General features: G+C 44.7%; 1 protein-coding gene across 3 annotated transcripts; it reads right to left on the minus strand.

The window, feature by feature from the left end:
* Positions 1-941: 941 nt before the first annotated feature.
* MLF2 (myeloid leukemia factor 2) lies at positions 942-53,471 on the minus strand. 3 transcript variants are annotated; one of them, XM_069243076.1, is made up of 9 exons: positions 53,163-53,465; positions 33,965-34,068; positions 26,885-27,035; positions 26,744-26,779; positions 26,375-26,428; positions 26,127-26,249; positions 25,495-25,654; positions 2,266-2,487; positions 942-1,449 (listed from the first exon to the last, which is right to left on the minus strand). In XM_069243076.1, exons 2-8 carry the CDS (start codon positions 34,018-34,020, stop codon positions 2,321-2,323), a joined length of 747 nt encoding a protein of 248 aa, XP_069099177.1. In that variant the 5' UTR covers positions 34,021-34,068; positions 53,163-53,465; the 3' UTR covers positions 942-1,449; positions 2,266-2,320. The 3 variants fall into 3 exon arrangements, with proteins under 3 accessions (XP_069099177.1, XP_069099178.1, XP_069099179.1); XM_069243077.1 differs by lacking the exon at positions 53,163-53,465 and adding an exon at positions 32,913-33,117; XM_069243078.1 differs by lacking the exon at positions 33,965-34,068 and having other exon boundaries at positions 53,163-53,471.
* Positions 53,472-72,089: the final 18,618 nt, after the last annotated feature.

Below are 72,089 nucleotides of genomic sequence, written 5' to 3' on the forward strand. Positions count from 1 at the left end.
AACTCACTGCTTCCCATCCAGGGCAGAGCGGTGAGAAGCAGAAGGAACCACTGACCTCACTTAGAACGACCAAGAGATCTTCACAGACTGCCCCCAGCATGCACCCAGACAAAGAACCCTAGGGGTGAGGGTGTGGAGTAACAGCCACAGCTGCTGACTTTGGAGCTGGGGAACATGGTTCGAGCCTTGGCGCCAGCTCAACATCCTGCGAGTCCGGGCAAATTATTTAATCTCCCCTTGCTACCAAATATGAATGTGTCCATGTGTAATGTAACCAGTACTCATGTAAAGTGCTCTAATAACTTTGTGTCGAGTCTGCGCTATATAAAACTGCAGAAGCACCCTAATACCTTCATGATGAGTCAGCGCTACATAAAACTGCAAAAAAACAAAAAAAAAACGCAGACATCGCAAAGAAACAGCAAGATGCCCGAAAACAAGGAAGAAACAACATACCGCCATGAGCGCGAAGCGATGAGGCAAAAGAAAAAAGTAGTGCACAGACATGAAGGTATATGGCCCATCATGCAATAATCCATGTAACAGGGCCGGTCTCCAAGGTGGTAACGAAATAGCCTCAAGGCGGGACAAAGGTAAAGCATTTACCTAAGAAACCAAAGGAATTTGGAATGTCAGGCCAAGGAACGAATTAAAGTGATGGGCGTGGTGAAATCCACAGAAGTAGATTACAACATGTCGATAGAGCAGCTCATGCCCGCTGCCTAGGCTCAACCTAAAAAATGAAATGCCTCTAGGGATTAACCACTCACAGTGGTCACCCTTTATGTTCCAACCATAATTACAGCAGAATCAGTTTCACAGTAGTGACATCAGGATAAACAACCAAAGAGATATCCAATCCTGATGAACAGTAATGCCAGACAGGTTTCCTTATGGAGGAAGATATTCACAATCAAATGAAAAAAGCAACACTACACGTATTTGTCTCCCTCCATATCTTTTATTCTTTCAACATTGAACTTTTTTGCATTTTCTTTTTGTATTAAATGTCCCCTAGATATCTAGGTACAAGTTTCACGATGCAAAAGGGCATGAAGCTAGACATCCCCCTTCATCCCACCTCGGTTCCCCTTGCGCTCCTTGGCTGAGGCCAATACTTGGCAGTGACCCAAAAGCATTCCCGCTAAATTTGTTAAATTATTTGGTAACCGACTTCCCTCAGCACAAACGAGAACTCCCACCCTCCACCCGCAGCCCAAGACTGATAAAGAGGGACACTGCCATGCTGGCATAAGGAACTAAAAACTGCTTTATGGAGGAAAAAGAAAACTATATATTTTTAAATATAATGAACAGAAGCCAGAACAATGAGGAAGAGCAATGAAAAAAGCTATTAGGCTTCTCTGCAAAAAATAACCTTCTCCACATTCAGGTTTTTCTGTTGGGCTGTGAACTTCAATAAAGGATTCTTCATCTAGCCACCTGTACCTGCGGAAAGGAAGAAAATAAGACCATGAGAACAGAAGGTGAGGTGGGAAGGATAGGTGAGAGTGCAGGCAAAGAAGGCAGCTAGGATGGGCATAATGATATGTCACTCTTCTGTCTGGATTACCTTCGAGGGCAGGCCCAGAATTTCAGAGACAGTCACCTCTAGGAGTGTAGGGCTGTGGAGGATTGACACCGGGACACAAAGCTATTTAGTGCTATGAAAGAATAGACTCAGGGACTGGTACAAAGATAAGGCGGTTATGACTTCTAGAATTGCATAAAACAAGAGACTGTCACAGTAAAAAAAAGCATTCCATTGCTTCTAGGACTGCATGGTCAAGGGACTGGCAAAGATAAAGAAAGCCAGACCATCACCTGTACAACAGGATAGGCGTTGGAGACTAGTGGACTAGCACAGGGATAAAAGGCCGGTCAAATCTACATGTTAGCTGCATGAGGTTGGCACAGGTATACAGAACAAACCACCTCGATCCCCTGCAACAAACATTTGAAAAAGCGTTAAGAACAAAAAACGTGATGAAAATTGAAGATCATCACCAATGGTAAGTAGAGATCCACCTGGCAATACCTAATGAAAATGATTTTCAGAAAGAGAAGAAAAAACTCTTTAAAAGGATTATCTATTTGGTTGGTTTATGAATCAATTCTGGAATAACTCCATGATGGCACAAACCGTTAACCATTAACATCTGGGAATTAAAGGCTTTCAGATGATGGTCTGAATGCATTCTTTCTAGCCAAGGAGGTTTCCATAATATTTCTAAAATTTCTCTTTCCAACCCACAATCAACTTACAAGAGGTCCAGTTGCATCATCAAGGGGTGACACTACCACCCCCATCATTTGGTCTTCACCAATCATATCGCCGTGGTTGTCTGGAGGGTGAGGCCTCAGGTCCCTGGATGGCCAAAGGGGCCCCCTCCAATGCGGCACGTCGACGAGATGCACCTCCCCGCTGCTGCGGCCGGTAACGTGCTGTTTCTCTCTGGAACTCTTCATCGAAGGCTGGTCCTTCACCTAGTGAGAGAAAGCGACACAGGGTGTAAATGAGGAACATACACTTACTGACCAAGCATAAACAACTCAGAATATTTTCTTGGTGCTTGAATAACAGAATTCTTAAAAAGTAGTAATTTAATCAGTTTGTAAAAAGGAAGAGTAAGTCAATCCAGTGATCGTACAGAACACACAGTACTTGACCTCAGTTATATTATCACTGAGCAATATTACCGGGATCTAACTGGTGACATGAAGCATACACACAAATCTCTGTAACAGGTGCTTTTATATTGTGCACTACATTTCGAAGATTGGAACCTTTAGCAAACACTGTGGACCAGACAACCAGACTATCTCGTCACTCAGGGAGAATGGAGCATTGCTTATGATTTCAGAGGCGATGCTCCCCGAGTGAGCAGAAGATTCTTTCTCTCGGACGGGGATTTCCATTGATAATCATAAACAGTGAATGGAATAGCTAAGTTATCCCTCAACCGACAAGGGAAGAGTAACATATGATATTTAAGCAAAGAGGTTTCTCAAAAGATGCTCACACATCTGCTGTAGATTCTGAATCACAACAACAGGTTCTTGTAAAGTTGTGAACAGATCCCCAACTTGCTGTCTTGCAGATTTCAGAGACTGGAATATTTATAAGTAATGCAACAGAATCTGTGTTAACTCCGATTGAATGGGCTTTAGATTTTCTTGGTAAGGCTTTGTTAGCTTTCTGCTAACAGGATTATGCAAGTGACCATCCATCTAGGTAAGGATGGCCTCTGATGTGACAAATCCTGTCCACAGTTTACAAATAATTGTTTGGACTTTCACGTGTCCTTACTCTTATCCAGATAAAATGTTAACACCCTCTCAAATCAAGAGTGTGAAGAGACCTCTCTGCAGGAGATGAAAAATAAGACAAATTAAGAATCTGAATGGCATGGATAAAGAGGTTTTGAAAGAATAAGGCAAATTAAGAATCTGAATGACATGGAAGTCCGAAACCAGTTTAGGAAAGAATTCAAGGGGAGACCTCATCTCTACCCTATTACTGTGAAACATAGTATAAAAGTAGTGAGAACACAGAGCCTGAATTTCGCCAACTGTGTACAGAGTTTATAGCAACTAAAAAGGAAATGGGATGGGGAAAAAATAGGCAGAGAGATGACTAATAAGAATGGGACACAACCCTAGAGTACACGAAAAAATCCCCCCAAAATTAAAGATTTATATTAAGTTTATTTACTTGTACAAGACATATCTTGCCTACACAAGGATAGCCAACATCAACCTTGGAGCATCTGATCAGTGCCCGAGATGCCATAGAACACAGGAAGACTTTTTTTTTTTTTTTTAATCAAAAACAACAAGTGATGGACGGAATGCTGAACATTGTCAAACATTCACCCCAGTACAGTGATCTGGGCCTAAATCCATAGTTTTTTTGCTGCCCATGCCATTCCAGTTTGGACCCAGCCATATGCAAATCAGTCTTGACCCTGTTCCCCATGGGAACAGTCCAGCCCGAACTGCTAGGCCAGGTCTTCCCTGGACTGGAAACAAGCATCCTGGGACCGGTTTCGGGGTTTCACCCCTCATCAGCCAGGCTAGCTTGAATCCAGTGGCATGGGAAGCACGGGACCCACGTCTGGGCATACCCTTCCCACTTAGGGCGACAAAGCAAAAACAACAAGTGATGGACGGAATGCTGAACATTGTCAAACATTCACCCCCAGTACAGTGATCTGGGCCTAAATCCATCGTTTTTTTGCTGCCCATGCCATTCCAGTTTGGACCCAGCCATATGCAAATCAGTCTTGACCCTGTTCCCCATGGGAACAGTCCAGCCCGAACTGCTAGGCCAGGTCTTCCCTGGACTGGAAACAAGCATCCTGGGACCGGTTTCGGGGTTTCACCCCTCATCAGCCAGGCTAGCTTGAATCCAGTGGCATGGGAAGCACGGGACCCACGTCTGGGCATACCCTTCCCACTTAGGGCGACAAAGCAAAAACAACAAGTGATGGACGGAATGCTGAACATTGTCAAACATTCACCCCCAGTACAGTGATCTGGGCCTAAATCCATCGTTTTTTTGCTGCCCATGCCATTCCAGTTTGGACCCAGCCATATGCAAATCAGTCTTGACCCTGTTCCCCATGGGAACAGTCCAACCCGAACTGCTAGGCCAGGTCTTCCCTGGACTGGAAACAAGCATCCTGGGACCGGTTTCGGGGTTTCACCCCTCATCAGCCAGGCTAGCTTGAATCCAGTGGCATGGGAAGCACGGGACCCACGTCTGGGCATACCCTTCCCACTTAGGGCGACAAAGCAAAAACAACAAGTGATGGACGGAATGCTGAACATTGTCAAACATTCACCCCCAGTACAGTGATCTGGGCCTAAATCCATCGTTTTTTTGCTGCCCATGCCATTCCAGTTTGGACCCAGCCATATGCAAATCAGTCTTGACCCTGTTCCCCATGGGAACAGTCCAGCCCGAACTGCTAGGCCAGGTCTTCCCTGGACTGGAAACAAGCATCCTGGGACCGGTTTCGGGGTTTCACCCCTCATCAGCCAGGCTAGCTTGAATCCAGTGGCATGGGAAGCACGGGACCCACGTCTGGGCATACCCTTCCCACTTAGGGCGACAAAGCAAAAACAACAAGTGATGGACGGAATGCTGAACATTGTCAAACATTCACCCCCAGTACAGTGATCTGGGCCTAAATCCATCGTTTTTTTGCTGCCCATGCCATTCCAGTTTGGACCCAGCCATATGCAAATCAGTCTTGACCCTGTTCCCCATGGGAACAGTCCAACCCGAACTGCTAGGCCAGGTCTTCCCTGGACTGGAAACAAGCATCCTGGGACCGGTTTCGGGGTTTCACCCCTCATCAGCCAGGCTAGCTTGAATCCTGCCTGGGTATCAAACCATGGCTGATGTTAGAAAGCTGACTAGGCTGAAATATCTGCCATTACAATACAATAAAGATTTCAAGGCAGAGCACAGCACTCTCTTATTAAGATACTATTTAGCCATCAGTAGAGGGCAAAAAAAAGATGAAAGTCCTCCATGAATATTTTACGTAAACCTAGTCACAGAAAACCCCTGGGACCAAGTATTAAGAAAATAAGTTACTTACCTGTAACTGTGGTTCTCCAGTATTGGTATCTTTCATAGATTCACATGCTTGAATCATTCCCCTTCGTCGAATTGGGAGTCCCACGGTACATAGAAAAGCAGTAATTCAACATTTTACATTAAAGTTAATGCAAAAGACATTCACTTGAATAGTTTAGCAGTGTTAGTAGAAATGACTGACAGTCCAGTCAATCAGGCGACAGCACCCTCATCACAGAGGCTCCAGTCCCTCAGATTTTCTAGCACAGATGAGATAAAGAACAAGAAGACATAAGGTGAGCCCCTATGGGGAGGGTGGGGTTGGAGGTCGCATGTGAGTCTATGAAAGATACCAATACCAGAGAGCCACAGTTACAGGGAAGTAACTTATTTTCTTCTCCAGTATTGGATCTTTCATAGATTCACAGGCTTTAATCGGAATAGTTATCAGTAAACATCATAGTATAAAAAATGCCATGCAAATGAAAGAGTGGAAGGTGGGAAAATAAGTGTCTCACCTTATCCAAACAGATTACGTAGAACTGCTTGCCCTACTGCTGCATCCATTCTTTCTGCGGCAGAGGCAGTAGTGCTGAGTCAAAGTGTGCCAAGTAGATCAAGTTGCCGCTCTACATATCGGCTGTATAGGCACACTTGCGAAAAGAGCTCTGGACGTGGAGACAGCTCTGGTGGAGTGGGTCTTGACTTTGTTCGTCAATGCTTGTTGATGACAAAATTGTATGGCAGAAGCAATCCATCTTGCTATTGTCTGTTTAGTAAAAGGAAATCCCTTTCTGAGGTCCCCATAGGCCACAAACAATTGATCTGCTTTGCAGAAGTTGCTTGAGATATTGTTTGATATCAAGTGAATGCAATGATCTCTGTGCTAGAGTTTGAGGTTTGGGGAAAAACGTTCTCAATATGACTGGTTCATTGAAGTGAAAGTCTGATGGACCTTAGGGATAAATTTAGGATTATTTCTAAGGGACACTGTCAGTCTTGAACTGGAGAAAAGGTTGTTTGATTGTAAACGCCTGAATGTCACTGATCTGCTTTGCTAAAGTAAGTGCTAGGAGAATCGCTGTTTTCCAGGAAACATTTCAATTTCGCCTTGTGAATTGGTGGCTCAAATGGGTGTCTCATCATTTGCGACAGAACAACATTGAGATGCCAACGAGGAGGAGGGATTTTTACTGGAGCTAACAACCTGAATAATACTATAAGAAATTGATTTATTATTCTGGAGGACCATAAGGATGGAGAATTACTGATACGATAAAATCTAGAAATGGCTTCCTTTGATGGATGAGTGCAATAGACCAGATATTGCTAAATGAAGAAGGTAGGGAAGGATCTGTTCTGGTGCAGATGAGAAAGGGTGGAACTTGGAATCCCTACACCAGATACAAAATCTCTCCCATTTAAGTTTGTAGGTTTTATTTGTAGTAAGGACTATAATACTCGCGAACCCCTCTCGACAATCAGCAGGAATATTTAGGTCAGCAAATTCATGGAACTGGGAAGCCAGGCTGGCAACTGAAGAGAAGTCGGGTTGGGATGACAGACCTTGCCTTGGTTCATCATAAATAGGCTTGGTATTGGTTGCAACAAAATGTGAAGATGTTCCGAGAGGAGCAGGAGCTCTGTAAACCAAAACTGGTGCAGCCACCTGGGAGCTATGAGTAGCAGTCGACAAGGTTCCCTCTTCATCTTTTTTTAGAACTCTTGGGATCAGTGGAATAAGGGGAAAAGCGTAAGCATAAATTCCTGACCATCAGGACCCTCTCTGTGGTTCCCTACTTCTGTAGTGGACTTTGTTGTTCGCTTTCATCGTGAATAGGTCTAAGCTGGGGTTGTTTCAGCAACGGAAAAGATGATTTAGAGTCGTCTGGTCGAGCTCCCACTAGTGGCAGGTTGTTGTAGCCCTGCTTAGGGAGTCTGCAAGGTTGTTGGAGACTCCTTGTAGGTGCTCTGCCCTGGGAGTTATGTTGTGTCGAAGGGCCCAGTTCCACATCGCTTGCTCCTGGAGAGACAGCGCTGGTGAGCGTGTCCCACACTGCTTGTTGAGGCAGTGCACGCTTGTGGTATTGTCAGTACACATGAGAACCGATGAGCCCAAGATTTTGGTTAGAAAATATTACAGCACCAGGAAGATGGCCTTTAATTCCAGTAATTTGATATGGAGCACTGCTTCCTGGGTGGTCCATTTTCCTCTCGCTGTCAGGGCTTGGAGATGAGCGCCCCAGCCCTCTAGGGAAGCATCTGTGGTCATGACATATTCCGGAATAGGAGTCAGGAAGGAGAGACTGTCGGAGATGTTGGATGTGTGCGACCACCATTTCAGGGCTTGCCTCATTGCAGGCGCTATCTGGACGATATTGTCTACAGATCTGTTGACTTCGAGTCATTGACTGTCCAACTCCTCTTGAAGTGATCTCATGTGGAGACGGCAGTTTGGTATGAGGGGAATGCACGAGGAAATCATCCCCAGAAAAGACTTGTAGATCCGGATAGAAGTGGGCCTTCTTTTGGCGAGGCGTAAGCCACTTTGTGAAACTTTTCCCTGTCTCTTTTGGGAGGCGAAGGCTTTGCTTGTTCTGTATCCAGCACAGCTCCCAGAAAGATGATGCTGGTTGTAGGAGTTAGATGTGATTTTGGCATTTGACCGAGAGCCCTAAGATGCGGAAAAGAGATAGACATGTTGCTGTGTCCTTGGCTGCGTTTCACGCAGTGTTTGCTTTTATGAGCCAATCGTCCAAGTACTGGAATACTTGAACTCCTTTTTGTCTGAGATATGCTGCTACTGGAGCCAAGACCTTGGTGAACAATCAGGGTGTAGAGCTCAGACCGAACCGTAACACTTGGAACTGGTAGTGAGTGTCAGGTACCTTGAAGAGAAAGAACATCCTGTGGCTGGGGTGTATTGGGATATGAAAATAGGGATCTTGGAGATCCAAGGCTGCAATATGATTCTCTTGATTCAGCAGCTGTAACACATCCTGAAGAGTGACCATACCGAAAGATTGCTTTTTGAGGAACTTGCTGAGTTGACGAAGATCCAAGATGGGACACCAGTCTCCTATACTTTTCCGAAGAAGCGAGAGTAGAAGCTGGTTCCCCTCAGACTTTCGCATGATTTCTATGGCTCCAGTGTGTATCACTGTGGTAATCTAAGATGAGCTCTTTCAAGTGAGAAGGTGGTGGCCCTCACGGTGGTACATTCTGACGGGCTTACTGAAAGTCTAGGGTATGTCCCTGGAAATAATATCAAGGACCCACTGGTCTGATGTGACTTGAGACCTCTGATGTGAATTGAGACCACCGGTGGAGGTAATTGGAAATTCTGGCCCCTAGTTGAATAGTGGAGGAGGGGGTCGGCACTTGATGGGGGTCACTGCTTTTTGGATGCGTCTCTGCCTCTGTAGAAAGACTTTCCTCTGGCGGGGTGTCTGTGAGCTGCCGATTGAGCTTGCCTATAGGGCTGGTGGTGTTGTTGGGTAGTGGCCTGACGGTATTGGCGCCAATAGGACTGGTACTGTCTGTACTCCTAGAAACCACCTCTATAGGAGAAAACTCCTCGACCTCTGGCTCCTCAAAAGGGCTGTCTTCTATATTCCAGGGTGCTCAAAGATTTGGCTGTCTCAGTATGCGTCTTTATAGACTGTGCCATAGATGTCTCATCTACAGGCTTTCGACAGCTGGCCAGAGCTGCAGTACCAAGACATCAAGGATGTCTAAAAGCCACCTCCTTCCGTCCAGATGTTCAAATGAAGATTCTAGACATGCCATACAATGGTGAATTGCTCTTTGGTAAGCACATGGAAGTGCTACAGTCTAGGAAGTACCACTGGTATTGAGAATGGATGCATTACCAGGGGTGTGGAATTTATTAAAATATCTACTTGTCCGGGGACAGGTTGCTTCTCAAATCTACTTGTCCTGTAAAAAGATCTACTTGTCCCTTTGGTGCCATGTAAGGCGGCGACAAATTATGGCAGCAATCTCATTATGTAAGAGCTCTGATAATAGCCTCTCTGATTATGCCAGGGCTACTACCATAGTAGGGCTTGAATACTTGCAGTTTCAATCCCTACTGTAGCAATTTCCTTATTTTGCCACCTTTCTGCAGATCTGCATACTGGGGCTGGAGGAAGCAGTAAGCAATAGTTGCAGGGCTGGAATGCCTTTGAGTCTGCAAACCTACTAACCTGCATGTTTTAAAGATTTTCACCAGCTTCTCTCTAATATTTTCCCATAATAAGAAAGGTTGGACATTTACTCCTGACAATGGCAGAATTAGAACTTCTTCCAGGGTTGGGAAGAAAGTGGCTGGAAGGAAAATGAACTTGCAAATGCTCAATAGATTTTCACATGAGCAAATCTACACATCGTATTTACCCATGCTAAAATACAGTTCACAAATATTTTATAGGGGTACGACATATACCATGGGTGCACTAAGAATTTGGGGCCACATGTAGGTAGGTTCAGATTTGCGACCCGCAAATTGCGAGTCAGAGCGACTCGCAATTCCGAATGTAGGATGGTGTCCCCGACACCATCTGTGATTCGCAAGGGCTTCGCAAATGCCCACCTCATGAATAATCATGAGGTGGGTCGCAATTTGTGACCCCCTTGCGAATGGCGGTCCTCACAGGGATGGTGGCCTGCTGGAGACAGCAGACCACCATGTCTGTGACTGCTTTTCAGTAAAGCAGTTTTTTTTGTTTTGTAATGCAGCCCGTTTTCCTTAAAGGAAAACGAGATGCATTACAATAACGAACAATGAAACGTTTTCGTTTCAGACCACTGCCTGCTCTGAAAAAATGTTTACAGTGACATTCACAATGGGGAAGGGGTCCCATGGGGACCCCTTCCCTTTTGCGAAAGTGTTAGCACCCATTTGAAATGGGTGCAATCCTACATTGCACTGCGAGTCGCAATTAGGAAGGGAACACCCCTTCCAAATTGCGAGTCGCAAAACTGGGTTTGTGCATCGCAATGTGCTTTTTGCACGTCACAGACAGCGAAAGTCGCTGTTTGCGACATGCAAAAAGCTACCTACATGTGGGTCTTGGTCCCTAATTAGGTCTGGTGTTAACAAAGACATTTTGTTTTTATTAAACTTCTATTTCTCTCTCTTTCGGCTGGCTTTACTGTGAGTGATCGCATTCTGCTCTTCCACAAGGAGCATATTGCACACAAAGTAGTTTTGTTCAGTGTCAGGAACTACAGTGGCAATCAGTGACGTAACGAAACTGGAGGGTGCCCCTTTGCAAAGAACATGGAGGAGCCCCCTCTCCAGACTCACTCAGGGCAGGTGCTGTGCTGAAGGGGCCCCCTGGAGGGCGGCTGTGGGTTATTTGTTATGCCACTGGTGGCAACGTGTGCTTTTAGAGTTCAAAAACTTTTGGGGGGGTTTTTGCCAGTGTTTGTTACACTGTTGAGGGCCTGGTAGCTCCCACAACAATAAAGTGTTAAAAAAGCCATGTCAAAACAAGACACGCATTGATGAAACTAAAAGACTTATATAAATGTCAGATCAGTTGGCTTTGTCAGTGTTTGTTTATTTTCATGCTTCCCATAATCGTGTTGAAAATGGTTATACTGATTTTCCATTAGAAATATTTTTGCGAAATACTAGCATGCATCAACACATTTTACTAAATGACACTTCATTTGCATCTAATCAGAGAGGATTCTGGGAGCATTATACTTAGCCTCATAGCCTAAACTTTTCAAACATGTGTATACACGTTTTTTTTTTTTTTTTTGTACTGGAACCAATGTCAGTAGTGAAGTGTGACCTTAAAACATTTATTTACAGCACTCACCCTAATAATGAAGGCTTTCAAATAATGAACCATAAATACAAGTTCGAACAGCATTATCTCTTGGAAACACATTACCTCAACTGCAGAGAGTTCCACTCTCTGTAAACAGGCAGCCAAATGGTTTGTGCTGCAGAGGGTTGGGCCTACTTGTCCCAAGGACAAAGTAAACATAAAAACTTGTTGCCCTTGACCCCAAACAAGATGTCCTGGGCGTCGGGCGATAGGAATTCCACATCCCTGATTACCTTAAGGCCCTCTTCCCAAATAAAGTCCACTATCAGGATAGCATGGACTGACGTTCTAGACTCCTCCTTAAAGTCATAAAGAAAACATTCAGAATGCTTAGTGACAATGGTAAGCTGAAATCTTTTGCCAGCTCCTCCCATAACACTATGGAACCCGCTGCTGTTGTGAATAACCATCATCCTGTTGGTATGTGAATGGTTCATGAACATAAGAATGTCCATGATACTGTTGGTCCTCTTCATCCTCCTCTTGGCATTTAGTGCGTAAATCTGAAGGACTAACAGCCACTCCAAAAAGTCCATCATCTGACTATTCCTCCTCGTATTCTTCCTCATCGGGGAGGTTAAGTGGAGGGGCAGGTGACACTTTACTAGGTGAAACATGGGATACAAACAGTGCCTCGTGTGTTGATTTGTTACTTAACGGTATCAGAGTTAAGGGTAGAAATGAAGGTTGGTTTGATTTCAAATCAGGTCTTGCTGAAGCCAATGATGTTGCGGTCATTGAGTGGACCGTTGTTACCGGTGCATCTGTAGACTGTGTCTGAGCAGTCATGGTGCTGTTGTCGTAGACAGTCGATGGTTTAACTTTCCCTGTTGTTGTTGACTTCCTTGTTGATGGGTCTGGCGATAAGGATTGGAACTTAATGACGGGTCCATTTTTGAGGATTTCATCAATGCTTTCTTTATGTGGAGCATCGTCGACGGTAAAGGAGGTTTAGACTTTACCTTGACAGACGATATTGTCATCTATGATGACGGTGACAACGTTATTATCAAGGGTGAAGTTGGTGCAGTAAACGTCGCTGTGGTAGCAGTGGTGACAAAGGCTGTCGTCGGCAAGGCGCTCGACGACAGTCTCATTGACGAGAATTAACTTTCTGCTGTTGTCAGCAGTGGCAGAGATCTAGACATATCTTTAACCTGTATAGTGCTGGCAGCTTGTGTGGAAGATTCAGAATGAACTTTTTCAGAAGAAATTGTTTTTTTCGAGGTAGATGAACGTTCCTCTGTTCTTCCCTCCAATAAATGGGTTTTCTTGGCTGTCTTATTATGTTGGGGAAAGAGTCTCCACAGCTCTTTTTCTCTTTTTAGAAGCAACACATTTCTGTGAAGTGTTGCTGTCGTCATCAGATAGAGGGTACTCCTAGGCGTTAAGCTTTTGTAACCAGAGCAGAAGTCTAGCCTCTCTATCTCAAAGTTTGTTGAGAGAAAGTTCTACAAATCATGCAAGCTTTCACCGGATGGTCTGGGTGAAGGCAATATACGCAGTCCTCGTGGAGATCTTCTCAGTGGAGTCTTAGTTTTCCACAGGTGTTGCAGGGCAAAATAATCCTTTCTTGGCAATAGATATGATGTTAGAAGTCAGTCTGCTGGTCCAAGAGGCAAAACAACTGTTTTTAGAAGAATTTCCGTCAGAAAAAAACTAAAGTGAGTAGAGCTCAGGGAGACTCCCATCACACGACGTGCAGAAGAAAATCTGAGAGACTGGAGCCTCTGTAGCGAGGGTTCTAAAGGGTGCTGTCGCCTGATTGGCTGGCCTTTCGGTCATTTCTAATAACAATGATAAGCTATTCAAGTGAATGTCTTTTGCATCAACTTCAATGTAAAATTTTGAATTACTGCTTTTCTATGTACTGTGGGACTCCCACTCCGACGACAGGGAATGATTCAGGCATGAGAATCTATGAAAGACCGTTCGCAGTTGTAGGATGGCTTTTCTTATTTTTTTTTCTCCGTAATTGGGATTAATACACTTTCCCACAGGGTTCCAGGTATGGCAGGGAACTGTTGTTCCAGTACAAAAGTTTGAGTGAACTAGTTTACCACCAGGGCTGAAGTGGAGTGAAGCCCTTTGTAGTACTGTTGGAACACTTAATTTGTCTACTTGTGTGTTGACAACCCAGCCCTTCCTCATAGGTATGGACATTATGGTCGAGCTAGTCTGCTGTGGTTTGATCAGCCATTGCAGCAGGCGCCTCGCTCGCGACCCGCTCTGGTCACCTTCGGCATGGGAGCGCTCAATGTGCTAGTTATAGTCTAGGCACCGGATCTGCTCTAAGAGGGGCAGCATGGTTTTTGCGCGCTTCCTGCAATCTTGGCTGTCCTGGGGGCGGGGGTGTAGGAAGTTGGCTCTGTATGCACTATTTCAAAGTAAGGAATAGTATGCACAGAGTCCAAGGGTTCCCCTTAGAGGTAAGATAGTGGCAAAAAGAGATAATACTAATGCTCTATTTTGTGGTAGTGTGGTCGAGCAGTAGGCTTATCAAAGGAGTAGTGTTAAGCATTTGTTGTACATACACACAGGCAATAAATGAGGAACACACACTCAGAGACAAATCCAGCCAATAGGTTTTGTTATAGAAAAATATATTTTCTTAGTTTATTTTAAGAACCACAGGTTCAAATTTTACATGTAATATCTCATTTGAAAGGTATTGCAGGTAAGTACTTTAGGAACTTTGAATCATTTCATTAGCATGTATACTTTTCACATAAAACACAATAAGCTGTTTTAAAAGTGGACACAGTGCAATTTTCACAGTTCCTGGGGGAGGTAAAGTAATGTTAGTTTTAACAGGTAAATAAGTCACTTACAGGTTTCAGTTTTTGGTCCAAGGTAGCCCACCGTTGGGGGTTCAGAGCAACCCCAAAGTTACCACACCAGCAGCTCAGGGCCGGTCAGGTGCAGAGGTCAAAGGGGTGCCCAAAACGCATAGGCTTTAATGGAGAGAAGGGGGTGCCCCGGTTCCAGTCTGCCAGCAGGTAAGTACCCGAGTCTTCGGAGGGCAGACCAGGGGGGTTTTGTAGGGCACCGGGGGGGGACACAGGTCAGCACAAAAAGTACACCCTCAGCAGCGCGGGGGCGGCCGGGTGCAGTGTGCAAACACGCGTCGGGTTTGTAATGGTTTTCAATGAGAGATCAAGGGATCTCTTCAGCGTTGCAGGCAGGCAAGGGGGGGGGGGGCTCCTCGGGGTAGCCACCACCTGGGCAAGGAAGAGGGCCTCCTGGGGGTCACTCCTGCACAGGAGTTCCGTTTCTTTAGGTGCTGGGGGCTGCGGGTGCAGAGTCTTTTCCAGCCGTCGGGAAATGGAGTTCAGGCAGTCGCGGTCAGGGGGAGCCTGGGGATTCCCTCTGCAGGCGTCGCTGTGGGGGCTCAGGGGGGACAACTTTGGTTACTCACAGTCGTAGAGTCGCCGGAGGGTCCTCCCTGAAGCGTTGTTTCTCCACCAGTCGAGTCGGGGTCGCCGGGTGTAGTGTTGCAAGTCTCACGCTTCTTGCAGGGAGTTGCAGGGGTCTTTAAATCTGCTACTTGAAACAAAGTTGCAGTTCTTTTGGAGCAGGGCCGCTGTCCTCGGGAGTTTCTTGTCTTTCTCGAAGCAGGGCAGTCCTCAGAGGATTCAGAGGTCGCTGGTCCCTTGGAAAGCGTCGCTGGAGCAGGTTTCTTTGGAAGGCAGGAGACAGGCCGGTAAGTCTGGAGCCAAAGCAGTTGGTGTCTTCTGTTCTTCCTCTGCAGGGGTTTTTCAGCTCAGCAGTCCTCTTCTTCTTGTAGTTTCAGGAATCTAAATTCTTAGGTTCAGGGGAGCCCTTAAATACTAAATTTAAGGGCGTGTTTAGGTCTGGGGGGTTAGTAGCCAATGGCTACTAGCCCTGAGGGTGGGTACACCCTCTTTGTGCCTCCTCCCAAGGGGAGGGGGTCACATTCCTATCCCTATTGGGGGAATCCTCCTTCTACAAGATGGAGGATTTCTAAAAGTCAGAGTCACCTCAGCTCAGGACACCTTAGGGGCTGTCCTGACTGGCCAGTGACTCCTCCTTGTTTTTCTCATTATCACTCCTGGACTTGCCGCCAAAAGTGGGGGCTGTGTCCAGGGGGCGGGCATCTCCACTAGCTGGAGTGCCCTGGGGCATTGTAACACAAAGCTTGAGCCTTTGAAGCTCACTGCTAGGTGTTACAGTTCCTGCAGGGGGGAGGTGTGAAGCACCTCCACCCAGAGCAGGCTTTGTTTCTGTCCTCAGAGAGCACAAAGGCCCTCACCACATGGGGTCAGACACTCGTCTCTCAGCAGCAGGCTGGCACAGACCAGTCAGTCCTGCACTGAACAATTGGGTAAAATACAGGGGGTATCTCTAAGATGCCCTCGGTGTGCATTTTTTAATAAATCCAACACTGGCATCAGTGTGGGTTTATTATTCTGAGAAGTTTGATACTAAACTTCCCAGTATTCAGTATAGCCATTATGGAGCTGTGGAGTTCGTTTTTGACAGACTCCCAGCCCATATACTCTTATGGCTACCCTGCACTTACAATGTCTAAGGTTTTGCTTAGACACTGTAGGGGCATAGTGCTCATGCACATATGCCCTCACCTGTGGTATAGTGCACCCTGCCTTAGGGCTGTAAGGCCTACTAGAGGGGTGACTTACCTATGCCACAGGCAGTGGGAGGTTGGCATGGCACCCTGAGGGGAGTGCCATGTCGACTTAGTCATTTTCTCCCCATCAGCACACACAAGCTGGCAAGCAGTGTGTCTGTGCTGAGTGAGAAAAGAGAACCTACGGCTGACCCAAGCGACCTGAAAAACTTCTGCCCCATCTCTCTTCTACCTTTCCCAGCCAAGGTAATAGAAAAGACCGTCAACAAACAGCTGACCACCTTCCTGGAAGACAACAACCTGCTCGACCCTTCACAAACCGGATTCCGAACCAACCACAGCACGGAAACCGCCCTCATCTCAGTCACAGACGACATCAGAACCCTGATGGACAACGGTGAAACAGTCGCCCTCATTCTCCTCGACCTCTCGGCTGCCTTTGACACCGTCTGTCACCGCACCCTAATCACCCGCCTACGCTCCACCGGGATCCAAGGCCAGGCCCTGGACTGGATCGCCTCCTTCCTCGCTAACCGCTCCCAAAGAGTTTACCTCCCTCCGTTTCGCTCAGAACCCACCAAGATCATCTGCGGCGTACCTCAAGGCTCATCGCTCAGCCCGACACTCTTCAATGTCTACATGAGCCCCCTCGCCGACATCGTACGCAAGCACGACATCATCATCACCTCCTACGCTGACGACACCCAACTTGTACTCTCCCTCACCAAGGACCCCGCCAGCGCCAAGACCAACCTACAAGAGGGTATGAAGGACGTCGCAGATTGGATGAGGCTCAGCCGCCTAAAGCTGAACTCTGAAAAAACGGAAGTCCTCATCCTCGGCAACACCCCGTCCGCCTGGAACGACTCCTGGTGGCCCACGGCCCTCGGCACCGCACCGACCCCCGCAGACCACGCCCGCAACCTCGGCTTCATCTTGGACCCTCTTCTCACCATGACCAAGCAAGTCAACGCCGTGTCCTCCGCCTGCTTCCTCACTCTCCGCATGCTCCGCAAGATCTTCCGCTGGATCCCCGCCGACACCAGAAAAACCGTGACCCACGCCCTTGTCAAGAGTCGCCTGGACTACGGCAACACCCTCTACGCCGGGACCACCGCCAAACTCCAAAACAGCCTGCAACGCATCCAAAACGCCTCGGCCCGCCTCATCCTCGACGTACCCCGCAACAGCCACATCTCCGCACACCTGAGACACCTGCATTGGCTCCCAGTCAGCAAAAGTATCACCTTCCGTCTTCTCACCCACGCACACAAAGCCCTCCACAACAAGGGACCGGAATACCTCAACAGACGCCTCAGCTTCTACGTCCCCACCCGCCCCCTCCGCTCCGCTGGCCTCGCACTTGCTGCCGTCCCTCGCACCCGCCGCTCCACGGCGGGTGGGAGATCTTTCTCCTTCCTGGCGGCCAAGACCTGGAACTCCCTCCCCACCAGCCTCAGGACCACCCAGGACCACTCCGCTTTCCGGAGACTCCTAAAGACTTGGCTGTTCGAGCAGCGATAACCCCCCCTTTCCCCCCTAGCGCCTTGAGACCCGCACGGGTGAGTAGCGCGCTTTATAAATGTTAATGATTTGATTTGATTTGAGGGGTCCCTAGGGTGGCATAAGACATGCTGCAGCCCTTAGAGACCTTCCCTGGCATCAGGGCCCTTGGTACAAGGGGTACCAGTTACAAGGGACTTACCTAGGTGCCAGGGTTGTGCCAATTGTGGAAACAATGGTACATTTTAGGTGAAAGAACACTGGTGCTGGGGCCTGGTTAGCAGGGTCCCAGCACACTTCTCAGTCAAGTCAGCATCAGTATCAGGCAAAAAGTGGGGGGTAACTGCAACAGGGAGCCATTTCTTTACAGGGGGGAAAAGAGTCTCCTATGGTCGCACACTCAAGGTACAGGAAGGTTGCCTCCAAGGTTTTTAGTTCCACTTAGGCCGTGTCTCAGGTGCAGTTTGCGGCACATAAACAATCCCCCTCCCTGATCACTACGTTGAATGCCTCCCATTCCAAAGGGAACAAAGCTGTGTCCTCTTTGGTAAAATATAGTCTACAGCTGCATCATGCTAGGTGTCTCTTAGGACTGGGACTTCCACCCATAGTGGTGTAAGTTTTTAGGAAGGGATTGTATTCTGCACTAGTCCCCGGCAAATCTGTACTTTGAAGGGGGTTATGGTATGAAAGCTTTTTCCCCAGACAGGTGACATGTAGCACCCTTCCCCAGTCCGTCGATGGGCCAAATATATAGTCTAGATGGCAATGCAACTCTTGTTGGGGTGAGGAGAATGAGTATTCCCTAATTCCTGGGTTCTAAATTCTCCTGAAGTCTGCTTTTGACCAATCCTGTATCCAGCGCTGCACAGCTTTGGCACTGTGGAAGGCTGGTGCGCCTGGCTCATCACCCAAAAGCCATCGCAGGCCTGCCCAGTCCACCAATTTCTGCGACAGTGTCACCAGGAAGGCCTGCTGGTCGAAGTTTGGGGCATATATATGCCCAGGATCAATGGGAAGCCGTCAAGTTGGCCTCATAGTAGCACTTATCGACCCTGTTGATCGACTTGTACTTCCTCTGTGTGGCCTTATTCATATTGCTGCTCCTCAAGCAAAGGCAGAGTATGTGGTGCAGTACAACGGACCATGCCATTTATGTCTCAGTTTACTTCCCTTTTTGTTTGTCAAATGTGTATCCTGTAGGAATACATTTGGGCGCATCTTCACAGATTTGCCAGGACTCCACAGTGCCCAACCCCCTCACATACCACATGAGAGCAATGTATTTACCCTGGTTTGTTATCATGATTTGGGGAAGGATGAAGGTTGCGCCTGCAAGTTTGGCATCTCAAGCAAGTGGTCCAAGGGCCCCAATACAGCACTCCATCCAGTTGGAAACTCCTTCTCAACAACAACAACCCCTGGTCTGGCATGGAAACCGTGCCAGACAATAGGAGTCCATGAGAAACTTTCTAATCCACGGAGAGCAGCTTTTTGGTAAGCAAAATGGACTAGAATGACTTAATTTTGCCAGGAAAAGTAAAGCATATGTTAGGCCCAATTTCCCACAAACACTTCACGACTTATAGGAACGAAACCCTCTGGTGCTGTACCGCCAATGTAAAGTCTGGAAATATCAGTACTGTAGAACCATCGCCCAAATTGTTTTTGGAAGCGCTTGCAAGGAGTGGGGTACTCTTTGCGGGGTTACGAGTATGGCCTCCCTGTCCCGAGGGTTCCAGGTAGGCACAAGCACCCAGAATGAGTCCTTCCCCTCACACCCCGGGACCATGTCTCAGACGATGGTTTGTTGCTCCAGACTCAAGAGATGCCCGGTGCAGATACCAGAACAACACAGCAGCCCCATGGCTTCTTGGGAGTGGTGGGAGACAGTCCCCACCTGTCTCAGTGGTTTCTCTCAAGTCCTACCCCTCTTCTGTGGTGGTCTGTAAGGGAAAGGGGGTTTGGTGTGGGATTTCACTGGATCTGGCGCCTCCACCCTCAATTCTGCTCCTCACCGCATGCCTGCCGGGCCCCTATCAGGTCTCTGCACCCCTCTCTGCCAACTGACAAGTTCACGGGCTCTACACGTCCCTAGCGTTTTCCTGACTCAGGCCTCAGACTTTGCTCCTCTGCTGGAGCGGGGTCACATCGATTACACCGTCCAGGAGAAGTTCAGCAAAGCAGGAATCAATGTTGATTATGACAGACTGAGCATGCCAACTCTGGAGCTATATCACCTTGTGGACGCCCTTTGGGTGGTAAGCCATGTCCCCTCCCGAAAGATGTATTGAAGACTACTTAAAGTTGAGTGGCTTGAAGTAAAAGCAGAGAATATAAACAATTTCTTCAATACAGAATACCTAACTATTAGCTTGCTTCTAGTTTGTCTATCAACAAAGTAGTCCACATAGCTGCTTTGGAAATGTCAGCGTAAGGGATTTTATGGCAAGACCGCAGGCTAACATTATTACAATTTCCTTTATTGCCGCCACTCACAGCAGCCCCTTTAAAGAATATAGAACTTCAACAAAATTCCAAACTCAACAAAAGGCCAGAACTCCCAGCCATCTTTCTTCCATTAGCTGCTGCTCACAGAGATAAGTAAATTTCGATTATATACACTGTGTAAGGTTAGAAAGAGGGAAGTGTTGTATGATTCATAACTGTATTATGTGGTATCTGGGATATTATTTTGATATATATGTGGCTAATATCTAATGTTTGATAATTTTGTGGTGAACATTCTTATTGGGAGTTTGTTTCTCACAATGTTTGCAAATACATTTTTTATGGTTCAGTTCAATCCTGCCTATTGTGGGTATACTTTTTTCTTCTATAAAAGTTTGTAGATTAAAGGTAGTTTTCATTTGGTAACCACGATGAAGTTTCAAGTTTGCATCATGTGGCTCACGGTTTACATTTGAGCTGAGTTTACGCAATCTTCAGAGTGGGTGCCGCGTACTGCACGCTCTCTGGTCTTTAGGGCTGATAGCTACAAGTGCGGCACCTTATGGGCAAGTTTTCCAAGGCACATTCTGAAATCATTTGTGCCGCGCGGCACGCTTGCTCTGGCCTTCAAAGCCAGTAGGGGCTAGCGCGAGCCCTGCACATTAGAAGACGGTTATGTCGGGCAGAACAAGTTCGCAGTATCGCAGCCCGCAATCTATTACAGAGTCAAATTAAGGAAATACAATAGAATTACCCACCTGGTTTGGATTTCATGAGCGGAATCGCCGCACTGATATTCTTCATACCAGTCATATTGATATTAGATGTAAGGTGTTTTCCTTAAATAAAAATTGAGGGAAGGACTTAGGAATTTGTCAAGCACGATGTGCATGGCGCCCATATTGTAACTTTGGGGAAACTTAATATATTTCCATGTAATTAGGGTGAGGTTACGACTGGGATCAAAAGATTTTTTCACTTATAAACTGAAATTGTGTTTTCCCCACGGGAAAGGCTGTTGGCGGTCTAAGGTGAAGGGTTTCTTCAGTCAGCTGTGATATAAGGGACTGTTAATTAGAAAGAAGTATTTTAGTAAAGGAATTTTTTTTGTTTTTAACTTTTCAAATTTGAGGAATTTATCTTTTCTTGTAGGGAAGAGTTTTGGAACTTAGGATATTTTGGCAGAATCACAGTTTGTAGGGAATAGGTAACTTTTTTTGGAGGAAAAAAATTGTAATTTACTGAATACATTTACAGCAGATGTAGACAAAATGGAGAAAAAGACTGATGATCTTCTTAAAGAAAAAGGCATAACTTGCCAAGATGAGAGATTTGTCTGCTGCACAGGGTCTACTTGAATTAAAAAAAAAAAAAAAAAAGGGGCGGGGGGGCCAAGGTGAGCAGGAAACAAAAACACTTGGAAATTGATGTGTCAAGATAGTGGGCCAATGAGATCCAAAAGACTAACAAAGATTTTTGATATGGCTAAAGATGCCTATATTGAAGAAAAGCCACTGGATGTTGAGGAATTGAGAGAGTGGGACCGGAGGGCTATGTGTCTTCTTGGAAATGCAAACAGCTGTTTTCGGTAGAAAGAAGGAAAAGCATCCCGTTGAAAAAAGTTCCTAAGTTGGAGGCAGGCCGGGAAGCAAATGGAACACTTGTCGGAGACGCTTTAATAAAGAGATGTCTAAATATGTAGGAGCTTTCAGTTCCTTGCAAGAATCACAGTGATATAGAAGGAAAAAAAAAAAAAAGTATTTGACTGTAGAGTTTTTGGAGGGGCCGCAAGAACGAGAGTTTGGTTCCCTGGCCGTGGACAGGGGGTCAAGTAGATCATTGTTTTCACAAGGTTACAAGCCCTACCAGTATCATACCTTGTATCAGCCAGGAAATTCCTATCCCCAAAGACAAAGAGCGAGGTCTAGAGGCAGTCGAGCAGATCGTTGAACTTGGGGGACGGGTAAGTCAAGGCCTTTCTATTATCCAATTAAAACTGGGTGGCAGACTTGCCCAATTTTTTCACAACTGGTCTCGGACAACAAAAGACCTTTGGGATACCACATAGATTTTGTGGAGGAACTGATTCAGGACAGAATGCCAGAGAGGATAACATTCAATTCAGATTTGTCAGAGTTGGTAAGCAAGGAAGTGAAAGAACCGCAGAGAAAAGGAGGGATTGTGGAAGTAAAATATCACTTTGCAGGGTTTGTATGCAATATTTTTCTTGTAGAAAAGAAAGACAAGACCGGTGATAAACTTGAGGTATCCTAATAGTTGGGTACTGTACCATCATTTCAAAATGGAAGGAATGCATATGCTGGGAGAGGTTTTGCAGACAGGAAATTGGTTGACTTGCCTGGATCTGAAGGATGCGTATCTGACAGTTCTAATTAGGGAACCACATCAAAGATTTTTCCAGTTCAGGTGGGCTGGGAAGGTATGGAAGTTTATCTGTCTGCCTTTCGGGCTATCTTCCGACCCTTAGTGGTTTACAAAGGTGCTTCGTCCTGTGGCGGCGTTCTTAAGGGAACAAGGTGTGCATCTGATAATTTACTTAGACAACCTTTTTCTAATGGATCAGGCTAGGTTAAAGGTAGAAAATCAAACGAAGATGGCTGTGTGGTTTTGGAGGATCTAGATTTTGTAGTGAACAGACACAATTTTCAGGCTTTTTGGTAGATACAGTCCAAGGTCAGTTGAAGCTGCCCAAGGAGAAGTTAAAAAGAATAAGGAAAGCGATTCGGAAATTGTTGAGTTTGGAGAGGATTTCATTAAGAATGCCAGCGAGCGTGGTAGGTTTTTTGTCATCCACGATTCAGGCTATTTATACAGGAACTATTGGGCGATTCAGAAATTGAAGGCCAAACATCCAGGAATAAGTCAGAGATATTCAGAGATGATTGTGATTTCAGAGGAAGCAAAAGGGGAGCTTGTGTGCTGGTTAAGGAATTTTGAGGCTTGGAATGGACGAGCTATCTTTGGAATGAATCCGGAGTGTCAGATGCAGGTTTGGCAATTTGGGGAGCACACTGTGGTGTGATTTCAACTGGCGGTATTTGTACAGAGGAGGAAAAGAAACTTGGTATAAATTGTCCAGAACCCTTAGCAAGATATTTTGCTTTAAGGGGTTTCACGAAGGGCAAAGCACAGTGCTCAGTACTCATGGATGGACAATGTATCAGCAATGAGATATGTGACCAAGGTGTTTGTTGGGGGGGGGGGGGAGGGGGGTCCGCGATCAAAAGATTTGGTGGATTTAACAACGATCTTCAGGAATTATTGTTTGAGCAAGAATGTTCTAGTTCGGGCGGAACATTCAGTGGTTGAAGAATGTGGATGCCGATTGGTAGTCACCTAATTGGAGGGACTCCAGCGATTTGTCACTAAACAGGTCTGTTTTTCTGAGGTTGATGGAGATCTGGCGTCCTTGTCAGGTGGATCTGTTTGCGATCAGGTAGAATGCCAAGTCAGAGAAATTCTTCAGCTGGAATCCAGATCCGGAGTCAGCCGAGATAGATGCATTCAGGCAGGATTGGAGGGGTCTCAAGCCATATGTGTTTCCATCATTCTCAAGGAATACTCGAACTATGATGGTGTGCAGGTGGGAGTAAATGGTGGTGTTGCTGATGCCTCTTTGGAAGTCACAGGTGTGGTATCCAATTCTTTTAGAGATGTCAATAGATTTTCCAATTCTCTTGCCAGTATTCCAGCCAATTCTATTGCGTCCCTTAGGAGAAATTCACAACCTAGTAATCTCAGATCAGTTGAGGTTAGTGGTGTGGAACATTTTAGGCATATTTGGGAGATGCCAGGACTTTTTCGCAAAGAGGCTTCAAATCCTATTAGAGAACCATGGGCACCAGGAAGATTATACACTGGCACAGCAGAAATGGGTTTGCTGGTGTGTGGAGAGGATTTTTGATCCTGTTTCAGTGGATGTTGTAGAGGTGGAAAATTATTTGTCACCTATGTTTAGGTCAGATCTGTCTTACAGAACCATTAATGTTAACAGATCTGCTATTGCTGCAGGACACTTTTTACTGTATTGTGTTACCGTGGGCCAGAATGCTTTGGTGAAGCGTTTGATGCGAAGTATAAAAGAGTATTGAAACCACTAGTCAAGATACAACTGTTTGGGATATTACTAAGGTGCTTAATTATCTGGAGAATTTGGGAACCAATGCAGATTTAAGTTTGAAGGATCGGTCTCAGAAGTTGACAATTTGACTGTTTTTATTCTCTTTCAGAAGGGATTCTGATGTGAGAGCATTGAATATTAGTTGTAGGGTTTTCAGTCCAGAAGGGGTATGTTTTTTATTTGAATAAAGGACTAAGACAAATTCAGAAACAATTTTTTACCCTTAGACGAGCATGAAAGGCTGTGTGTGGCTTGTTGCATTGAAGAGTAGGAAAGTAGAACATCTCAACTATGATCGCCTGAGAAGCAGTTGTTGCTATCTTTTAGACAACCGTATATTGCGGTGTCTGCGCATACTCTTGCTTGTTGGGTCAAAGAGGTGATGAAGTATGCAGGTGTGGATGTCAGTTTGTTTGGTGCGCATTCAGAGAGGAGTGCTTCTGCTTCCAAAGCTTTTATGTTGGGAGGTGCATTGCAGGATATGTGCTGATTGGTCAAATTATGGAATTTTCAGGAGGTTTTTATTTTAAACCTGTGGATGCTGCTTGTTTATTAGAAAAGCTTTAAACTTGCAATAATGTTAGTCTCCAGTCTTGCCATAAAATGTAGGTTTTCCCCTACTTGATGGTCAGAAAATCTGGATTTTATTAAAAGACACTGACGCTAATATTATCCTTCCCTTTAAGCTTCCTGTATATTTAATTGTGTTGTGTTTTTTCTTATAGCCTGTGTGTAACATAAAAAGTAGATGGAAGAAGGATCTGGATGTGTTGAGAAATAGTCCTGTCGGATTACAGGAGAAACATTATTTGGACTTTCGTTTACAATTGTGTGAAGTAACGTGAAAAATTTATGTTGTGTTCGGCAGTATGCAAAAAAAAAAAAAAAAAAAAAAGGAAGTTGGCTGGGAGTTCTGGCCTTTTGCGGAGTTTGGAATTTTGTTGAAGTTCTATATTCTTTGTAGGGAGCTGCTGTGAGTAGTGACAATAAAGGAGATTGCAATAATGTTACCCTCTGTTTTTTGTAATAAAATCCAGATTTCTGACCATCAAGCTGGGTACAACTTACATTGTTCTTGCATATGAAATGTTGGCAAGCAATCTGGCCATGCCCGATTGTGAAACAAGAAAGAAGAGCCTTCACCCGACTTTGTTGAATTCTGCAAGAAGCTGAAGACCTGAACCTTCCCACACCTGCTCAGTATCAGGATAGCCTCCCAGGTGATATACCAATTTCTAGAATGCACTAACATAGCAACTGGAAGTTCCCCTCCCTTGATGTGATGCGCAAAGGCTACAAATGACTGTTTTATAGCGCAAAGATATCTTCCCCTCTTCCCCTTCAAGTCACTTACTCTCATCCAGGTTGATGTAGTCCTGCTGTTCCTCCTGGTCTCCAGTACGATGGTTTCGAGATCGCTGAACCACATGCCCTCGGTCACGGATGTGATGTCCAATAGACATCTGTTCCAAGCCGCTGCTGGAGTCCCGCACTGTCCGCCGCGTCTCTCGCACCTGCAGAGGACGAAAACACACACCCACACTTAGAAATCACCTAAAGTCTCCTGTACAAGTTTCACCCTCCCACTCAAAAACACATGCATCCCAATTCAATAACCATAAACAAAGGTATGCTTCGTGTCCCTGTTGACTTGCTCAGGAATCCTCCCACCCTTGCCATGGAACCTTATGGTGCTCCAAACTAGGACACCACAAGGCATCTCGATCTCAATGTGGTTCCTAAACAATGGGAGGGGCACAGTATCAGACAACTGAAGTGGGGTAAGGAAGTAGAGAGTGTGAAGCCGAGAGCCATGGGAAGCAAGGTATACTGGGCGAGACAAAGAAAAACATGTCAAATAAAATGGCAACATAGAAAAAATAAGGAAGAAAAAAAGTAGAGCCTGAAGCAACGAGGGAGAAATTATTGGCTATTATATAACCACAGCCATCCATCAAAAAGCAGAGCCTTTAACGAAGAACTCACCCCACTCGGAGTTGAATGCATCTGGGAGGTCTCCTGGTACACCTTGGGGGTGCCATCAGGAGTCACGTTGGAGTATGAGACAAACGTGGAAGACGAATAGGTCTGGCAGGCTGGCATCCTGCTCTGAAAAAGAGATGGTAAGCATTTTTCTAAAAGTGTAAAAACATGGTTTAACAAATGCTCTATGAGGAAATATGAGGCTAAGTGGAGCACTAGGATAATACTGAGAAACTCGGAGCATAACTTACCATATTGCCCATCATGTTATTCATCATACCAAACATATCAGCAATTCCTCCGCCCTAACAAAATAAAAAAAAGAAGGAGTTACTGAGAGAGAAAGTTCCAGTCAATCTGTACATGGTAAGTGACTTCGAATCCAAACCCTCTAGTAGTTTATAACAAGGCATGCCTCCTCTTAGCGACACACTCATTGTAGTCTTATACAAGCCGTTAGAAGCTGCTCGGTATGGGTTGTCCATTAGATTTGCTTAGGGTGTTTTGACTTTCTTCACCCTTAATTCAAGCACCATACAAGGTTTGCATGTGGCAAACTCTCCTCAGACCGAACCCTTCAATCAACTTGAACAACTGATCAGCAGAGTCCCTTCACTCACCATTGGGAAAGCTCCAAATGGTGCCATGGCTCCGGGCTAGAAGATAAAAAAGGCAGGAAAAACGAGATCAGCGAAGCTTATACCACAGGAGCTCCACATTTTATATTCCCACTATCAGCAGCTGGAGCAGCAGATTCTCACCTGCACTCGTCTCACCGGGGCTGGAGCTGGTCGAGCTGCCCCTGGTGAGAATACACCATCAGTGAGAGGGAGGAAAGGACTGAAGCCAAAACCACCCAGGCCTCCTGATAACATCCGGTTCATCTGTTGCTGGTGCATGGAAAAGGGGTCCCTGCAGATGAGGGGGCAAAACGGAAGAAGTTAAATGCAAGGCAAGATGGGTTGTCTCAGAAAAAGATGGAGTTCATGACACAAATGTCCTTCACCCTTTTTAGCCAATTTCGGCCAAGGCATCTAAAGAGGGCAGTGGGAACATTTACTGAAACGGCATTTTGAGTAGAAGAAAGAAACTACATGCACTGAAAAATCATAAGAAACCTTAATTATGAGCATTTAGACAAACGTTGACTCACATGTACAGGGTACATAAGGCAGGGTAAAAAATATCTATATCAACTTTAAGAAACATTTCTTTTAATTCTCTCGGGTGGCTTAAGCCTTTCATTCTCCTTTGTTTGACCACCGTCTTTTTGACCTCCCTTTGTGCTCTTATTCACTTTCCTCATTGGCTCTGCCACAGTTCTCTTCAGTATTTCCCATTTATGTCTCAGAAGTCATACGATGTCACCGTACTGCAGGGCACTAATAAAGAACTTGGTAATGTATATTTTCCCAACACACCCTATCTTTTTGTTTTGGTTACTTAGAGCAGACTTTTCTTTTGAAACTCTGCTGGACTCCTTCGCAAGTCACAAAAAAACTCATGTGTATTATATCAGCCTCAAGCCTCTGAAGGTCAAACGCCCAGTGCACAGTTGTCTCATGTGTTAAAAATCAATGGGAACATTCAGTAAAAAGTTAAATCAGACTGTGCTCCAAAAACTGAGATTACACACAGCAAGTGTGACTGTATTCCAAGGAGAGGATTTCACACCAGATGACTGTGCACTAGAAGTGTGGATCGGCACCTAGTGAGTGAGACTCTACTCCAAAACAGAAGACTCCAATGGTATGGAATAGTATAAAATATCTACTTGTCCACGAGAAGTGAGCCTTTAGAAATGTTCTTGTCCTGTAAAAAAAAAAATTATATCCACTTGTCTCTTTTGGTGCCAACAAATTAGGGCAGTGTTCTTTCTTACTGTATCAGAAGTCTGAAAGGCCTCCCTGACCAGGTTAGGGCTCACAGTATTTCAGGGTTTGGATTCTAACATGATCCTGAATTTGCATTCTTTCCAAAGAACAACAAATTAGGGTTGAAAGTAGTCAGGAATATTTGGAATGTCCTGTGAGTCTGTGCACAGGCACAAACAAGTTTAATAGTATTCATAAGCTCTTCTTCAACTTATTCACACTGGAAAAGGTTCAAAATTTACTCCTGACAACGACAGGAGCATAACTTTTTCCCAGGGTTGAAAAAAAAAAAAAAATGCAGGGAAGGTGAATTTGCAAGTTCTTAGCTGATTTATGCATGTGCAAAACTATACATGTATATTTGGCCATGGTAAAACAGAATTCACAAAAGTTTACCAGAAGTACGGTTTCCAGTTCTACTTCTGTAAACTCTGGTGCATCCCTGAAAGTCGTATATATCTCTACTTATGCCAAGATGCGTGTGGGTTCTGTTTTGGGTTTATTCAGGAGCTTGGCTCAATTATTTTCTATGCTTCCCAATAATGGTTTTTATACTGAATCTCGATTATCAGTATTATTACTTATTGAACCATTGGTATATGTCAAGAAACTTTTACTAACTGATGCCTCAGAGAAATGGTCTTTGAAGTTACACAACAGTTTCGGAAAACATTTTTTTCAAGTTGCAAATTTTTTGAAAGCACATTTTATTTTGACAGCAGACAATCATCATTATAGCCTTCCGGTGTTGGCATGTTGGCGCATATAACCAGGGGAGCATTACAACTACCCTTAAATTGTGAAAGTGCACACATTTGTTACAATGGAACCTGTGTCAGTAATTCAAGATAAGCTCACAGAATTTCCTTAGAGTATACACCTTAACAATTAAGGCGATGCATTTATGAATCAGACATGCAAATTTGAAGAACATATACATATATGTACAAACCATGTCTTAGTGGAAACAAAGATGCAATCAGTGGTATTGCAAAGAAAACCTGTCCTTGACTTCAAACAATATGTCCTTGGCTTCCAGCAATATGAACTAAACACCAAAGACTCACACTCAGTGACTGACATTGTGATAAAAAAAGAGAACATTCACACCCAGGAAGTGAAAATGTGCTCAAAGATTAGGGACTCTCAGTGAGGGAGAGACTATACTCCAAGGCTCAGGACTCTCCTTCTGGCTCACAAGACAATAAGCAGTTTACCTGTCTGCATGTATAGTTTTTATAAAAAAAAAAAAAGATAAATAAAAAAACAGGTAATTGTAATTTTTATTGTATCTATATAGAGCCGACTACCCCCGACGAGGCATCGAATCACTTTTCGGCGCGTAGCACGCTACTCCAGAACCCAAGAGGAATTAGTGGTGGATTAGTATGGGAAAAACATGAGTTTAGTATTAGTATGAGTTACTTTGAGTGGAGGATATGCAAGTTTGTTAGTTGGATTAACTAGAGTAATGGAGGGAAAGAGGAGGGATGTATCTTCGTTGGCGTGTCTCTCTTTGACGTGAATCATGACTGGGAGGCCAATAGCAGAGCATACAGACACCTGAATGGGTCTTTAAAATGACCTCTCAATGAAGCTAAAATACCAGCAGAGGTACACGTGTGCTTTTATTGATTTATGTTTGTTTCCTTATCGACCACTGTGAGCACTAAGTGGTGATAGCGATAGTCAAAACTAAAACAGAATCACCACGTTTATCAATGAGGTAGATTCGCCATAACGTTAATGCGTTCAGGCTTGCATTTTTTAAATGATGTGACTACGTAGTGCACTAAAACCCAAGGCACTGAATTTTCATTTAAGTAAACGTGGAAATTGGATAACAATAACCTCATTACTTCGCTGGACAAAAATAAAAACTAATACAAAAACATTCAAAAAATAAATAGGCATACATACAAAAGGATAGGTCAAAAATAAATATAATACAATGAAGCTGACAGCCCAGCTTGTTTATTGAGTGCATGAACACCCAAATGCGTTTCAAAGTGCTAGAGGGCAAGGGGTATTTAAGTCTCCACCAAACTCGTCTAAAGCAGAAAAACGAGCCAGGCTTTTAGGGCTGGCATAAGCAGCTTAAATAAATTAGCTGGATATGCACATGCAGGGAAATTCAAAGAGAGAGAAGCGCTCAGGACAGAGAAGCCCTTTCTCCTCAGCATATAAAATTTTAAAAAAATGTGGTGCTTTCAAACAAGCCAAGAATGGAGGAATGCAAGACCCTAACAGTTTAACAATTGTGAGAATGATGGCTCAGGAAAACTTGCATATGATAAATGGAATTCTGGAGTCCTCTCTTGCTAGTACAGAGAGCTTCTAAGGAGCGATTTAGTGTGGCTCAACGTAGAAGCCTGACCACAAGTATGACAGCATTATTTTACATAATCTAGAGATGAGACAGGAAAGGTTTATGAAGCCCTTGCTAAGGGAGCATTTGCATGGTCGAGGAGTAGTACACCGGCAGCCGCGATAGCTAATTTTCTGCCCTCCCGAGTGAGGAATAGAATTACTTTCAGATGCATGCACAGAGAATGAAGAGGAAAACAGCACTCCTGAAACTTGCGCAGTCAGATCTTCGAATGTGTTTAAAAGCCCCAGAACTGCTGTTTGCGGGTGGCACGCTCCTGCTGTCCAAAACTCCAGCATGATTACAGGATTTATTAAATGCTTTAATAGAATTTTAAGTAACAGATTGGAGTTGAATGCTTTCAAAACTAAACTCATGTCATTCAACCCATATAATTAGTGTAAGATTAATCTACAGGCAGAGAAAGAACGATTAAAACAGGTCACTGATTTGTAGTATTTGGGTTTGAGACGGACCTGTAGAATGAAGTGGCTATCACAAGTCACAAAGAGTTGCCTAACACTTCAGCATCAATTCCCCCACAATTCTGGGCATGTTCAGAAGTTGCCACACTGGCATTTTCTACCCAGCTATGGAAATCTATAGGATCAAAGCCTTATGCTCAGCTCTTTATGGTGCTGAGAAGTGAGGGCAAGAGAAATCCAACTCACTTGCTAGGGGAGAAAAGAAATTCCTCAAATCTCTTATAAGTCTGCCGCAGAGTCTACCTCTTGCCAATGTAGGTTGATTTTGGACAGTGCCCGATCGAAAATGAGGCTAAATGGAGACCTCTGTTATTGGCAGATACTGTAGTATACGGAGGAACTTGGTCCATACAGGATAGCACTGGAACAGTTTTGCAGAACAAAACCACCAATCTATTCCATGGCTCGAATATGTGAAAAATATGCTATATGGTCTGTGGTTAGCTGCCCTTTGGGACAAACCAGCTGGTGCAAATGTATAACAAAAGATATTAACAGAGTTATTTAAATCCATTTTATTGGAATAATGAATTGTGGAAATGCAAGGAAGCCACAACAATGAATAGATTTTTAAACTATAAGGGTATACCAAGTTTTGATTCCTTTTTAGACTATATTAGTGATCAGAAAGCAGAGCAGCTGCATTTTAGATTTAGAAATGAAATACTGCAACTAAAAAGTTCTTTAAGAAATAGGCCACAGATCATCTCGGCAACGACCTTTGCCCATTATGTAAAAATGAGCCAGAAACAAAAAGGCACAAGTTCTGTACTTCTGTTCTGCATATAGTAGATAAAAATAACTTTTAAAAAAAGGATTGTGCCAGTACGCCGCTTTTTGGGTATCAAAAAGCTTCATGTATTCTAGGGTCACGTTTTGAAGAGTCCATAGTACTAAATGTGGCTACATATCTAGGGACAGTATGGATTATAAGAAACAAAAAAATTGCACAACTGAACTTAATACAATGTTTCTTGATAATTTTTTACCAGTTTTTAGTATAATTATTTTATGTAACAGTATCCGTTCTAGTATTTTCGTTTTTTTAAAGGATTTTAGAACCGAAATAAACTAAACTAATTATAAGAAAATGATGGCTTAGAAAACTTGCAAATGATACATGGAATTTTGAAGTCCCTCTTGCTAGTTAGTATAGAAAACCAGTGGAGTCTCCTAAGCAGTGTTTGAGTGCAGCTTAATGAGGAAGCATGACAAGTATGGCAGCATTATTTTACGTAAGGCTAGAGATGAGACAGCAGGAGTTTATGAAGCCCAAGTTAGGGGGCATTTCCATGGTTGAAGAGTAATACACTGGCAGCTGAGATAGCTAATCTTTTTACCCATTCGAGCGAGGAATGGAATTACTTTCAGAAGCCTGCGCAGATAGGATGAACAGGAAAACAGCAATCCTGAAACTTGTGCAGTCAGACTGAATGTGAAGTAAAAGGTTCGTATTACCCCAACAAGGTCAGGATACACACTTATGGCATGAGGCTATTATAGCAGAACAGAGGAACATGGTCCCTCCAAACACTTTCTTCTCACAATCATTATCTGTTTTGCCAGACTTCACTCTGAGCCCAGGACTGGTCTTCCACTGCCTGACCTCCATTATAAAACTGTTAGAATCCTCTGCTGACAGCCCACGCATTCCTAAACCTAAAAGGGGATAGGCATGGGGTGGATCAAAATCTCCAGGGGCTTAATACAGATGTTGAAATAAGAGGAGAGAATAGGCCTGTGAATGGATGTCAAAAAGCATGTGGTATTCGGTGGCACTCTAGAGGGAATGAATGTAATACACACACTAAAATCTGACAAGAAAAGTAGTCAATAACTGAAAGGTCATGTCAGCAACCCCCCTCCCTACAGTTTAGCATGGAGATTTTTATGGCCGAGCGAATCAAATGCCGCAGCTTTTACCAGTATCAGAAGGCTGACTATTAACAGGGCTGCAATCACTGCTATATGATGCTACTACAAAAATACACACTTCAGGTTACCACATCAAATGACATACAGTAGTAAAAGCATCTTGGCCCATAGTATGTTGTCTGCATACCCAACTACAAGCATTCCTCTTCTCTGGATCCCACTTTTTGTGAATGGTCTTTAAACATATGTGGAACATCTCTGGAAGTGAAGAACTGGATCTATAAATGAGGTTTCTGTGAGGCCCTTTATTTGACTTTTTTTTTTTTTTCTCCTAGCAGCGGGATGATTGTCCATTGATGTGCAATAGGTAGGCTTTAAGGTTCGCTAACTCCCTGAAAGCAAAAAAAAAAGTGAAGAGATGGCTGAAAAAAAGAATTATAATAAAAAGTGCATTCATCCTTCCTTAGCACAACTTGTAAGACCAATATGATCTGAAATATAGACATATTTTCCAGTCTTCCATGTGGCATGGTGCACAAGTCATGTCACACCTAATCTAATGTTCACCTGCCCCACCGACTAGGGGTATGCAGATTAGGCTACCTGAAAGTGCAGTTCCAATGGAGAGTAATGATGGTGCAAAAGACAAAGGCAAGGCTATGCTCAATTGAAGCTCCTCAAGGAAAGGACAAGAAAAAAAATCAGAAGAGAGGCCAAGAATGGCAGAGGAACTGGTAAACTTCAGAAACAAACACACCCTGTCCCTCTGTGAGGCAGAGACAGATCTTACAAGTTGCATACAAGACAAGAAGCCGTGCAGTGGAGAGTGGAAGAGAAGGACATCTACAAACAGATCGGAGATAAACTATGATTGTACTGTGGAAAAGAGGGTACTATAAGAGAGGCCATGAAGGTAGTACATGGTAGAGAAAAGAGATATAATATAAGGGAGCAGGAGTAGAAACACTATCAGAAGAGAGAGACGAGGAGGTTACCGGACATATGGATATGACCTACTAGAAAGAAGGCGTGGATTCACTAAAGAAAAAGTGGTCGTAGGAGAAGGAGGGAGGAAATGGAATGTTATAGGGACAAAAGTCATAAATATAACTATTTGGCAGTACATAAAGAGAAAGGGTCATTGATACTTCGTGCTCATTCGCTCCCTGGCCTGGTGATGGAAAATTAAGTCTGCCTGGTGATTAATGTGTATAAAAAGTAAAAATAAGCTGTGCTCACATAAGGAACATGGCTGCTGGGTCTTCAGGATCTCCATCCCTCATGAGACGGAACATGCTGGTTCCAGCCGGGGTGTACGCCCTAGTCACGGGTCCTCCTTTAGACTGGAAAAAAAATGGAGTCAGAGGTGAACTATAAAGTGCTTGTAAATGGTCTTATTACTATTTGAGGTAAACATTTAGTGACAATCAGGCAACAACCACAATACATATCTGGGTGAACCACAAAAGTCATTAACTAAACCTTTGCTTAATCCTCCGTAGCTTGGCACAAAGCAGTCAGGCTTAACTTGGAGACAGTGTGTAAAGCACTTATGTGGCATACAAACAATAATGAAGTGAAAACAGAACACAAAAAAGTCAAAACAATTTAGAAAAAGGAGTACTTGTTTAGTAAATAAAAACATACCAGAAAGACAAATATCTAATCAGTAAAACCGGAGACATCAAAGTTTTAAGTGTTTAGTAAAAACAGCGCCAAAGGCACAAGGCGTCAACTGTGGTTATTAGGTCTCACCAGACCGGGACAAATTTACAAATGCAGGCAGACCGTAATACAGTGCAGGGTGGAAACTGGGACCAAGTTAGTCCCTCAGAGTTGTACCTTATATCTTTGATGCGAGGCTTCACATCACTAGGCGTTGGTTCCTGTAGGAAGCTTGCCTGGTGTGTGGTGGGTACCTATGGTACTTACACCTTATACCCGGTCCAGGTATCCCCTCTCAGTGAAGTGTAGGCAGTGTCTAGAAGCCAGGCTCTCTAGAAGTAGCTGTGGATGAGCAGCCAAGGCTCATCTAGGAGACATTAAAAGCTCATGCAATACCACTACAGTCACACAGTACTTACACACAAGAAAGAAAACACTTGGTTGTACAAAATTAAGGGTACTGTAGTATTTTCTGATACTGTGTTCCAAAAATAGAGGCAACCCTCCAATAGGAGGGAAGTAAATATAATTATATATATATATATATATATATATATATATACACATATACACATATACACATATACACACACACACATACATACACACACACACAAACAAATAAACAAACAGAAAGAGGCATAAAAGGTTAGAAAACAGTGTACAATAGCAATAAACAAGGGGGAGCCCAAACCATATACCAAGAAAATGGAATGCAAACACATGGCCCCCACCTAGGTAAGTAAATCGTGTAGAGGGGAGCTGGCAGTACTAGAAAACCAAAAAGGTAAGTAATGCGTAGTACCCCCCTAGCGATCAGGAATGCAGGAGTAAAACACTGGATTTCCCCAAAACCACCCCAAAGGATGAAAAAAAGAAAAAGAAGACACCAAGAACAGCCTGCAGGGTACCAGCAAGTGGAATAGCGAAGATGGAGACCTGTGGAGAGAGAGGACCAAGTCCAGAACTGTCTGTGGAGTCCAGGGGGAGTAGGAGATACTACCCAACAGAGGTACCTTTTGGTCACAGAAGCTGGAGAAGAGTTCCTGACGCATGCAAAAGGTGACCCACGATGGAAGCTGGGTTGCAGATGGGTACCGGTGAAGGATTTCCACCAACAAGCCTTGGCAAAAGCAAACTCGCAGTTGGAGTAAAAGGGGTGCTGCAGGGGATCAGCACAGTCCAGGAGGACTCTTCCCAGGAGCGGGTGTCACAGAGGACCCTCCTTGTTGCAGAAGTCCCACAGGAGCAGAGGCAGCACACCCACAGGTGTTCCACAGGACAGGGATACAAAAGTCGCTGAAGCAGCACCACAGAAGTTGCTCCCACATCGTCGGAGGACCATGCAGAGGCCCAGGAGTTGCAGGAGGGAGTGCTGCGGCTGGAGCTACACGTAGCCTGAAGTTTCCCCTTGGAGGTGAAGTGAGCAAGCCTTGTCTGCTGCAAAGGACGCAGTGCATGGGGGTACTGTCTTGAGTGGAGTGGAAAGGACTTACCACCAAAGTGCGACAGCTGGTAGAGAGGACCAAGGGAGACTACACTGACCACCGCCCGTGATGCAGGACCCACGCCACTCAGGATGAGGAGAGATCCACACAGCGGGTCGATGTTGCAGCCAGGTACCTGTAGTTACAGGGGAGTGATGCATTCACCCCAAGGGAGATTACTACTACTACTTCTTCTTGTGCAGGCTGAAGAGTTGCAGTCTTCCGAGAATGCACACCCGGGGAAATGTTGCAAAGCTGGCAGAAGAGTCTTCCTTGTGGATCTGCAGCTTGTAGGTTCCTGGAGGGTCCAGTCGCAGTTCTGGGTGCCAGAAGTGGAAGCAGAGGTTGCAGAATAGTCCTGCTGGAATCTTGCAAGCCGAATCTGAGGACACACCCTAGAGAAGACCCTATATAGCCCAAAGAGGGGCTTGGTCACCTAACCAAGTAACTACCTATCAGAGGGTGCCTCTGCCGTCACCTGCCTGGTCTGACCACTCAGATGCTCCCTGAGTTCCCTGCCAACCTTGGAACCAAGATGGCAAAACCCAGGGACCTTCTGGAGGAGCTCAAGGCACCACCCCTCCTGGGGTGGTGATGGACAGGGGAGTAGTCACTCCCCTTTCCATTGGCCAATTTCATGCCAGAGCAGGGCCTGGGGTCCCTGAACCGGAATGGACTGGTTTATGCACAGAGGGCACCAAGTGTGCCCTTCAAAGCAAAACCAGTTGCTTGCGGAGGCTGCCCCTTCCAAGCCAGTCACACCTATTTCCAAAGGGAGCGGGTGTTACCTCCCTCTCCAAAAGGAAATCCTTTGTTCTTAGGTACCATATACTAGGGACTTATATGGGGGCACCAGTATGCCAACTGTGGGGAGAAAAGGTTAGTAGAGACCAAATTTAGAGGAGAGACCATAATGACTGGGGTCCTGGTTAGCAGGATTACAGTGAAAACAGTCAAACACACTGACAACACGCAGAAAATGGGGGTAACCATGCCAAGAAAGAGGGCACTTTCCTACAGTTCCAATCAAGAGCTGCGACGTCCTGAGAAAGAGGGGAATGCCCTGTCCTACTTCTCCCCTACCAAGACTCTCGGTCTGGGGGGGGGGGGTGACAAAGGACAGGGCAGGCCTAGTGTCAGATTCCTCTGTATGTGCAGGAGGCAAAGCTATTTGAAATGTACATTGGGCTGGTACAGCACTTCCTAGTCATTTTGCCAGGATGGTCATACTGACCACACCTAATCCCCCTTTGGGTTAAAGTCTGGAAATAATTAACAAACCTCAACTGTAGAGACATTCACAATCATGTGACCCAGGACAGAGGCACAGACGTTTAGCACAGGAAGCAGCTCATTTCTTTTTTAAAGTCGCATATTTAGAAATCTGACTTAACCCTTTGGGTGCTCAGAATGTCTTGGAGCAGTCTTTAGTCATGGTGGTCATGTACGGAGGACTGCTCCAGGCCATCCAGGCACCAACCAATGTTGGAAGCGTTGGCGTTCCCTCCTCAGACCATTTGCTCTTGGAACGAGGGGGGAGAGGACCTCCCAACAGAAAGTCCTTCTCCCAAGTTGAAAAAAAATAAAATAAATACATAAATAAATTTTAAAAAAGGGGGACTCCAAAGAAAGAAAGAGTCTTTCTTTCCCCATCTGCCTGCCTGTCTGCGGTGGGTTCCTGCTCCACGATCGTATGTAGGGCTGTGATCGTGGAGCAGGAGAGTCGTCACTGGACCATCAGGGCTTTGTTTTGTGTTTGTGTTGGGAGGGGGAGGTGGTGCTTGGGCAAAGGGGTCTCAGCTGTTTTATCACATGATCGAAGGGGATTAAGTTGAATCAATCAGTGCTTGGTCCCTGCTCCCCACAAAGGAACGGAAATGATGCCTGGCTTGCAGTGACAAATTACAAGGCTGTAAAGAAGAGTGCCACGCAAGCTAACATATGGTAAGCGACAGGCGGGCTCCAAGCCCTTTACTGTACACAGAGTCTAGCAAGTGAGACGCATGCACTAGCCCATCCACTCGCAGACTCAATCCTAAAAAAATGGATACATGTCCACCCATCTAAGTTGTATAAAGAAGAGAAAGGAGTCTACCCTAATAACCCTACTATACCTGGGTAGAGTAAATGTAATCCATAAACACAAATGGTACAATAGTAGGGACAAATCTAAATATTGAATTACTCACAATGAGCTTCTAAATTGGTCACAGAAAGTGTACTTTAATGACAAAAAAGTTATTCTCTACATTTTTTTTTTTAACATAAAAACAAAAATGACAGACATAAAAAATATGTATAATAAACAGTAAACTTACATCACAATTACTTACAAAAACATATACACAAATGTATAGACACTGTATTGTACAATTTGTGTTTATGGATTACACTCATCTAAATTGGGCAGATGGACATGTAGCCATTTCTCTGACAGTCCGTACTCCCCAGGGCCGTGAGAGACGTTTGGCCACAACGGACAGGGAGTAGTCTTTGCTGTGGCCAAACTGAAGACCATTAGCATGTAGACGTGGCGGGCAGATCACTATGTTAGCAGGGAGGGAGCTCCAATACCACCAGGGCCCAAAAGTGACAGTTGTTCCTACGGTAAATACATTTGAAATCTGTTTAACCACAACTGGTTGGAAAATCTCTTTTTTTTTATTTTTTATAAATAATCAAGTTCCTAGCTATACTTTTTCTGGGTAGATTTGCATGCATATTCATTTAAGCTCAAAGTTACCAGCTACTTCGTTAAAGAAGCCCCTCTCAGTGTAAATGTGTCTAATCCATCTTAAAATTGTGCTTAATCACTGGAATATTTTGATTGTAAGTTTGTCTGATAGAGTCCTGACCTGAGAGCACAATTTAGAAAACAATGATCTATTTCATACCTTAATACAAGTTTAAAATCCAAACAGTGCATACGTTTGCCAAGAATAAAGGTGAAATCAATCAATTATGTTGTGTTATATGGTATGTTAATTTAGTGAGCTAGACTGTCCAACAGGAAATGGCGCTCATATGGTCTCAGGTTGAGCAATAAAGCTCTCAATGGCCTTGTGTAAAAAGACTGCATTTGTAATGTCTCATTATCATTTTTTCCCAGAAAACATTTCATTGTATATGCTGTAACTTTGACATTTAAATTGCCGGACTACATGAATTGTCAACAGTACAAATGTAGACATTCTGGCAAGGATCCAAAGTGTTTGTGTACAACAACATGAGCTTTGGCTGAACAGATAGATATAGCTAAAGCTTTGGGTAGAAAAATACCTGTTTATAAAGATTACACACAGAATAATGCACATGTATGATATTGGTGTGTGTATCTTTAATGCCACAGGTTCAACGTTAGACTACATCATATTTATATTGTGGTTGACAGAAGGTTATCAATCGATATTTACCTCTTTTTGATTGCTGCACAGTATTCTTATGGGAGGTCCAATAATGAGTTCAAAGCTAAATATGTCATATTTGCAAACAAGCTATCTCACCAGCAAGGCCTTATCGTCCGCCATTAGTACAGCACAAAAATCTGAACAATTACTATGTCTTCCAAGCTCTGTAGAATTCCAGGAGAAGTATTTGCGTACTACATTTTTGTCGCTAGGAAGGAGTCTACTTTATGCAATGCTATTTTAGACTAACATTTATCAAAGCTGTATAGTTTTATTTGATCATTATCATTTGGTTCACTTCACAATAATACAAAAAGTTCTCCTGTTCCGACATTTGAACGAAAAATGATATTTGAAGAGTAATTTTGACTATGGTGCAATGCAACCTCTCAATACCGATTTATTCTCTAAAGTGAGTGATTTTTTCATCCATTTTTGGAAAGAGGCTCTGTCTTACAGGACGTTTGTTTATGGCTTAGTTGATCTAAACTAAATCCTAAAACTCAAATAGTTAATACAAGACTAGACAAAGTTACTTGTGAAATATTGTTTTGGGAATTTGTCTAATGCAAATGCACAATTAAAATCAGGATACATCAGCTCTATATACTTAAATAAACTCATTGAATGAGGTGCGATATTGAGTGTAAAACTTGAGACTCTGGCTAAATTTGATGGAAATTCACGCTCCAATTCGAAGTAGAATACATAAAAAGCAAATTGAACTCATGTTTATATTAAAACTATAATGAGGGATACCTTTATTGGACTTTTACTTTTCACAGCCATCGGTCGTTTGCCCTGAAGAAAATTACTTTCTTCTAGATTTAGATTTCCATTAGTTTTACATGAGGTAGACTGAGTTATTACCCACAAATACCCACTGTGGGTATTTGTTTGAGGGTACATTTTTTTTCTTATTTTTTGCCCAACACAGTTAATTTATTGCTCATCATTTTGATTGTAACTAGTGCACTGTTGCGGTTTTCTACTTTTAAATATTTTCAAATGAGGGACTATTTAATGAAAAAGACAATACCAATGGATACAATTACAATCATTGAGATACTGAATTACCCAGCTGATATATCAAATAAAAATGTATATACTTGGTTGAAAAAAGGAGCTACCTAACTGCAACCATCAGCTAGCATAGAAATGGTCTCTGGCACAACAGCTACCTAAAACAACTGAAATAATACTGAAAGTTTCAACCAAGTCCATAAATATTTCTGTGCAATACGATGGTTATACTTTACCACAGTAGATTACATTCTTAGAACAGCTATATTAGTTCTAGATGCCCTAGACATACTATGGGAGATGCAGATGAGATACATGTTCCAGTGTGTACAAAGCTTAAGGATTTACAGGGCTTGGTGGTGAGCAAGTACTGGTTCTAGGATTAAACTTAGCACATCGTTTGTCATGCTAGCAGGAGACACTGAATAGCTTATGCCACCTGCCAATCTAACCTTATGTTATGTTGCAATCATGGAAGCAAAACTGATAACTTCAAGATACTCGATACAACTGGGATCCACTCAAACATTTACATTAGGGACAGAAAAAAACATTTATTTATGAAACTGAAGCTGCACAATACAAGGCAAAGGGATGGCAGAAAATGCCACTTATTTATTAAATCAAAGCTGCACTTTACAAGACAAAGGTAGAGCAGGGAGGAAAATATGTCTTGAGATATGGAGAAAGCTTAACTCTCAGTCTTCAGTCTAAAGTGTATGTAAGCAATACTTTATTTGTGATTTTTCCCCATTTTTCTACAATATATGTACTAATAATGCAACAGTTGTTTTGTAAATTCTCACTGGGAACCCTTACCTGATTATTCAAAATGAAGTTGTGTTACACTGTTGTACCAGTGGTGGCCCTGCTTCTGAGACAGCAGTGTCAATCATTTGCTAATATTATTGTTAATTAATACACTATATATAGTTCTATCAGTAAAGCTACAAGTTAGTCAGAAGATTTTTGGACATTTCTTGGAAATTTACTGTCTGTAAATGATAGTGCGCCACCACATCATGCTTTAGTAATATATATATATATATATATATATATATATATATATATATATATATATATATATATATATATATATATATATTAAAAGTGATTGTTTAAACATTAACTGAGAAACACTCCTGCCCTGATGGCAAAGCTATTAGTAAACTAAGAGGCAAGTCATGCATGGATCACGTGTACCCTATATGTGGGCTAGAGTTATTATAAATTAAGCAAACGTTTAGTGTATTTAATAAAACAAAAGAGGATTTTTATTACAGCAGAAATGCTGAGCTCATGTATTTGAAGGTGCACTCATCTGAGAATGAAGAAAAAGCTGACTAAAATATAATAATATTTGCCTACGATCATACAACTTGAGACCAGTTTATGGGTCAAGTACATTACAGTTAGGTTGAGTAGATTATTCTAGCTGCTCGACCTGCAGGTCTAGTAAAAAAAATGTATGATTTTCCAAGGCCTACTTTTGCTGGTAGGCCTCACCCCACACATCCCCCATGATGAGCCTTTTTTTTTAATTATTATTATTATTTGGGGTAGTTCACACTTAGGGCCTGAAAACATTTTGTCCACATAAAGGTACCCATGCCAAATTTGTATCCCCGCATCCTGGGGATTCTAAAAGATACCCAGGGTTTGTGGATTCCCCCTGGAGGGGGACTGAGAAATTAGCCAAAATACAGCTAAATATGGGGGGATTTGGGGAAAAATTTGAATAAAGTGCTGCAGAAGAAAGCATCTGGTTATTTCCCAACAAATGGCATCAAAGGGTTTGCGGTGCTAAAAAAAAAAAGGAAAAAAAAAAAAAACAATCACCATCTTCCCAGCTTTCAGGAACAGGCAGACTTGAATCAGAAAACCAAATTTTTCAACACAGTTTTGGCATTTTACTGGGATATATCACAAACAATAGGAAAAATTGGCTTTCAACCTCCATCCAGTTAGTGGTAGAAAAGGGTGTGAAACCAATAGTGGATCCAGGAAAGCTATACATTTCTCAAAAGAAGACACAATTCTGAATTCAACAAGGGGTCATTTGTGTAGAGACTTCAAGGTTTCCCAATAGAAACTAACAGTTGAAATAAAAAATATTGAAACGGAGTTGGAAAAAACAGCTATTTGTGTCTAAGTTGCCATCTTTAACTTCTTCTAGCTATGGCAGATGTTCAAAAGCAATATACAGCTACGTCCGCTGGACCTAGCTATATATAGGGTTTGTAGGTTCACCAAGAACCTGCGGTACCCAGAGCCAATAACCCAGCTGCACCTTGCAATGCTTCTTCATTGTGTACCGGGTATACAGTAATTCATTTGGTAAAATAAAGAGCAAAAACAGGTATGAAGGAAACCTATGTATTTCTGAAATAGGCACAAGATATGAAGTTTATTTGAACATCTCTGAATTTGTGGGGACCCATACTATAGCATGTGAATTAGAGGGCATTTCTCAAAATTACTTCTTTCTTACACAATGTCTTACGTTTGGAAGAAGCAAATGCAGAGAAAGACAATTCCCCTAAGTACCCCCATAAAAATGATACCTCATTTGTGTGGGTAGGCCTAATACCCACAACAGGACATGGCCCAAAACGCAACATGGACACAGCACATTTTTCCACAAAAAAAAATGGACCCTATTTTTTCTATTGTGCCTAGAAGGGTTTTGGGCTCTAGCTCAGCCAGCACCAAGGGAAACCTAGAAAACCTGTACATTTTTCATAACTACACACCTACGGGAATCCAGGATGGAGTAACTTATGTGGCTCTCACCAGGTTCTGTTACCCAGAATTCCTTGAAAACCTCAAAATTGGTCTAAAAAAAAAAAAAAACATATGTTCCTCATATTTGTGACTGTTAAATTCAGTTAGGGTGGGGGGGGGGGCATAATTATGCCCATGGTGGTGGGCAGCCCACACCCCCCTATTATTGTTTTTAATTCCCTGGCATCTAGTAAGATGTCTGTCCCCGGGCGGCACATCGGGGGTAATAATCCTTATCTGACCCCCCCCCCAAGGGTGGGGCAGAAATGCTGTGGCCCTATTTCTTGGGGGGGGGGGTGGAGAACAGTGGGGCATTGTCATGGCCATTCTGGGCAGACCCTACCCCTACACTAACAAAACAAAACAAATGGCCCCTTCTGGTGGTTAGTGGGCTTTCTGCTGCCACATTTTTTTTTTTTTCGGGGGGTGGGTTAATAATCCCCATCTGCCTCCCGGGTGGAGGGGCAGAAAGACTGTACCCATTTGTGTTTCGGAGGGGTGGGGGCATTGGCATGCACATTTTGGCCAGACCCCCACTCCTACGTATAAAAAAAAAAAATCTTGGCGCGAGGAGGGGAAGGGGGGCAGAAAGACTTTGGTCCCCATTTATATGGGGTGGAGGCATGGCCATGCCCATAGTGGGCAGCCCCACACCCCTCTTTCACTGAAGAAAAAGATACATTCCTGCTGTCTAGTGGGCTTTCTGCCCAGATTGGAAGTAATAACCCCATCTGTCCCCTAAGAGGAGGGACAGAAAGACTGTGCCTGTTATTTATTTTTTGGGGGTGCGGGGAGGTGAGCATTGCCCATTCTGGGCAGTCCCCATCCCTTCGTAAACAGCAAAAAAAAAAATCCTGTTGCCTAGTGAGCTTTCTGACACCCCGGGGAAAAGGGTGGGGGAATTTCCTGCCTTGTGTGCGAGAACTGGTAGGAGCCGTCCGACACACACACACACACACACACAAGCACCGCGGCAGAGGACAGCTCCCAGCCGTCCTCCGAATGCAAGGAGTTAATGCATTTCAATTGTGGTTACAGGTGTACTAGAACTTAGTGTAAACTTTTCTTTACTTGGGCCAGTAAGTGACTCATCAGAGAGGGGCATGGGACCTGGTACATCCAATGCATCATAGACATTAGGTACAATAAAAATCAAAATCTTAAAATAATAGGCCAACTCATAAGAGCTCAGTTAACACATCCTGAAATGTATTTATTGTGGAAAACGTCACCCAATAATATTTACATCAACTAATATTCCCATCACGTAGGTAATGAACATTACCCCTTTCTGACCTATGTTCTGATGGCCTTTCAGGGGTATGGAATTTAATAAAATATCTACTTGTCCATGGGACAGGTTGCATCATAAATGTACTTGTCCTGTGAAAAAAATCTACTTGTCCCTTTGGTGCCATGTAGTGCAAATTATGACAGTAGTCTCAGTATGCTCCAATAATAGCCTCTGATTATGTCAGGGCTAATACTATAGCAGGACTTGAATACTAGCAGTTTCCTTATTTTGCCACCTTTCCGCAGATCTATATACTGGGGCTGGAGGAAGCAGTAAGCAATTGTTCCCGGGTTGGAGAGCCTTTGAGTCTGTGCAAACCTAATAACTAATAACTAAGGATTTTCACCAGCTTTTCTCTAATCTTTCCCATACTGAGAAAGGCTAGAAATTTACTACTGACAAGGAATTTCTTCCCAGGATTAAAAAAAAAAAAAAAAGTTGTTGGTGGGAAATGAACTTGTAAACGATCAACAGATTTTTGCATGAGGAAATCTACACAGGTACATTTGCTCATGCTAAAATACAGTTCACAAATACTTTCTAGGAGTATGATTTCCCAATCTTCCTATGTAAATTAATGAAAGCCACGGTTATGCATTAATGCAGACGTATACCTTGAGTGCACTTTTGTGACTTTCTTTAAGAATTGAGCCCCTAATTAGGTCCGGCGTTAACCAAGACTTTTTGTTTCATTAAAATTATATTTTTCTCTCAATCCATCTATTACACATAGTAGTTTTGTTCAGTGTCAGGAACCAATGTGGCAATGTGTGCTTTTTGAGAAAAGCAAAACATTTTTTGCTAATGCTTGTTACAAGGGTGAGGGACTGGCAGCTCCCAAAAGTTTTATAAAAGCCATGTCAAAACAAGACACACTGCCAAAATCAAAAGACTAACCACCAATGTCAGATTGGTTAGCTTTGACAACGCTTGTTTATTTTCATGTTTCCCATAATCTTGTTGAAACTGGTTAGTTGTTTTCCATTATGAATATTTTTTGAAAATACTAGAATGCATCAACATGTTTTACTACATGATGCTTCAAACAATTGGTACCTGAAATGTTGCTGTAATTTATCAAAACGTTTTTTCCCCTAGTTGCATTCTTTTTCCAAACATTTTATTTTGAAAGCAAATAATCAATTTTGATTACAAGCTCATGCAAACATTTGCATCTAATCAGAGAGCATTTATACGTAGCATCATATTGTTAAACTCTTCAGACATGTGTATATTTTTTTTACTGGAACCCCTGTCAGTTGTGCAGTCCGAGCTTACCATATTTATTTAAGGTGATCACCTTAATAATAAAGGCTTTGCTTTTATGAACCACAAATACAAAGTTCAAACAGCATTAACCCATGGAAAAAATATTACCTCAACAGCAGACAGTTTCCTTCCCTTTAAACTGGCAACCAAAGGGTTTGTGCTGCAGGGGATTGGGCCTACCTTTCACAAGGACAAAATAAACATAAAAACGTGTTGTCCTTGACCTTTAACAATATGTCCTGGGCATAGGCCTGTACGAATCCCACACCCCTGCTGCCTTTAGAGGCAGTGACTATCTGCTTCGTGGGCAGTTTGTTTAACTAAAACAAAGGTAGGTAGTACTTAAAGTGCAACTATTGTGATATCTCTGGCACCTTTACTAAAATTTAAATTCTATGGTATGGATACCTGAAAATTCAATTGTTCTGAAGTTAGGTCACCTCTTAATATTTCAGTTTATTCAACAAAAGCTAAGGAAGACTACATATCCCAGAGTGCATGATTAAAAGCCCAGGACTGGAGACGTGGTGTTGAACAGAGATGGTATTTAGAAAGCCTGACAACCAGCACCAGCGAGTAGGATGCTAAGTGGCATCAGTGAGTCAAGTGAAAAGCATGCAAAAGTAGAAACAGCTACATTATGTAACATTTGGAGACATTGTCACTCTCGGAAGATGGAAGCTTTCCCTCTCAGTGTCTTTCTTCCTATTGCACTATACTCAATCAAAACTTAGCTCCCTCATTTAATCAGTCCCTTTCTTTTCATGAAGTTTCATTACTCTGTAGTATGCTGCACGCAATCACAATAAAGACTAGTTTGTAGACTGTTGACACCAGTGGGTAGCACACAGGAAAAATAAGTGACCAGCACTGGTAAGCCAAGTGAAGAGTTCCTAGTGGTAGGTACTGATGGGCAGGACAAGCCAAGCAGTTAATGAGGTGCATTTGGTACCAGTGGGATGTATAAGGGTCTTGGGGACCAGGCTATATAAATTCATAAGCACTCTAGAATATAAAGGCCCTCATTACAGCCTAAGATCGGACCGCCGATCGGACCGCCGCGGCCATTTGGAGATCGGCCGGCGGGGATCTCGGCCGCAACACAGGAGCCGGCGGTGTTGCGGCTGAGCGACGGGTGCATAGCAGACAGTGAAAAGCTGCACGGGCCCTGTCAGGGGGCCCCTGCACTACCCATGCCTGTGGGGGGGGCCACGACTCCCTGTACTGCCAGCATTTTCCTGGCGGTTCAATCGCCAGGAAAAAGCTGGCGGTAGGGGACTCATAATCCCCTGGGCAGCGCTACCCTGGTGGATTAAAACCGCCTGGGCCATTGTGGCAGAAAACTGCCAGCCCGCCACAGTCGTAATGCCATGGGAAGCACCGCCAGCCTGTTGGCGGTGCTTCCATCACAACAGCCCTGGCGGTCTTGGACCGCCAGGGTTGTAATGACCCCCATAATCTTGAACAACATGTACCTATACTTGGAAGTATGAGGCACTTGGCATCACTGTTGTACCCTTAAGATCGTGAACCTATTGATGTCTTTCCTTTAACATACCTCTGTTATTGAGTTTTATTCCATTTGGTTTTACTGTGGCAAATTAAAATCAACTGGACTCAACATGTTTGATATACGTGGAGTGATCTGCCAAACCTAGCATCAGGAAGATTGCAGAGCTGGCACTATGGGCAGCACGAGTTAGTGGCCAGCGCATGAGTATCCGCGAGCAGCACATCAAAATGGCCATTGATAAGTGTGCAGAGGGGCACGGGGCACCAACGGGTCAAATGGGAAACGGGCAGGAATGGGTCAATCAAAATGCTTTCAGCAAAATGAGGAGTGCTTACCATCAGTGCGCAGAGCATTGAACCAAATGAGTAGTAGGGCACAGTCAGGAATGAACATAGCTTGGCATCATAAAATACAGCTGCCACATGGCCAAGTAAAGAGCTGGCACCAATGGGCCAACCAAGGAGCAAGCACCTGTGGGTCAGATGAAAGCATTCTCACTCTTGGGCACCGCAGGGAACCTCAACAAGCGGCGCCACATGCTCTAGGAATAAAATAGACATTAATGGCAGCACTAGTGCCAGATGTCCATATGAGGAGCCATCAATCTTGGGCACACTGGTGAGAAGAACAAAATAGGCTCAATACCGGGAGGCAGGGTGCTTGGGAAGCTTTGTAAGAGCAGATGGAGGAGCACAATGCATGTCCCACTAGGCCAAGTAAGGGGCAGGCACTGGCTTGCAGCTTTGTCACTAGTAGACAACTTGTGGATCAATAGAAAGAGTGAAGTGCTCAGAATGTTGGAGACTTGTGGGCAGAAGAGCCGCTGGCCAGGGAGACGCAGCCGGACCAGATAGGAGCCTGCGATGAATGTCTCCTGAGGGCTGGCAACCGGGAGCAGGAAGGACTACAAGCGGCGAGAAGCAGACACCACAATTGGCTGGCGGCATTTAAATGGCCCAATAGTAAGGAGGGCCTTTGTGTAGGACAAGGTTAAAGGGTCAACGGGCAGCGCAGGGGTCAATGGGCTGTGTTCCCAGGAAGATTGGCGAACAGGTGATGCCGCACTAGGAGAATGACGCTTCCCCATACTGCAACTCCCGGGCAGAAGTCCTTAGTGCAGACAGCGAGCTATAGACAGAGGCTGGTCCCTGGAGAGCACACTAACCAAGAAGCGGGGACATGGTGTGGCAGCAGTGCCACTGAGCAGACGGTGACCGTCAGCTGCAGGACTGGAAGTACTGACATCGTGGAAGCATTGGGTGGCGGCAGACAAAGAAGTGCAACAAATAAGGAATTGCAGGAGAAGCGGTGCCCAGGAGCAGTGGCGAACAAAGAGTGTCATCGGATGAGGAATGGTGGGAGGAGCCCACCTCTTCCAAAGAGCAAGCAAAGGATGCTTGGAGTACAACGAATACAGTATAGCCAGCAGGACAGGCCTCCCAGAAGCACATGGAGCTAGCACGGCGGCGAACATGGGGAGTGGCTCACTCAGGGTGCAGAATACTTTGTTCTGGTGCAGATGGCATAAGTGTGACCGTAATGCCTGAATCTAAAAGGTACTTTGAAGCGCAGCAGTTTGACCATTGGAGCAGGTTGATTCTTGTGCTAGTGAACTTGGTTTGCAACAGTGGTGTTCGTAATGCCAACATGTCAGAATCCACCTGTGTGTGAACCAGAGGGTTCTTTGAGCAATACGCAGTGTCATATATTTCATGGGTATACAAGCAGGGTAGCCAAGTTGTGTTTGTGGCACGTTTAGGAGATCCAGAAAGGAGGGGTACCAATTATGCAGTGTAGACAAGTGTCATCCACAATGTAGTGACAGTGCCTGCTTTAAGGCAGCACACATGTATACAGCTAGAGGAAGTATCTGATAAGACCGGGGAGGGTGATCTTGAGCATGGACAGGAAGCGTGACATTTAAAACAGTTGAAGTTTAATGGGGTACATAGCAGATCTGAATAGTGCAATGAGGTAAAAGTGTTTCGGATAATTACCACCAACTCTGTTGTCATTTAGGACTATCAACCTAAAAGTCCTTTATTCATAAGAGGGTACACAGGTGAAATGGCTTGAGAAAATCCCAGACTTGGTTAAGGTCCTCTAGATTTTCAAATGGTTTATGGAGAGATTATAAAGCCTGAGAATGTATACAACTAGATACAGAACTAGCTATTTCCCTCAGCATAGCTGTATCTAAACGTTTCAGATAATGGCGCAAAACTAATCACGAGTTCTAATAAGGCTGTTCTAACAAGGCTAACAGTGTTCTAAATCACACATCATGCCCCATCAAAATGAAGACAAACGGGATAATCAGCAGACAGCAGCCCCTTGTTGGGGATCACATTTTCCTGAGGGCAACAACGGAATAATGGGGAGAATCTGCCATAACCAAGGCCATGGGATGTTTGGTGACTCAGCTGCCAAACTCTTGCCGCACATGCCACATAACCTATCTTCTGCTTAAAAAGTTTCAACCTAATGATGGGCCAACTGATCACCCGACAGTCAATGGAGACAGTATTTAGTTACTTCACGGATATTACTGGAACGAAGCCTATGACCAGATATGGCTAACAGCTGCAAGGGGGGAAATAATTTGAGTAACACGGCCACAAGAGGGTAGCAGTGCAAGGCATAATTGATAATTCCTTGCTCCATGGTTCCAGAGCACTGCCCATAGCATTCTACTGCTGCATTTTGTCAAGCCCTGTCAAAGGGGTGCCCTGATGTGGTAAGTGCAAAAGTCAACTCTGTTTAGAAGTCACTCCCTATGAAAGTCAAGGCTTCTGAGATGGGTCTTTGATTCACATTCAAATATGTCAAGCTCACCAGCTCTGGTGGGTACAGAACTGTTTTGGGATGCATGGGTACAATATTGTACTCCATTCACAACTTTCTACCTAGGGAAACTCCTGGACAAGGGTATGGGTATTTTCCAAATGCAAATATACAAAATCATTGTTCTTTGGTGGCACGAGGCTACTGGGAGATCACCAAGTCTGGGCACTCCTTAAGTTGCTTCCCCATAGCCACATGCAAGGGCAGATGGACCTAAGGATATAATCGGGTATAGTGTCCAATAACCAGTCAGATTAGCAAAGGGACAGAAGATAGCTGGAGGGATGACCAACTGCCCGGTAGTCTTCAGGCTATGAAGACACATGAGTTCAACACAGATTGCTGGAATCTAACAAAATCCGCCTGTTCAATAAGTCAGTCGGCGCCAGGCCTGGCAACAGCGGTTAAAACTGGTAGAATAAGTAACCTCCAGCAAGCGAAGGGGCATGGCAGTCGAGCAGTTCCTGATAGGAACCGCAGGTGGGAAAGGACAAAATAACGGATGATGCTACATGCAAGACAGATGCCCAGTAGAACAAGGCCTGGTCAACCTACCATGAACAGGTAGGGGACACCTGATCGCAACTCACATTGAGTACACATTGCGAAGAAATGGTTAGGAGTGTGTCAGTCACAGGCTCATCAACCCTGGAGAACCAGGCTACTACTGAGAAGACTGGGTACCTCTCTCGGGTTGATTTGGACAGGTGGCTCCAGAACATCACCTCAGCTTGTGACCTCTGGCAGAGAAGATGGTACCTCGTGATAAAAGGGAGATCTAACCATGAATAAATGGTGAGAATGCGGTGACTTTCCGTCGTGGCAATTAGTGTTGTCTCAGGGCTGGATCAACATCCTGTGGTTCTGGGCAAATTATGTAGTCTCCTGTGCCTACATAAAACAGGAACATGGCCGTCGGTAAAGCAGCTGGCTCTAAAATGCCTTCTGGTTGGTTTGCAGGTGGGTCTGGCAGCTTAGGGAGAAATGTGTCCACTGTAAGGGCGTGGGTTTGACTTCATGGTCACAGGTCCAAATTCCAGTGGGTCCTTTCAGCCTTTTCATCATTCTGACACTGTTAGAGATTGTGAACTCGAGAATACAAAGAGGTTGCCTCTAAGTAAGGGGAGGGGAGAGACATCAGCGGTCACAAAACCATTGACGGTGTGGCTGAGGCAGCACCAATAATCGTCATCAATAACACAGTAGGGTGACTGGTAGGCTGTCGGCTAGAAGTGTCAGAGCAGGTGTCTGAGATGCCTCACGGAAGGGACACCGTGCAGCAATGGAAGAGCCAAGAAAGGAGATCGCCTCAGAGCAGGCACGGCACCTGCAGCCCGGGCTAGGCCAGAGTGTGCCGCATAATTTCCACATTGGTAGCAAGGGGAAGCTTGGAAGCCTTAGCGCATAACCCCAGGGGGGCCTTTCGCTTCCACAGCATGGACTGGAATCTAGCCTGAGAGTGCTGTCAAGCTAGTAGAATGTCAGGAAGAACGGGAGAGCTGTCTGAGGTCGAAAAATCACAAGCACTGTGGCGGAGTCAGCACAGACGGCCAGGTAGGACGAGTGCAGTAGCCTAAAAAGAGTAGGATCTCAAGTTTGTGTCCTTTGAATGGTCGGGAAAGGCGGTCAGCACAGTGTGGACACAGCACTTGCAGACAGGGCCAGGCACAAGGGCCACCCACACAAATTTCGGGGGCAAGGTGTAGCTTAGGAGTCACACAGGTGCTAGATACTTACAGGAAAGGGAGGCTTTTGCTCAAGGTGCTGTTAGAGGATGCTGTCATCGCAAAGGACTAAAATGAAACATAGTGGTAACAATATCAGCTATGCATGGTTTGCTATGATCAAGGATTTGCTGTTGACAATATTTGATTTACAAATAAACTGCAGCCGTTTTGCGCCAACTATGTCTACTGTGTGTGAATAAAGAGGGTTAAGTGCATATGGCTGGGAGCTTCCAAGGGGCACTCGCCCGTCTGGGAGGAGTTGATCTGCGGGCCGGGGAAGAACAGCCGGATCTTGAATGTGTCCCAAGGGGCAGGCAACCGGGAGCAGGAAAGACAGCAAGCCTGGAAAAAGCAGGTGCCGCGATGGGTTGGCACCATTTAAAGGGTCCAATCATAAGGAGGGCTTTGTATAGGGCAAGGTTAAAGGGGTAACCGGCAGCACATGGGTCAATGTGCCATGTCCCCATTAAGATTGGCACACCCACAACACCTTATACGTGGGTGTCGCAGCTGCGGTTTTTCCAAGGGGGCAAGGGCAGAGACAGCACAGAAAAACATCTAGGACGAGCGCAAAAGCCTAAAAACGAGAATGCACTCAAGTCTCTGTCCTTGGGATGCCTTATGGCAAGGGCAGTGGTTAGCAGGCGAATGGTCGGTAAAAGGAGTCAGCACAGGACGGACACTTGCAGCCCAAACTAGGCATAAGGGCCACCCATACAAATCTCAGCAGCAAGGTGGAGCCCAAGGGCCGCATAGGTGCTATATGCTTAGTAGAAAGGTAGGCTATGACTCAAGGCGCGGTCATTGCAAAGGACTGAAAAGAAACCTGGTGTTAACAATATCAGCTATTAATTAAGTTTGTTATGATCATGGATTTGTTGTTAACAATACTTGATTTGTGCATAAACTGCGGCCGTTTTGCACCAACTATATCTATTGTGTGTACATAAAGAGGGTTAAAAGCATACAGCAACAGCCAGGAGTTTCCGAAGAGCACTTCAAGTTGCTCCAGTGGCACCATGTGTGTATAGATGGCACCACTGAGTAGCAAGCATGTATACTAACGACCGGTGAACAAGCAATGGTGAGCAGTACACAGGGCAACGAGAAGAAAGTATTACTAAACGCCAACACTAATGGGTCGTGGGAAGCACTAACGCCAGGGAGCCGAGTCGGGTCTCTCAGGCTTAGGCAGCAGAACAAATGGGCATGAACAGAGAAGCCTTCCGAGGGTGGTCAGTGTGAGGATTGGGGTACCTTCCGAGTGGCAAATGGAGAAGACAAAGGAGCAGGACGAGAGAATGCAGCAGGAGGTGGTGGATTTGAATGGGCGAATGATTCTGGTGAGAAGATATAAGAGGCGTAGATTTCTAGGGTTTGGGGGTTATATGGGCGCAGTATGGCGGATGTCATCGCCCCCATACCTGTTATCCTCGATGGATTTCTCTTCCTCCCTGCACAGCTCCTCCTTCTCCCTCGGCTCCGCGGTATCGTCTTCTTATGTTTCCCCGTCCTCTCGGCCTCGGCTGCTTACCCCGCAGCCTCCTCCTTGCCTTGACACCGAAAGAAAAGCCCGAAGGCTGTCAGAACACCATAACACAACACAGGGCTCTCTGAGACTAAGCCCCAGTATGAAGCCTTCCCGTCACCCTGCGGGGCTGGAAGTGACGACACCCCGGCAGGAAGTGATGTCACGGTGCACCGGGCAGGAAGGGATGCGACGACGCTCAAGGCGGCAGCGAGCGCCTCGCTTCATCACTGTGCGGGTTTACGTCACAGAAGCTCCAGGAGGAGAGTGACGCAGTGCCAGCCACGGGAAGGAAATGACGTCACTGCGCCCGTGTACGCGACACGGGCAAAACGTGGTGATGTCATAGTCACGGTTACCTGCCGGCAGAAGGTGAACTGATGCTGACACAGGTCCGTCGAAATCCCCACAGAGGGGAGAGTTTTGAATACAAAGTTAATGTTTGAATAGGGGAAAATAAGGATCCTTTGGTATGAAATTCTCCAGTGCTTTCCCACGAGCTTCATTCTCTTGTAGCTACAAGTATAAAACAAAAATATTAATTTCTTGTACAAACTGTGCCTTCTTGGTAATTTATAATGTACTGATACATTGAAAATAACAAGTCATTCTATACATATTAACAATACTTGTATAGAAATGTGTGCAACATACTTACAGTCAACGCAGTTCTTGACCTGTTTTAGGGAAAGAAGAAGGAGGGATAATCTTCGCCTTCGTGTTCATAGTAGAATTGACATTTTCCTTTACATTGTTAAGACATTTTTCATTCTATGGCTGGACCAGAGGCTCTGATTATGCTCTTTTAAAGCTTTCTTACCACTATAGAAGCAAATTAAGGCATTGACTTGAAATATAGTTTCTTAAAAGGAGAGACAGGAAACCATTCTGATGTCTTTAAAATGCCCTCCAAACTGACGCCTGACATACAGCTTGGAAAGCCGTAATAGCGCCTCTGGTAGAATGGGACCAAATAATGAAGTGTCCATACCCCTTTCTACACGACCCAAGATACCCGTCTAGCCAGAGGGGGTGTGGAAACTGCTTTATGAGGTTTGGTAATTGAGATAAACAGTTGATTATTCCCTTTGGGTCTAAATCCACTAGACTCATTCAGACAGCTCACCATGCACAATTAGGGGATGCCCAGGAAGGCTGGATAGAGACCAGACCACATAGAGGACTTTGTTCTCTAACATATGGTAAAGATAACTCTTTCTGGAAAAAGGATTGCCTAAACAAACCTAATGCCATAATGTATGAGGCTTTCTAACATGAGTTAAAGAAGAGCAACAAAGTTAGTTCTCCCAACAGTTGCTTTCTAGATAGGTCAGTGTTATCTATTAACTTTTAACAGACACAAAACTCTGTTGACATTCAAGCGGTGCTTATACTTAGGTGTTGTTAAATTAGAAAACGTAATACTTATCAATTTGCATCTAAGGGATGAGACCAATGGCTTCCCCGCCATGGCTAAGTGACCTACTGAAATCACTGATCTAATAGAATTAACCATGGAGTAAGCTCTAGTTACCTCTGCCATATGTGAAAGGAAGTGTAGAATAAGGATAATGTTGGCCCCTTCAGGAAACATGTCCCTTCCCAAACACTAGTTGCGCCAAGCTGTCCAGGCAGCTTTGTATCTCTTATGGGTACCTTTACACTATGCCTGCTCCATGTAAACCGAAGCTGTAAGCGAAAGTCCTGGCATCTTCCATCTGTTACTGATATTCGCAAGTCATGAGGTTCATAATCTTGTCCTGAACCATCAAGTGGGTTTCTCCCCCAGACCTGAAGGATGGCTGGATATGATGGGATCATCATGGGGCATGTCGCATGACATCTCCAAAAGCAGTGGGAACCACATCTGTGACATCAATAGAGGGGTCACTAGAATCAACTCCACCTGTTACTCTCTAGCTTGAATCGCAACTCTGGTAATCATAATGAACTGGGGAAAGGCATAATTAAGGCTATGCTTCAATTTTAGAGAAAAGTGTCCTCTTGCTCAGCTTCCAGATCCAGTCGCCAGCTGTAGGAATGTGGCATTGGCACATTCAGCCTAGATGCATAAAGATCTGTTTTAGGGATCCCCTATCTCTAGTACAAGAGATTAATTACTTGCTTATCCAACTTCCAGTTGGTGAAATCTATCAGGAATTGTGAGCTCTAATTTGCTATAGTGTTAGAACTCCCCAGCAGATAAATTGCTAATACCAAGATCCTCCATTCTGGGAAATAATCCCAGAAGTTCTTGGCAATCTCTGCTAGTGTTCAGGACCTCATTCCTCCCAACCTGTTGACATACTGTACGGCCGAGACATTGTCCATCTTGAGAAGAGGGAAACACTCCACTTTGTCCTTCACCAGACTGCAGATGGGGAACGAACATGCCAGCAACTTGAGGCAATTTATTTGAAGATTCAGCTCCTTCTGCAACCATCTCCCTCCTGTGGCCAGATCCCCACACCTGTCTCCTCAGCCTCAGCAGCTGGCATCTGATTCGATGATGACCTTTAGAGTAGAACCAAATATTGCTCGACCATGCCACGCCTACATGTGTTTCAGCCATCAGGGCATCTCTCTTTCAGTGTTCTCGGGTAGCAGTTTTGTCTCCTTGTTGGGCAGTCCTTTCAGCAAGTGTCTAATCTTCAAGGGTCATAAAGCTCTGTAATGTAGGGGCCATGGGAACATCGTCTGAACTTGCCAGCGCCCGCAGCGTAACTCTCGTTGCTGATATGAGCTTCCTCAATTCATCATTCCTTATATTCGGTCTGTTGGTGGGAAGCTCCAGGGTTGCTTTGATCGAATCAGTTGTAAACACCAGAAATTGCATCCTGTGTATTGGGGTTCAAATCTGATTTGACCTAGTTGATCATGAATCCCAGATCCTCCAGAAGGAAGAATGTCACCTGAGTTTGGTGCAGCAATGTATTCCTGTCCTGCCCCATGATGATGATATCACCTAAATAAATTATTATGCAGGTCTCCTGTGTCTGTAGCCCTGGTACTAGGGGTTTCAGAAGCTTTGTGAATCATCACAAGGTGGACAACAGGCCAAAGGGAAGTACTTTGAACTCCCAATCTTGGTTTCACCAGAGAAACTGTAGGAAACATCGATGTGAAGGAGAATTTGTAATTGACAGATAGGCATCCTTCAGGTTCAGCCTGATCAGCCAGTCTTCCTGCCAAATCAGGTCTTGCAAAAGATGAGTGACCTCCATCTTGAAATGTCTGTATGCCAAAATGCGTTTAATTCTTTCAGGTTGATTATCAGTCACACTCTTTGTCCTCCTTTTCAATAAATACATGCTTAAGAAACCCCTCTGGTTAAGAAATGACCACTCAAAGTCTCTTTGGCCTTCTAATTCTAGAATTTATTGATCTATAGAGCCACAGATCTCTGAGAATGTGGGGATTACGGTCTTATTGGCTATATAGGGATACCCCAAAACTCCTCAGCTCTCTGGGCCTATCCCGAGAGGATCTTTGGGTCAGTTGCAGTGCCAGTCAGTTGCCAGCCTCTCCCATCTCCATAATGTTGGTCAAAGGACCTGTGATGTCTAACAGTTCGCCAGGATTGTCTAACAGGATCACCAGAATTGATCAGTACCCCCTTAGGGTCATTAATGCGTTTGCCCATGAAGGCCACCATTGTGGTGTCTAGTTCCAGAGTGGCTGCGACTTTACCCTCAATGGAGGGCCTTGGGCATTCTGCCCATAGCATGCTTCTTACCTCCTTGTCTAATGGCTGACATAATATTTAAGATAGAATACCACCTTATCTGAAGGCTCCTACTCTGAATAGCTGGGATGTGTGATTTATCAGGATCGAATGGGTCTTTGTACAGATCCTGGACATTCACTTCATTGGAGGTTTCAGACTTGAGCTTTTTGTAGGTCTCATCAGATGGGTGCCCTTTCCTGGATCTTTTAGATTTTCTTTCTGAATCACCTTAATAGGAAGAATCAGGGTTTCCTTGGTCTTGGTTGGACCACTGGTCGACATTCGTGCTAATATCGGGTTGGAAAAGGCAACTATGGTTGTCGACCTCCTGTAAAAGTTCAGTCTCTGAGGTCTGAAAAAGTTGACACAGTTTTCCGCCACATCACTGGGCTTTTTAGTTCCCAGTATCTCAGGGCCCCACCTGCATGAGAGCGATGTGTCTGTGGCAGATTCCCTTAGGATCCCTTGGGGGTCTTGGTGAATGAATTCTTTCCCTTTTTGCACGTCATTCATATTGCAATCTCAACCAATTTTTAAACCTAAGAATCAATCATAGAGGCCAATTCAGGGTCGATGTTATATCTCTGCCACCTCCTGCTGCATCACGTATCCATGGTCTTCAACCATCTAAATGAATTATATATAATCTATGCTCTATCAGGGCGTGGCCTGACTGCTGACCGTAATGGCAGCGCAGGCCTGAAGCTCCAGTGGAACGTTGTCCTCAATTCCGCCTCGCACACACCAAATGTAGGAGGAGGGCTCCGCATGGCCATGAGCCACTCCCTTAGACTGCCGGGGACCTATTGATGCTTTCGCTGGCGACTGGGACCTGTTGGCCCGGCCACGGAGAGAGCTGCTGCTGCTTGACGCGGCTTTCGGAGGGGCCGCGGGCGAACCTGAGGGTGGGACACCAGCAGCTTGCCGTGGACGGGCCGCGAGGGAGATGCTGGTGAACACACTTTGACTCTCTTTAGGAGAACCGCTGCTGGCGCATCGAGTGCAGGTGAAGTGGGGGGCCCCCGTTTGATTTCTCAGCAGCTGGGCAGGACGAGGTGGGTTGGCTGGCTGGACTGGGTTGGCCGACGTGCACCTGAGTAAGGGTGTGCCGGGGCCTGGGCTACTGCGGTCTGGTCTGATGCCTGGTGCTTCGGCTTGGGGCGTTGCGGCTTGGTCTGGATGGACAGCTACGCTGCTACGACCCAGGATATAGTGATTGTCCTAAGTCCTCTTAGATGCCCTATGATCCCTAGCTGTGGACCACGGAGGGCCCTGACCTACATATTGTTTTCAATTTACTCATGGATGCGCTGATCTTCCTCCCGCGTCGGCGCTGACCATATAGTGCCCCCCCTCCTCCCTCAGTTCCAAATATATGCCTACCTGTCCTGGGGCCACAAATTAGAAACCATGCCTATATGAAGCCCAGAGTGTGACCGATTTGATATCTCAGACTACGCAGCTACCTAAATCTGCTCGGCACACCAGACAGACATGGGACAAGGCGATCCCAGACAGAAGCAACTGTATTTTGACATCAACAAGACTCCTAAGAAGGCTCCCAGGGATAGTGCCATACCAGCAAACGCAGAGCAGGGTGCTGCCTCTGCCCTTCCTCCAGATGGCACAGCGGCTATTATGGCCAAACTATGAGCTGGTTTTCAGGCCATCGACTAGCGCTTTGACACCCTAGGTGCGAGGTTAGACCGCAAGAACAAACACATAGACCTGCAGGTGGCTAGAATGGATGGAGCAGAACGTCGGATCTCGGACATGGAGGATGGCTGTGTGGGTGCACAAAAATGCCTGGAGAGGGTTGAACACCTTTTGAAAAGTGTGGCCTCCAAAAATGAAGACCTTGAAAGTGCGGTTGCGCCATAATAATGTGCGCATTGTAGGAGTGGCGGAAACGGCAAACACTGGTCGAATGGACAGTTTTGTGGAAAAAAGTCTAGTGGACCTATTTGGCAGAGATGCCTTCACCACCACATTTGTTGTGGAAAGGGCGTGTAGATCCCTGGGCCAGCGGCCTGTCCTGGGTGCTCTTCCTCGCTCCATAATTACTAGGCTCCTAAACTTTCAAGATCGATATACTGCTTTGCGACTGGCTCGTGAAAAAGGGCCCTTGCTGTATCAGGAAATGTCCATTTCCATATTCCCTGACTTTGCACAGCTGGTTCAGGATGTAGGTCGCAAATATGAAGATGTAATGACAGTACTTCAGAAGAACTGCATTTCCTATGCCATGCTATATACCACACAATTGGACATTGAATTGGAGGGCAAGCATCATATCTTGCAAGATGTGCCAGCTAGGGAGACTGAGGCGTAATGGGCCAAGCTCCATTAACCCAGCCTCTAAGTCACGGCCCATGTCGCGGGACGCCAGGACCTTGGATGATGGACCCCAGAGTTGAACCTTCCGTGCAGAAACAATGCTATGGACTATTATCTATTGAACAGGAGCCACAATATCACCCTAGGCAGTGGCCTGCATAGTTTAATATATTGCCTGCTCTTATATACTGTGTCTGATACTTTTAATCTTCGGACGCTTTCCCCACTGCGGAGTGTTGCCACACCCAAATGGTGTATACCACTATAGTTACTTATTATGGAGTGTTCTTGACATTAGGGATTCACTGGAAATTGTATTCACCAGTGTGGGTGGGGGATTTGGGTTGGGTTGTTTATGTTATGCGCTATCACAGGAAATGTTGCTGCCTGGCTGTCTAACTCATCCACCTGGTCCACCCTCTCCATCAGCCCTATAATTTCTTGATTTACACATATGTCTGCGACGCCAGTCAGGTGTGTGCCCTGGAACATTAGGAGTCTAAACAACCCTAAGAAAGGGAACCTGGTACTATCGTAACATTCAACAACATGGCATCAAGGTGGCATTTCTGCAGGAAACACATTTGGCTCCTTGCTCTGGACACTCCTATGCTGCATAATGGGACCAACACAGATTCTTTGCATGCTATAGCGCCTACTCATGGGCGGTATCTATATTAATACATAAGAGTATCCCTTTCAGTTTCTGTGCTGTTGATGCCGATCCAGAGGGGCGCTACTTACTGGTACATGCAGATCTGGTTGTGAGGCAAATGTCTATGCTCCAAATGTTGGCTCCCCAGAATTTTTCTCTAACCTTCAGAACAAATTGGACCGCATGATGGTGGATCATATTATTATGGGTGATGACTTAAATATTGCCTGCGATCCCTTGTTAGACACAACGGGCTCCGCCTGAAAAACTAAACCACACTCCCTTCGCATTCTAACTAGCCTCCTAGACACGTTTCACTTAGCCGATGTGTGGTGCACCTGGCACCCACATGACTTGGACTACACATTCTGTTCCTCACCGTACAACACATGGACTTGCATAGTTTAGTTTAGTTTTGAGGATTTATAAAGCGCATAGTTACCCTAAGGCATCCCAGCGCTAACATAACATGACCAATGCCGGCAACAGGAGAATTCAGAGAGTTACCTACGGAAAAGAATAGTCTTGAGTTTTTTTCTAAAAAGCTGCTCTGAGGGTTCATAACGAAGTTCAGAGGGAAGATCGTTCCAAAGGCGAGCGGCCTTGGTGGAACAGGAATTGGCTCCCCAAGCTCTCTTAGACCGCAAGATGATGACATGTCGGGAGGAGGAGGACCTCAGACTTCGAGAGGGGGCATAGAGATATAACCGCTGGTACTGGAAGGTACCAGTGGCATAGGCCACTGGTACCTTCCCCCCTCTGTACTTCTGTGGTTAACTGACATTTTCCACCTCCCCCGCACTCTGTCGGACCATTCACCATTTGTGACCATACTTAATATTCCTACCAACATGCCACCCACTAGAACCTGGTAATTCCCGGTAAATGCATTACACAATGAAATGTTTCGCACTGAGATTAGAAAGGCTAGCACTGATTACTTTGCGTTGAATACCTGCTCAGTTCAGCGCTACTCCACCCTATGGGAAGCCTTTAAGGCATACATAAAGGGTATCTGTATAGCTAAGCATGCTGGTGTGCTCTGAACCCTTCGGGCAGAACTAGCCAAAGTGGAGGAGAAACTCAACAGATATTGATGGCCGGACGCACGTTTGGACTGAAGCCACCAACTTGATTGCACAATCAGAATTGCTGCAGCAGTTCAATGACCTGGCTGCACGAGAGGCTACACATCTTGGTAAATATGCACAGGCCCGCCGGTATGAAGAGAGGGAGAGGCCCGGGCGGACACTTGTTCGTCTAATGTGCGGATGGCACGAGATCATGACCAATGAGGCCATTGTCTCTGAGTTCACAGCATACTATCTTCAGTTATACACTTCGTGCGTTAACCTGCCTGCCACAGACCTGGTGAACTATTTGTCGGACATTGCAATGGTGTGGCTGGATGGAGGCCAACAGCAGTTTTTGACTGCCCTCATTGTCTGTGAGATCTCCCATGCCATAGATTCCTTAAGTGGGTCGAAGGCCCCGGGGTTGGATGGTTTTACGGTTGATTTCTATAAAGCGTACAAAGATATCCTGACCCAGCATCTCCTAGAAGTATAGTCAGAGTCCTGGGAGCTGGGAGTACTCCCCCTTAGCCTCTGAGAAGCTGTGATTACATTATTATTGAAACCTGGCAAGCTGTTGGATTTATGTGCCTCTTATAGGCCACTGTGGTTGCTGAATCACGACAATATTGGCCAAGGTTGTGGCTACTCACCTATCTCTCCTTATGGACCAAATAATTTTCCCTATGCAAACCAGGTTTGTTCCTCATCGCTCAACAGTGACTAATTTGCGCACTTTATTTGCAGTGATCAACCAGATATCTCCAGACCTGCCGGCGGTGGCAGTACTCGTGCAGAAAAAGCATTCAGCCCACTTAAATGGGCTTTCCTCCATGCTACCTTATCAAAACTGGGACTGCCAAGGGGATTCAGATAATTGATTTGGCTGCTCTACTCAGACCCTGCTGCTAGGCTGTACATTAATGGCACCCTGTCAGAGCCTTTTCCCCTCACACGAGGCACGCACCGTGGTTGCCCTTTGTCTCCATTGCTGTTTATTATTGCAATGGACCCACTGGAGCGCCGCCTGAATTGGGGCTTAAGGTTTCACAGAGGAACTCTTTTGGCTTCCCTGTATGCCGATGACATTCTTTTGTTTGTCTGAAACCCCTCCCTCAATCATCGTCCCCTTATTAGGGAGGTGATACGATTTGGTGCCTATTCTGGGCTAGCCATAAACTGGGGCAAATCAGAATTGCTTCTGTTAACTGATGCAATGTTATCCTGTCCTACGGAATATCCGTTGCGTTGGTGTGAGGATCCACCAAGGGTACCTAGGTATTTTTCTGCATAGAAACAGCGCTGAGGTGGTCCGCTTGAACTACAACCCATCGATAGATAAACTTGCGTCACAAACAGAGCGCTGGATTAAACTCCCCATTTCAGTGGCTGGTGGGATAGCTATTGTTAAAATGGTGGTCCTCCCCACTTTTTATATTTGTTTTAAACATTCTGATTCCGCTATACAATAGTTTATTTGATACTCTTCGCAGTCTGCTCATGCGACTCTGTGGGCTGGCCGACGCCCCCCGGTGCGATGGGACATGCTGACTCTCCCATATGAGCGGGTAGGTATTTCTGTCCCTGATTTCGGACTCCACTATCTAGTACCATCCACATGCATTACTGCAATTTCTTAAACCTGAGCATTCACAGGCCCTCCCATTTCTCTCTCAGTGCTTTTGCTGCATGGCCTCCCTAGGACCTCAGCTGAAATCCTTACAATTTCGGTTATATGTTAGGCTTTGCTTACTTCTGGTACCATCTAGACGCACAACTGCAATTCTTTAAACCTGAGCATTCACAGGCCCTCCCGTTTTCTCTCTCAGTGCTTTTGCTGCATGGCCTATCCAGAACCCCATCTTTCGGTTACATGTTGGGCTTGGCTCAAGCTATGCCGGTACCTAGGTTATGATAAGCTGTACTCCCCCACACCTCTCAATATTGGCGAACCCATGCACCCCACTTACACTGGAGCGGCTAACTTAGAAAGTGTTGACTTCCTGCCATTTACAACACGATATGTGATCTTTTTAAAGAGACCACGCTGAAAATGGTCACAACGCTAAATGAGGGACATGCTGCAACATATCTAAATAACTTTATCCTACATCAATTACACATCACCCTGCGCACTACGCTGTCTACTTACCCACTTGTACCAATCAGTTTCCTTCCACTTTCATCACTTATAGTAGCCTCGGACAGCACACACCTGATACCTCGACTTTACAGAGATTTTCTCCAGCTAAAATCTTTGGGGGTGGAGAACTCTAGATCTGCATGGGAGCGGTACTTGGGGTATTCTTTGTCAGACAAGCAGTGATACTATTGCTGTGAACAGACCAAATTTATCTCCAGCAAGCAGAGGCTCAAACTATTGCATTACAAATACCTCCACTGTACTTACATGACACCACAACAACTTGCCAAACTTGGCCCATCTTGACCGCATACCTGCCCAAAGTACTTGACGGGGAACACTGACTTTGCTCATTTAACCTTGAACTGCCCCCAACCCATGCATTCTGACACTCAGTCGATACAATTCTCACACAAATGATAGAGCATCCACTCACTCCTAACCCACTACTCGCTTTACTGGGCTATGTTAAGCCATTACCCCAGTCAGCTTGCACTCCGATGGGGAAGTAATATAATCTCCAACATCTCCGTTTGGCAGTGGGACCTGTCCTATTGTGATACCACCAGTGGCACCTATGCAGCGCTACAGCCGCTGTCTTCCCGACCCAGGGACATATGGCAGCTGCTTTGTAATTATCTATTGACCCTACCCTCCCAACAAACCGAGGATCTGAGCGAGACTGATTCAATATGTCATCATACAGCCAGCCAGACCCTCCCACTAGGGGTTGGATGGCTAATGCCAGAGACGTTTTCTATCTCTCTTGTGGCTGGGCTACATTTCCTTTTGATACGCTGTACTGACTTTCCGCCCCTTTTGTTCTTCTACCCCCTATTCACTTCTCAGGGGCTATTGAATTATTGCTATGTGACTTCAGATGTTGACCACGATGATGTTCCTACTACGACAACTGTGATGGTGTGCATGTTTGTTGTATGATGAAAAAGCATAAAATCACAATAAAGTTTTTAAAAAAAATCTATGCCCTATCAGTTGATGAGTGACTGCTGTCTAACTACACCCTAAATTGTTAATTAGATTAATTTCCCTAGCTAACTAAAAAGGAAAATCCTTGAGACTCGGCAAAAAAACAAGTCTTTTGAGTAAGCCATCCGCTAAAGCAGCTCTGCTTGCAGCACCGCCAGGTGTTTGAGAAACGTGCTGGCTGAGGTTCAAAATGGCAAGAGTGACCCCTCAAACCTCGTTATCAAGTGTTGAGCGGTAGCACTCTGGCCCCTGCCACCCCCAACTCGGATGTTATGCCTTATAATACTGCTTTGGATACTATGATTGTCTACAAGAGTCACATGTTTGATGACACGTTACACGTAGTCATGGGAGTTGTAGTTTTTCTTTTTTTTGCTGTGACTTTTCGATAAAGAAAGTTGAGCATAATCGGAGCCTCCTGTCCTGCCACAGAATCAAGATTTATTTGTGTGACCAGAGAGGAACCAATGCATGCAAACCCTCATCATGAAAGGCCATTGGGAACTGACAAACAGACAATTAGAATGTTCTTGAGGTTCTAGGGGCACAATAAAGAAAGGATGGGACACGTGCAGGGACAAGGGGAAGAGAGAGAAATAGGATGTAAGGCATTTCTCTCCTGTACACAATAACAAACAGGCATTGGCAAAGCCAATAGGTCTCAGCAGTGGGCGACCTATTGCCTTTGGCAGTGATGAATTGGAGTGCCATGGGGGTGGTGAACGGGGGGAAGGGGTTAATAGGGGTGTCTTCTGCAGTGCTGAGGGCGGATCACGGATGGTGCAGAGCGGCAACAAGACTGCATCTGTCTTTGGGCCCCAAAGACAGTCACACTGGGGGAGTAAGTGCTCTCTGGTCACCCGGGTCACTGAGAAACCACGGAGAGAGTTGTAAAATCCAGGCATGAAGGAGGGCAGGTGGGGATGAGATGAGATGAAACGGACCAGGGTGGGTGAGGGGTGAAGAAGAAAGGAAGGGTGGATGGGTGGCAGGGAAAAGAAGCAACAAGGGACAGACAGCAGAAACCGGGCAAGAAATGAGCAGAAAGGCACAAACAGAGGGCAAGAAACAAGCAGAACTATACCAACAGAAGGCAGGAAACAAGCATAAAACGAGCAGAAAGGCAGAAACAGAGGGCAAGAAACAAGTAGAAAGGCACAATGAGAGGTCAAGAAATGAACAGAAAGGCACAAACAGAAGGCACGAAATGAGCAGAGAGGCACAAACAGAAGGCAGGAAACGAGCAGAAAGGCACAAGCAGAAGGCAAGAAATGAGCAGAAAACAGAGAGGCAGAAACAGAGGAAAAGGCACAGAGAGCAAGAAAGGCACAAACAGTGCAAGAAATGAGCAGAAAGACACAAACCGAGTGCAAGAAACGAGCAGAAAGGCACAGAGGACAAGAAACAAGCAGAAAGGTAAAAGCAGGTCAAGAAACGAGCAGAAAGGCAGAAACAGAAGGCAAGAAAAGAGCAGAAAGGTAGAAACAGAAGGCAAGAAATCACCATAAGTAGCAGAAATGCAGAAACAATTCAATAAATGAGAAGAAAGGCACAAACAGCAAGAAATTAGCAGAAAGGAAGAAACAGAGGGCAAGAAACGAGCAAAGAACAAGCAGAATGGCACAAACCAAATGGCAAGAAACAAGCAGAAAGGCAGAAACAAAGGGTAAGAAGCAAGCAGAAAATAAGTAGAAAGGCAGGAACAGAGGTTAGGAATCGAGCAGAAAGTCAGAAACAGACGGCATGAAAGGAGCATACATCGAACATAAAGGCAGAAACAGAAATAAGTGAGCAGAATGGCACAAACAGAAGGCAAGAAACAAACATAAATTGGCAGAGAGGCACAAAAAGGAAAGCAGCCCTACGAAAACCTGAATGACTGGACGGTAAGCTATTGAAAATAAAATGAAAAAATAGCCCCAAACAATGGCAAATAACATGGACGCTGCAGACCTTAACTGTAGTTGGCTGGTGTTCTTGGGAAGGACTAAACACTGGAAAAAGCATGACATTGGCATTCCCTTCATGAATGGTGATGCTGCAAAATGGAAAGATGATGGTGCCAGCAAATGGGAAGGCTGTGGGTGGACTGAAGCCCATGATGTAGACACAGCAGTCTCGGTTCCGAGACACGCATGTGCTTTGTCTAGAGCCGAGACCTACAAATATACAAATTTAAAAAAAAGCATTTATGGTGGGGCGCAGCAGAAAAAAGGAGGAGTTGGCGGGGGTCTAGAGGAACAGCCATCGAAGCAGGAGCGGAGGAAAAATGGAGGAGTTTGAGGAGGAGGGCCAAAAATAAAAAGTTGGACAAGAAGGGTGGGGAAAGCAATGGAACGGATGACCTAGAGTTAGAGAATCAAGGAAGCAATCACAGTGTGGGATTGGAGTGGGGGCGGCAGCAAGACAACACATACACTGCCATGGACCAATGAAATAAAATGAAACAAAGAGTTCCCTGAATATAACCAGAGGGAGAATATAAGTCATACAACCAAAAAGATGTTGAAAATGTTATGCTCAGGGGGAACACACGCACGCAGAGGAAGGAAATCCAGTGAATAAGATCCAATCAAATTATATTGATAAGAAAGTCAACCAGTGGTAAGTAGTTAGTTGCACAAAAGCGCATTATAAGTATTGGTATTGTCCATAATAGGTCTTCGACAACAGAGAGCTAGTTCTCGCTGACTGTAGACAAGAACAAACTAAGGACAACAGGGACATTTTGGCCTAAGTGTAGGTGAACAGAGATGAAGAGGGCCCACTTTAAAGGGCAAACTGGAATGCATTAACTTTTGGCCTCTGAACAAGTATAGAATTACAGGGACACGTGCTTTAGGGAGTATATCCCTCTAAAGCAAGTGCCATATAAAAATATAAAAGTCACTGTTGGCAAATGCCTTATTGTGCTGCCACAAATGGATATAAGAGTGAGCCAAACTCTAAAAAAAATGGCCTCCAAAAGGCCTTGCTGCTAGAACAAAGGGAGGACTAGAGCAATATAATGAGGTTATATGACGGAACACCGAATTTTAAACTACTACTAACCTTAACAACGAGGTCGGAACACCAACCTCATCTTTACTACTAATGATTTTACCACGAATGCCTTTACAACGATATTTCGTTGTAAAGGCATTCCTGATAAAATCATTAGCAATAGGCACCATTCACCCTACATCCCTCACCCCACCCCCCCAACCCCACCCCAAAACCTAAAACCCCCTGACCCCCCACCCACTCCCCAAAACCAAAAACGCCCCACCTCCCCAATCCCACCCTAAAACCTAAAACCCCCTGACCCCCCACCCACTCCCCAAAACCAAAAACGCCCCACCCCCCCAACCCCACCCCAAAACCTAAAACCCCCTGACCCCCCACCCACTCCCCAAAACCAAAAACGCCCCACCCCCCCAACCCCACCCTAAAACCTAAAACCCCCTGACCCCCCACCCACTCCCCAAAACCAAAAACGCCCCACCCCCCCAACCCCACCCTAAAACCCCCCACCCCCTCCCCAAAACCAAAAACGCCCCACCCCCCCAACCTCACCCCAAAACCTAAAACCCCCGACCCCCCACCCCCTCCCCAAAACCAAAAACGCCCCAACCCAACCCCAAAACCTAAAACCCCCTGACACCCCGCCCCCTCCCCAAAACCTAAAACCCCCCACTTACCTGAGTCGTCACCTTGTCATCTGCGTCGTCCTCCTCAGCCGACTCCCTTGTTTGTACCTTAACCATGCATGTTCGTTGTTCAGGACATGCGTGGTTAAGGCACAAAATAACGAAGTCGTGGTTAAAGAAAGCGTTGTTCCGCTTTCGTTAACCAGGACTTCGTTATAAAAAATTCGGCATAAAGGATGTTTCCCATATAATGAAGCTGATTTTGAAGGAAATTATAACAGCATGATATCTGTAAAACATGTGTCCAACCCGGGGGAGGCGACATTATATAGCTGAGTAACAGATGGTTATTATTCAACTCAGTGGTATTTTATCCACAGCAATAGACTGAATGGCTGGATCTAGTGGGACTCAAAACTATGACCTTGGTATCAAAAACAGTGTCTTGTGAGGGGTAAATCATTCGACTGAGCTACAAAACCAGTTAGGAAAGGGCATTCACTTGGGAAGAGGAGGCATAGTCTATCTGCCAATCATGCTCTGCACCATCATTTGATAATAAAGACACAAGCTTTAAAATCTGATCTGCCAAAAGCCTTTCTTTCTCCAAATGTGTCCTGAATTTGCATGTTAATGTTGCCTACTTCTGCTTTTGCCTCTTTACCAGCTGATGTGCCATACAAGCTAAATAAAGCCTTCTGATAATAGGCAGGTTGGCACAGACTTGTGACCTCTAAACTGGATTCACGTGGAGCATCTGAAAGGCTACAGTTTGGCAGACACCACCCTTTTCTGAGCAAAACCCTCCATGTGTAATCCAACTAAAAATAGAAAAGGCAATTCAATTTGGGCTTCTTCTAAGATTGGACATACGCTGCTGCCTGGCCTGAATGCATAATAATACGGACGACTGTAAAAAGAAAACTTTTCAGTATGGCTAAAAGTGTATTAAAGTTACCAAATTGCTCAAGTTGCTGTTTAAAGACACCGTAATACATGGTGTAATTATTTACAACTGTATTTCAAACACTGGTCTGTTGTACGCAGGTGTTCTTGTAATTCGACAAGGAAGCGCAGCAGTTGCATTTAGAGGAAGTACCAAAACTAATTTTGAAAATGAAAAATTACACTTTGTGATAGAACATAAAATGGGTGTTTTCCCGTAGCTTGTCTGACAGATTAGACAAGAACGTCATTTATTTTTAATATGGGTTTATGCTGGAAAATGGTGTAATCTTGAATGGCCCCAGTTGAATAGTCTGTTTGGGGTAGGTGGGTTTGCTAAATGCAGACAAAGTCATATTTTATTATCTCACTTAATATCATTCATGTTTGGACTAATGCTTGCGGATTGAAGGCTGTTGAAAATCTAACTGTAGATAAAGGAGATGTGGTCTTTGCAGGAAAGCAACTGGCAAAAGGTTTGGCAGTAACGTAAGGAAATATGTTAAAACATTTGTTCCCAACCTTTTGACTTCTGAGGACCCCCCCTGAATCACTACTGGAAGCCTGGGATCCTAAGCAATTTGTACAATTTAAATTTCAAACATTAAAACAGTAATGCGCAAAAGATGCACAAACAAGTACACACCAAATAAATACTAAAATCACTAAAGCTCTTATTATTTTATATTGGAAAATATGCAGAAATTTAAAACTTTTAATGGGAAGGTAGGTGCTGCATCTCAGCGACTAACTTTTCAATGTTTGGTTTTATTTCGGAAAGTTGAACCCTCAGATCAGATTCTACATTTTCCAAGTGATTTCTGTATTTATTTTTCAGGTACAAAAGATCTGAGAAAGCTGTTTCACATACATATGTGGCGGGGAAAGGAAGTAAAACCTTCAGTGCTTTGTGGGCTAATTTAGGATAATCTGTTTGTAAATGCAGCCAAAAATTCACCAGAGAATTTTCTTTAAATTGAGATTTAATGCACTATCTGTGGAGATTTCAATCCAACTATTTTCTTCAGATGATGTCAGCCCCATTAAATTGACAATATCTACATTGAACGGATCTTTAATCCAATTTTTGCTTTCATCTGGAAGTGGAAAGTACTGACAAAAACTACATCGCATATCTCGGAGATGCTGGATAAAAAAAATCCGAGACTTCTTTTGATAGTTCATCATTAGCAGATTCCAAGAACCTCTTCAGATTTTGAAAATAGTCAAAATTTCTTTGTGATAAGCGAAGAGCCCACAAGTCTAGATTTTTTATCATTGCCTCAATCTTGTCTTCGACATTAAAAATTGTGATACCAACTCTATGCATACTCAAATTGAGTACATTTAAGTGAGTGAAGATGTCTGCCATATACGCCAGCATGGCTAAACAAGTATAGTCTTGTAAGCGCTCATCAAGTGCAAATGGAGAGTCCCGTTCAGTGAAGAATTCTCTGATTGTATCTCTCAATTCAAACAGCAGAGACAGAACCCTGCCACGTGACAGCCATTGGACTTCTGTATGCAGCAAAATCTGACAATCATCACTATCCATGGACTGACAAAGCTGCTCAAAAAGCTGTGAATTTAGTGACCTAGCTTTGATAAAATGTCAAATTTTGACTGTCTCATTCAAGACCTTTTTTACTTCCTCTGGCATCTTCTTAGTGGCTGCCACCCCCAACTCGTATGTTATGCCTTATAATACTGCTTTGGATACTATGATTGTCTACAAGAGTCACATGTTTGATGACACGTTACACGTAGTCATGGGAGTTGTAGTTTTTTTTTTTTTTTTGCTGTGACTTTTCGATAAAGAAAGTTGAGCATAATCGGAGCCTCCTGTCCTGCCACAGAATCAAGATTTATTTGTGTGACTAGAGAGGAACCAATGCATGCAAACCCTCATCATGAAATGCCATTGGGAACTAACAAACAGACAATTAGAATGTTCTTGAGGTTCTAGGGGCACAATAAAGAAAGGATGGGACACGCGCGGGGACAAGGGGAAGAGAGAGAAATAGGATGTAAGGCATTTCTCTCCTATACACAATAACAAACAGGCATTGGCAAAGCCAATAGGTCTCAGCAGTGGGCAACCTATTGGCTTTGGCAGTGATGAATTGGAGTGCCATGGGGGTGGTGAACGGGGGGGAAGGGGTTAATAGGGGTGTCTTCTGCAGTGCTGAGGGCAGATCACAGATGGTGCAGAGTGGCAACAAGACTGCATCTGTCTTTGGGCCCCAAAGACAGTCACACTGGGGGAGTAAGTGCTCTCTGGTCACCCGGGTCACTGAGAAACCACGGAAAGAGTTGTAAAATCCAGGCATGAAGGAGGGCAGGTGGGGATGAGATGAGATGAAACGGACCAGGGCGGGTGAGGGGTGAAGAAGAAAGGAAGGGTGGATGGGTGGCAGGGAAAAGAAGCAACAAGGGACATACAGCAGAAACCGGGCAAGAAATGAGCAGAAAGGCACAAACAGAGGGCAAGAAACAAGCAGAAATATACCAACAGAAGGCAGGAAACAAGCATAAAACGAGCAGAAAGGCAGAAACAGAGGGCAAGAAACAAGCAGAAAGGCACAATGAGAGGTCAAGAAATGAACAGAAAGGCACAAACAGAAGGCACGAAATGAGCAGAGAGGCACAAACAGAAGGCAGGAAACGAGCAGAAAGGCACAAGCAGAAGGCAAGAAATGAGCAGAAAACAGAGAGGCAGAAACAGAGGAAAAGGCACAGAGAGCAAGAAAGGCACAAACAGTGCAAGAAATGAGCAGAAAGACACAAACCGAGTGCAAGAAACGAGCAGAAAGGCACAGAGGACAAGAAACAAGCAGAAAGGTAAAAGCAGGTCAAGAAACGAGCAGAAAGGCAGAAACAGAAGGCAAGAAAAGAGCAGAAAGGTAGAAACAGAAGGCAAGAAATCACCATAAGTAGCAGAAATGCAGAAACAAGTCAATAAATGAGAAGAAAGGCACAAACAGCAAGAAATTAGCAGAAAGGAAGAAACAGAGGACAAGAAACGAGCAAAGAACAAGCAGAATGGCACAAACCAAATGGCAAGAAACAAGCAGAAAGGCAGAAACAAAGGGCAAGAAACAAGCAGAAAATAAGTAGAAAGGCAGGAACAGAGTTTAGGAATCGAGCAGAAAGTCAGAAACAGACGGCATGAAAGGAGCATACATCGAACATAAAAGCAGAAACAGAAATAAGTGAGCAGAATGGCACAAACAGAAGGCAAGAAACAAACATAAATTGGCAGAGAGGCACAAAAAGGAAAGCAGCCCTACGAAAACCTGAATGACTGGACCGGTAAGCTATTGA

The sequence above is a fragment of the Pleurodeles waltl genome, chromosome 7, assembly GCF_031143425.1.
Source record: "Pleurodeles waltl isolate 20211129_DDA chromosome 7, aPleWal1.hap1.20221129, whole genome shotgun sequence".
In the NCBI taxonomy this organism is placed as follows: Eukaryota; Metazoa; Chordata; class Amphibia; order Caudata; family Salamandridae; genus Pleurodeles; species Pleurodeles waltl.

Bases quoted from the DNA above. Each gene is read 5' to 3' on its own strand.
- MLF2 (XM_069243076.1), bottom strand. From the start codon at position 34,020: ATGTTCCGTCTCATGAGGGATGGAGATCCTGAAGACCCAGCAGCCATG. The intron at 26,780-26,884 runs GTGAGAATCTGC...TTTATCTTCTAG, and splicing joins CCCCGGTGAGACGAGTGCAG to CCCGGAGCCATGGCACCATT. The intron at 25,655-26,126 runs GTGAGTTCTTCG...CGTCCTCTGCAG, and splicing joins TGCATTCAACTCCGAGTGGG to GTGCGAGAGACGCGGCGGAC.